Source organism: Mus musculus, chromosome 18 (assembly GCF_000001635.26).
Source record: "Mus musculus strain C57BL/6J chromosome 18, GRCm38.p6 C57BL/6J".
NCBI classification, from domain to species: Eukaryota; Metazoa; Chordata; class Mammalia; order Rodentia; family Muridae; genus Mus; species Mus musculus.
In genome coordinates, this window is record NC_000084.6 from 44,133,583 (window position 1) to 44,205,671 (window position 72,089).

At 37.9% G+C, this 72,089-nt stretch overlaps 3 protein-coding genes across 4 annotated transcripts; all 3 read right to left on the reverse strand.

The window, feature by feature from the left end:
- Positions 1-22,820: 22,820 nt before the first annotated feature.
- On the reverse strand, positions 22,821-26,303 carry Gm10267 (predicted gene 10267). Its single transcript, NM_001281470.1, has 5 exons — positions 26,240-26,303; positions 25,661-25,743; positions 24,722-24,759; positions 23,645-23,757; positions 22,821-22,867 (listed from the first exon to the last, which is right to left on the reverse strand). Exons 2-5 carry the CDS (start codon positions 25,719-25,721, stop codon positions 22,822-22,824), a joined length of 258 nt encoding a protein of 85 aa, NP_001268399.1. The 5' UTR covers positions 25,722-25,743; positions 26,240-26,303; the 3' UTR covers position 22,821.
- A 6,472-nt stretch (positions 26,304-32,775) lies between these two features.
- Positions 32,776-43,125, reverse strand: Spinkl (serine protease inhibitor, Kazal type-like). 2 transcript variants are annotated; one of them, NM_183123.2, is made up of 5 exons: positions 41,448-41,491; positions 40,950-41,020; positions 35,533-35,579; positions 34,464-34,579; positions 32,776-33,090 (listed from the first exon to the last, which is right to left on the reverse strand). In NM_183123.2, exons 2-5 carry the CDS (start codon positions 41,008-41,010, stop codon positions 33,042-33,044), a joined length of 273 nt encoding a protein of 90 aa, NP_898946.1. In that variant the 5' UTR covers positions 41,011-41,020; positions 41,448-41,491; the 3' UTR covers positions 32,776-33,041. The 2 variants fall into 2 exon arrangements, with proteins under 2 accessions (NP_898946.1, XP_006526415.1); XM_006526352.4 differs by lacking the exon at positions 41,448-41,491 and adding an exon at positions 43,083-43,125 and having other exon boundaries at positions 32,781-33,090.
- A 13,341-nt stretch (positions 43,126-56,466) lies between these two features.
- On the reverse strand, positions 56,467-62,595 carry Spink11 (serine peptidase inhibitor, Kazal type 11). Its single transcript, NM_001048217.4, has 5 exons — positions 62,528-62,595; positions 62,059-62,129; positions 59,008-59,051; positions 58,026-58,138; positions 56,467-56,912 (listed from the first exon to the last, which is right to left on the reverse strand). The coding sequence occupies exons 2-5, from the start codon at positions 62,117-62,119 to the stop codon at positions 56,864-56,866; spliced, it is 267 nt and encodes an 88-aa protein (NP_001041682.3). The 5' UTR covers positions 62,120-62,129; positions 62,528-62,595; the 3' UTR covers positions 56,467-56,863.
- Between the last annotated feature and the right edge of the window lie 9,494 nt (positions 62,596-72,089).

The following is a 72,089-nucleotide window of genomic DNA, read 5'->3' on the forward strand; positions in this document are numbered from 1 at the left end:
TGAAAACCTACTCTAGGTCCATCTAAGTGGAATCCAAGTCATAGCAAGGAAACATCAAAAGCTCAAGTGATGTGCTGGTGAGGATGTGGTGAAAGGGAAACACTCCTCTATGGCCAGTGGGATTACAACCTCATCAAACGACTCTGGAAATCAATCTGGTGGTGTCTCAGAAAACTGGAAATAGTTCTACCTGAAGACCCAGCTATACCATTCCTGAGCATATACTCAAAAGATGCTCCAACATTTCACAAAGACACTTGCTTACCTATGATCACAGCAGGCTTTATTTGTAATAGCCAGAAATGGGAAGAAACCAAGATGTCCCTCAAATGAAGAATGAATAGAAAAAAAATGTGGTTCATTTATACAATGAGATACTACTCAGCTATTAATAGCAAGGACATCCTGAAGTTTTCATCCTGAGTGAGGTAACCCATAAACAAAAGGACATGCATGGTTGCACCCACTTATAAGTGGACATTAGCCAAAAACTAGAGAATACCACACAACAATCCATAGATCCAAAGAAACTAAATAACAAGGAGGGCCAAAGGCAGGATGCTTAAATCTCATTCAGAAAGGAAAATAAAATAGTCATCTGTGGTGAAGGGAGGGAGCCAGGTGGATGGGGGAAATAGGAGGAAAATGGGGCATTGTAGGGACAACCAAGAAGAGAGGGGCAGGCAAGTGAAGGGAAATGGTGGGGCAGGGGTATCTCTAGGATATGCCGAAGACTGGGGATTGTGGAAGCGCCAGAGAATCTATGAGGATGACTCTAGCTTAGACTCCTAGCAGTGCAGAATATGGAACTTAAAGTAGCCACTTCTGGTAGCCAGATAGGACTCTCAGTGGATAGATAAGGAGACCAAACCACCCACAAAACCTTTGATTCAATTTTTTTCTGACTACAATATGTACAAGGACAAAGATGGAGCAGATAATGAGGGAATGGACAAACAATGATTGGCCCAACTTGAGACCCATCCCATGGGCATAAACCAATCCTTGACACTATTAATGATATTCTGTTATGCTTGCAGACAGGGGCTTAACATAACTGTCCTCTGAGAGGCTCCATCTATCAGCAGACCAAAACCAGTACAGAGAGCCACAGCCAAACATTAGACAGAGCTTAGAGAGTCTTGTGGAAGAGTTGAAGAAAGGATTGAGGAACCCAGGGAGGATAGGGACTCTATAAACAGATCACAGAGTCAACTAACCTGGACCTTTGGGAGTTCCAAGAGAACCATCAACCAAAGAGTATATATCAATGGACATAGTCACACACACACACACACACACACACACACACACACACACACACACATATCCAGCAGATGTGCAACTTAGTCTTCATGTGGATTCCCAAACGACTGGAGTAGGCACTGTCCCTAAAGCTGTTGCCTGTCTGTGGATCCCATTCTACTAATTGGGCTGCCTTGTTTGGACTCAGTGAGAGAAGCTGTGCCTAGTCCTGTGTGGCTTGATGTGCCAGGGTAGATTGGAGAGAGGGACTGAGATCAGGACATAAAGTGAATGAATAAGTAAATTGATGCAAGAAAAAAATCAAGAAAGTAAAAGTCAATGCGTAAAATACTTGTGCATTTTTGATGACCATGCTTTCTAGTTATATATACAATATATTAGAAGTCGCGAGTGAACTCATGTCTAGACTGTGATATAGAATAAGCCTATGCTATGAGACATCTGTGTACATAAAGGATAAGAGATCACTGACAGATTAATGTGAATGAGTAAAAATGAAAAATGCCCTCCACTAACGTGTCTGTGATTGAATCTAGGTGTGGTTTGTTTCTAATTGTTCTACATACTTAGTAAAATTTGATGTATGTTCTTGCACATCTCTCCACTGAAGCAAACCCATTTGGGTCAAAGTTCTGAACTAGATATTAGGCAGCCTCTCTGCTCTTTATTCTCATCAAAGGGGTTTTTTGACTAAGAATTTTACAGTGTTTACATATTTTAGTTATTTTTTAAATTCCTGTTTCTCATTAGAAGTGTTTTTAATTATGCCTTACACACTTTTGCTAAAAAAAATGAAGCAAAAACAACAAATGTAAAAGCTCTGCATTTGGGGCTGGAGAGATGACTCAGCAGTTAAGAGAACTGACTGCTCCTCCGGAGGTCCTGAGGTCAAATCCCAGCAATCACATGGTGACTCACAACTATCTGCAATGATATCGGATGCCCTCTTCTAGTGTGTCTGAGCTAGTGTCTCTTCTAGTGAAGAGAGCTACAGTGCACTTACATAAAATAAATAAATAAATCTCTTTTTCAAAACATGTAACAGAGGATGGTGTAGTTGGTCATCAATGGGAGGAGAGGTCCTTGGTCCTGTGAAGGCTATATGCCCCAGTATAGGGGAATGCCAGGGCCAGGAAGCAGGAGTGGGTGGGTTGGTTAGCAGGGGGAAGGGGCAGGGATAGGGGGTTTTCAGAGGGGAAACCAGGAAAGGGATAACATTTGAAATGTAAATTTTAAAAATCTAATAATAAAAACAAAGCTCTGCATTTGAAAGAATTTACAAACTTAGAGTTTCTGTTTCTTCCTAAAAAGAAAGAAAAGGAAAGCAAATAAATAAGCAAAAAGGCCTTTAAAGATGAAGATTCCTCTTTGTAGCATCTCTCAGAAAAGAATAGCATACCATAGGAGGCAAGAAGCATGGCTTTAATAGAGCAAGATCATGTGGTTCACTGGCTGCCATGACTGATCTTAACTTGAGATGGAAGTTTAGGATAATGAAGACTCAGTCTGTTCTTACAGAACTTGTTCACTTGATGCCTTAATCAACGACAGTGTTCCTGAGAGTGTAAGGGATTTGCTAGCATCTGTCTTCTTTTAGAAGCTTTGTACAAGAGCTGATTCTCCTCGTGGTAAACTAATCATTTAAGTATTCAAAAAGTACTTACAGCAATGTGAGGATCTCAAAGTAACTGGGGAAGGGAATCCACAAAACACATAACATTTTTGCATTTGATTTTCTCATTTATCAAATTGTTGTTAGCATAGGAAATTATGTGTATTTTGAAAACAAAACATTCATTAAAAACAAGTCAACCAAGAAATAACTATTTTTGTGAATTTAGAAGCAAATCATGTCTTATATTGGGTTTGTTTCTATATCCTCTGGTATTAAAAAAAGTGATGAAAATCTCTCATATTACTTTAACAAAACAGAGAGAAAAAGAGGATTTGTTGCATTTCACAGAATCAACATTTAAAATAATGTTTAAATCTAAGTCGGCCATCTTTGAGTCTAGAAAGGAAAAAGAAAAAGAAACAGCTCATACTAGAAACCAGCCAGGGTTTCTCACTTTCCTCAAAGTGAGAGTTTTGTGTGATGAACTAAGCATGGTGGGATGCATTTCCTAAGGGGCAGGACCTGTCTCAGTCCCATACTTTGCAGCTTGACCTTCTTTTCTGTAGACTGATGACCATGCTAGCTCAATGTGCTTCTATAAAAACAGGCATGACCTGCTGCTGGTGTGTAAAGCCAGAACTGGCCTTCTCCATACTCCAGTGAACTGACATTGCCTACCCATCATCTAGACTTTGATTCATTCTACTGACTTGATCCAGACTTTTATCTATATCTCACTAACAGCCTCAATTTTTATTTGGGACCTGTATGTTCAGTCAAGTCTTCATGAGATATGCTGCAGAGGTTGACTAGCCATCTAGCCAGATACTGTATATTTTCTAGCACTCAGCTCCCTAGAAAGGTATCCCTTTCGACACTCCATCTGTGGAATGAGAGACAGATCTTCAAATATGCTGTCTTGGCCCTATGATTGTCTCCATTATGGGGAACCTTCAGCCAAATGTAATTCCCTTGGTTTCTTCATCTTGTATTGTTTGTCCTTTCTTTCATCATGTTTGCACTCAAATTATATTTTTGGATCATTTCCACAAGAAGAGAAGTTGTTTTGTTCTGTTGTTAAAATTGAACTGGAATAGTTAGTAGGTAGGTCCCCCCACCCCCGGTTTCTTTTTATTTTCAATTAGGGCACAGTTTGTTGCTTATTTGTGATAAAACAAATGAATGGATGTTAAGCTTAAGTTAAAGGTAAAAGAATATTTTATGCTGATTCATTCTATCCTTGTGTATTTATTTTTCCCAAATAATCTGTAGTCATAACAGAACAAACATTTAGAAAAAATGTAAATGTTTGATGTTAATAGAAATAACAAGATATAACCTGGGTGGTTGTGGCACATGCCTTTAATCCTATCACTCAGGAGGCAGAGGCAGATGTATCTCTGATACAGACATCAGCCTGGTCTACAGAGTGAGTTTCAGTCTAGCCAGCAATACCACTGAGAAGCCCTGTCTCAAACAAAACAAAACAAAACAAAACAACAAAACAATAACAACAAAAACAATATGTATATTTATTTCTAATGAAGACATAAATGTAATTTTATATATTTGTAATGAAGTTTTTGGTTTGTTTGTTTGTTTGTTTGTTTGTTTGTTTTGTTTCTGTTGCAGGAAATATTAGAAGAAACCACCATGTTCCATGCCACTACTGTGCATCTGCAGGCCACATGCCTCAAGCCGGATGATCTCAACTCGGTCTCTCTGGCAAGACTGGAGTTCCTTTCACTGCCATGCCAGCCCTATGCAAAGACCATCCACCCTGCGGTCAGCCTCCACAGCACCCATTTACCCAGTAAAATCAAAACTCTTGGAGCTTGTAATTCACAAGTCAGATTTATATATCAATAAATTCTCAATTCACAATATGCCAATACAATAATTTCAGAACCAATTGATAATGATGAAAGCAGTCCACCTAGACACATTATCCCAAATATTCTAACCTTTATGATATCATAACTACCTGTGACTATTAAACCATGCTGGATCTGGCTCTTCTTCCTGCCCTTTTGTCTCCATCTTGGCTCTTTTCCCTTCTCCCCAGACACTCTCTGTGTCTCTGCAACTCTTAGCTCCTTCTCCCTTTTCCCTGTCCAATGACAGGCCTCCTGCTGCACTGATATTTTAATGTAACTGGAGAGAGAAAATCTTGTCACATTTTCTTGCTTCTTTGTTTTTACCTCACATACCTGCAAAAAACCCTATATCATCATAAGTTTTGCAATGTGATCCACAAACAGTTAAATAATCTTCAGGACAACCTATTTTTGGATCTCTGTCAGAACAGTCTATCAAAATCAGAGATATTTTTAAAAATTAAAAACAATAACGACAGAAATAATTTCAACTCCCACATGCCATGAATATCCTGATGCATAAAATTTATCTGAGTTGCTTTTAGATTTAGACACCTGGATAATCTGATTAGGACATTTGAATATGAATATTAGAATAACTCCTGATAAACAAGATAGGCTCTAAAATCACTACACCTATCTCCTTTGATTGAATAAAAATTATTATTAACCAGATCAAGTGCTGACATGTGTTTGTTGCCAGGTATCATTTATAGCGCCTTTTGGATGACAGAGCAAAGAACTCCATATGTGTTAATGCTGCCATTTCCATGGATAACGAAGCATTATCTGCCCTTCCTTTCCCAAAGTTATGGCTAGCAACCACTAGGATGCAGATAAAGAAGGACTATTTGCTTTTTCTGCCCTGATCCTCTTATGTAATAAGAAAAAATGCAAGAACAGAGTCTAGATACGTGAGGGGAGGGATAAGACACATAGGCAGAGTCCTTTCCCATATTGTCCATAAACCCTGAGGACTCTACCTACTTTGGGGAATCTTAGTACCTTCATCAGAAAAGTAAAAATTATTATTTCTAGGCCGAATACTGTATTACATAAATAACCAACTAAACATAAATAAGACATTCCTCAGAAATAATAAAGACAGAGATTAACTGAGGTAGAGAAGGATGACTATTGTCCTCTTTCTCCAGTCGTGGAGATCCCACCAAAGAATTTTTTTTTAAATCACATGTGGGCTTGATTTGCATAACACTGCTGGCTCAAGCAAGAGAGATACAGATGTTCCTCTTGAAGGTCTTAAAGTCACTCAATCAAAAACATCAGATAATTTTCAAAAACCTTCTTTCAAGGGAAGTTGGAGAATATTTGTTCTCATAAATGCAATACTATGAAGAAAACAAGAATATCATAGGCTCATGATGAATCATAAAATGGAGAAAACTTTTCAAACAAGGGTTTAGAAAGGAGAACAATTGAGGATTTTTGCATCGATATTCATAAGGGAAATTGGTCTGAAGTTCTCTATCTTTGTTGGATCTTTCTGTGGTTTAGGTATCAGAGTAATTGTGGCTTCATAGAATGAGTTGGGTAGAGTACCTTCCGTTTCTATTTTGTGGAATAGTTTGTGAAGAACTGGAATTAGGTCTTCTTTGAAGGTCTGATAGAACTCTGCACTAAACCCATCTGGTCCTGGGCTTTTTTTGGCACCCAAGGAGGTATAGGGAACTGCAACCCTATAGGTGGAACAACAATATGAACTAACCAGTACCCGGGAGCTCTTGTCTTTAGCTGCATATGTATCAAAAGATGGCCTAGTCGGCCATCACTGCAAAGAGAGGCCCATTGGACTTGCAAACTTTATATGCCCCAGTACAGGGGAACGCCAGGGCCAAAAAGGGGGAGTGGGTGGGTAGGGGATTGGGGGTGGTGGGTATGGGGGACCTTTGGGATAGCATTGAAAATGTAAATGAGGAAAATACCTAATTAAAAAAAAAAGAAAGGAGAACAAAATCACAGAAGATATTGGGGGGCTGTCATTAGCTGTGGACCTCATGTGAGTAAGAATGGTGCTTAGTAGTTGAAAGGCAGGAAAGTAGGCCCATTCAGTTGAAAGGGCTTGTGTCTTTTATCCATAACTCTAAGGAAACTGTTTTTCCCCATTGTTTGAGGTTCAACCTTTTAATCTGTATCTTGTCAGAGGAAAGTGAAGCACTGAGAATAAATGTTAGGTATCTGAAAAGTAGGGCATCTTGTCATGTATGCCCACCAGGATCCATGGAGAAGGAGAGAATGACAGATTGATAGGTAGACCAGATGCATCCCTGTAGGACTCATTTGACAAATTCATGAGATTGGTTGTCCAAGATACAGAGAGGAAGACATTCTGGCCAGGGATGTTAAAGCAGCACAATAGGAACAAGAGATGGGTTTTCTAAGATCTTCCCTTAGAAGGAAGTTGCAGAACATTTGTCCTCATAAACAGAGAAGTGTGAAGGCAACAAAAATTCCGTAGATTTATGACAGATCATAAAATAACAAAACTATGAGGAAACTTTCCAAAAAAAAAGTACCCAGAAAAAAGAAAGAAATTTAAAACAGGCAAAAGAATTAAGGGAACTACCATCAGACGTGTGGACTCAATATGAATATGTACTTAAGAGTTTTTCTACACCAGGAACCCATATGAGGCACAAACTCCAATACCAGGAAAGGAAAGATGTCACAGGAGACATAAATGTTTAAGAGAATATGAGAATGCTTAAAGAGATAAGACTTACTGGCCCTGGCAAGCACTCAGGCACATACTGGAGCACATAGGCACACAACAGCCACATAAGTACACACAGACCAGAATTTAGCCCATATAGAAGTAAGTACTAGAACTATAGGCAGGCACATTAAAGCAAGCTGGTAAATGTACAATGACAAAGGCCTCTGACTTTAAGGCTCTATTTATGCAAAATTCACACAAGAAATCCTTTTGGCCAAAAATGGTTATATGGCACATTGTATTGCTATTTACCTTGGGGTTCCCTGGATATCTGAAGTTAGCTAACTTGTGCTCACTCCGAGTACCCTTAATACATAGTGCTAGCCATATTGTCTCATGAGAGATATTAATATCTCTGTGATATTGTATAGGCATCAGTTCACTAAAACAATAAGATTCAACAAGAATGACATTTTTCATATTTCAGCATTTCATTATCACGTGGATATAATGTTAAGTGAAGTTGTGCTGTTTTCATCTCTGTGAGAAGTGTCCCATTCTATGCCATAGACAGAGCTGAGTAGAACAAGTCATTTTTGTCTCCCATTTCCTTTCATGGGTCATTTATGGTGATATAGTAATTAATTATCTATGTGTTATGTTTTGTTGATGGTTGTGTATACCTATTGTCCTAGGAAATAGGCAACTATAGAGGTATATGTTACTCACTAGAATAGTGTGATTAGTTTTACTGGAATATAAGTGATCAAACATAGTTGACTTAGAAAATAAATCTTAGTATCTATACTTTTTATTGGAACTGAATAAGTGTGTAGAGTTTTCCTTCTAATAAATCATTTTGTTGTGAACATTTCCGCAAAATACCATTTTACAGTAAAAAAATTCAAAAATCAATCTTTGCACAACTTAGATTTTTTTCTTTCATGCTGAGGTCACAAGTCACCATTTCTGTCCTTAAACAAAAATATAAATAACTGAAAGATAGGCAATTGAAATTCTGATTTGTGGTGACCATTCAGAATACTGTGTCTGTATAATTTAAAACCCATACAAAGCATGGAAAGGCAGGTTTCAGAAAGATTGACCAAACAAGTTTACCACCCCCACAATAGGAACCACTAAAACATAAAACTCACAAGAGTATTAAAATAATTGATTTCAAAACTTGCTATGTAGACAGGATGAATTAGTAAGATAGTGGGAGAAAGAGATGAGGGCCACATCTGTAGTGATCCTAAACATCACTGCCTATCTTAGTTATTGCTGTCCTAAAACAATGACCAAAAGCGACTTTGGGGAGAAAGGATTTATTTCAACTTACAGTGCTCCATCACAGACCATCACTGAGGGAAGTCAAGGCAGAAATCTGGAGATAGAAAATGCAGCAGAAGCCGTGAAGGAGTGCTGCTTACTAGTTTGCTCTATTTGGGTTGCTTAGCCTGCCTTAAACCATCTAGAGCCAACCAAGATTGGCACCACCCAGCTATCTTATCTTCTAAGCTTAATTAAGGAAGTCTCACAGGTCTCTGAATTCTTTTGCAAAGTTCAAAGAAAATGTGTGCTTACTGTTTCCTAAGAATCAAAGAGCTGGTTAACAGACTGCTGATTCATAGGATAATTAAAAGGGAACCTGGAATAAATGACTGAATTCATATGTAAATTAAAGACTGGGCTTTTGCTATGCATGAGATGAGCTAAGCAGAAAGTGATAGCAATTTTCCAATTTTCTCTAGCAAGAGCTGAGCTGTCTAGAGATCTCTGGAGAGTGAAAACAGCTCTTCAAGAGTTTTTTTTTTTTTTTTTTTTTTTCTTAAAAGGATTTCTACTTGGTGGAAGATCTAATAATTTTTTTATAGCAGCTTTTCTGTTGGTTAGACAAACCATGAGCTATCCAGATAGCTTTTACAATTTTTACTAGCCGAGAGAGCTGTTTCAAGCAGAGAGTTTTTTTTTAAATTAGGTATTTTCCTCATTTACATTTTCAATGCTATCCCAAAGGTCCCCCATACCCACCCCCCCATCCCCTACCCACCCACTCCCCCTTTTTGGCCCTGGCGTTCCCCTGTACTGGGGCATATAAAGTTTACAAGTCCAATGCGCCTCTCTTTGCAGTGATGGCCGACTAGGCCATCTTTTGATACATATGCAGCTAGAGACAAGACTCCGGGGTACTGGTTAGTTCATATTGTTGTTCCAGTTTTTGTAATAGCAAGAACAAAACTGTCTAGAGCAGATCAGTACATGTAGACATGAGGGACTCTAAGGAGTTTTCCAGTTCCACACCCTCCTTACGGCTTCCCCTTCCTACCTGGAGTCAAGGCTAGGCCAAGATCCATTCTCCGCTCACAGGAACATTCTTGATTAAAAAAATCTCAGAATGTACTGACTGATAGTCACCTGACCCTCTGGAAAATTCCAGGTAGAGTTCAAATGCGCGTCATGGTTGCTAACCAATAGATTTAAAGGTCAATATGCTTAGCCAATGAGTTTGAACTGTAACCTTGCTGATGTAACCTGTGCCCCTAAAAAGTATAAAAACTCCTTTTAATAGTCATTCAGGAGTATAAAAACTCCTATTTAATAGTCATTAGTAACTTGCCTTGAGGAACTAATTGAAAGGTGACCCTGGCATGCCAGAAAATAAACCTCTTGCTTTTGCATCAATCTGCATCTTGGTGTCTCTCACATGAGGGCATCTTGAAGTACCACTGACCAAGGGTTGGGGGTCTTATACATACACACATACGCACACACACACACACACACACACACACACACACACACACACACACAGAAAGAGAGAGAGAGAGAGGGAGAGAGAGAAAGGGAGAGAACAGCTCTCTAATTAGATTTAATATACACTCAACAAGAGGTAATTCATGCCTGGCACTAAAAACCTGGACTGAAGAACTCATGGATCTCAGAGGAGTATTAACAAGTACTACTTTACTAAAACTGCACAATCTCATTATCTGGTCTTGAGAAGTCCAAAAAACTTGGGAATAACTTATTTTCAATTCCCTTGGAAGCATACTGGGCTCCTTAGAGGAATCTACTGACAATGGGCCTTTAGTCAGTGATGACCCTGACTTAGGAAGGATAAGTCTGGAGCCATATCAGCTCCTGGGACACCTAGCTGTAGGAGATAACAAGGCCAGAACAGAGCTGGTTTCCAAAATTCTTCAAGGTCTCACTAAATATAGAGACCCTAACATAATAGCCAATCAAAATTGTACTAATGTCAATACTTTGTCCCTACAAATCATATTAGAGGTTATCTAATCCTTCTGGAAAATTCCCCCAGCCCTGCCTAAAAATGGCCTATGAGCCCCTCTGTCTGTTACCAGTTTGATGAATAGTTCACCCTTGCTGGTAATTTCTGCAGAATAAACACTCTTTACCTTTGCATACTAGTTGAGTCTTAGTTCTTCCTTCAGCAATTCTTGGACCCTAAAATTCTTATATCCACAGATAAATGAAGTCCTTAACACTCATCAAGGACATTTCTCATAGCAAAAGACAGATAGTTACAGAAAACCATAATGAATCAAAATCCAGAATTGTGGAGCCTAGTCTCAATGGATATATTTATAAAGCAAATCCCATACCTAACGCTTGGGGAGCATTGTAGAGGAGGGGAAAGAAAGATTTTAAGAATTTGTTGTGAGACCATATCCTCTAGCAGTATCAGAAGCTACACTCATAAAGTCCCACCAACATGACAACCTAAACATGAGCTGCATTAGGACAACTATAGACATGCCAAAGTGGACAAATCTACTGAAAGAGCTACAGGAAACTAAGGAATAATCACAGTGGGAAAAATGATTTTTCTCAAGAGAAGCACATACCAATTCCTTACTAAATAACAACTAGTCCTACCTGAAAACATATGTATGTGTATGATAGATAGATAGATAGATAGATAGATAGATAGATAGATAGATAGATAGATAGATAGAAAAAGTGGTCAGACCTGAAACATTATACAGAATGATCAGCTTATATTTTTAAAATATTTGTGCATCTACATGTATTTATATAACAACAATTAATGAAAAATCATTAATTTTAAAATGGGAATGAAGGTATTTGTGAGAGGATTTGTAGGAAAGAAAAGAAAGGGCTAAATCTCAAACACACACACGAAAATTTAAAGCTGAACAGCAAAAGAAACAATCAACAAAATTAAAACTCAAACCATGAAAGGAGAAAATATTTACAAACTATGTACTTGATGAGAAATTAATACTCAAGATATGTAAGAATGGATATGGCACTATAGGTCAAGGACAGAGCACTTGACTAATGTCATAAGGAGAAAGAGAATCTGGAACTCGTATGAACTGTGGGAAAGAATGGAAAGTAATGTAGCTGCAGAGAAAAACTTTATAGAGTTTTCTCATGACTAGAAACCAAAAGCCCATCTGATCAAACAATTCCAATGGCTCCAGGTGTATATGTAGCAGAAGATGGCCCTGTCTTGCATCAATGGGAGAAGAGGCCCTTGGTCTTATGAAGGCTTAATGCCCCAGTGTAGGGGAATGCAAGGACAGGGAGGTGGGAGTGGGTGGGTGGGTGTTTGCACACCCTCATAGAAGCAGGAGTAGGGTGGATAGGATGGAGGGTTTCTGGGGGATAAATTGAGAAATGGGATAACATTTGAAAAGTAAATAAATAAAATATTCAATTTAAAAAAGAGATATCTACTCTCCCATGTTCATTGCAACATTATTTATAATAACCAATACAGAAAGATAACCAGGAGACTACAGTAATAAGTGAATAAAATATGAGTTACATGTACCTAACTGAATATTACTCAACCATAAAAATAAGGAAATCATGTCATGTATGAGAAAAGGTATGACCTTTGATGACATGATGTTAAGTGGGGCAGATGTATAACTATATTATCTCACTCACACAGGGACCCCAAAAAGGTTATAATCACAGAATCAGAAGAAGGAATGATGGTTCCCAGTATCTGGGAGTTGAGGGTGAGGGACAGCTACTAAAAAGAAGATATACAGTTTCTGTAGCAAGAGGAAAATTTTTATTTTTCCTATGTGCTTAGAACAGCATACAGTGACAGGGACTGCCTACAGTAGGCCAGGATGGAGACATTCTCAGAAGTCTGTGGTAGCTCCTTGTAAAATGGATGGAGTCTGGGACCCTGAGAAGCAGGAGACACATCCCTCTAGGGGACCTGCTATCTGAAATAAGGGACTACCTGCAGTAGGTCAGGATGGAGACATCTCAGGAGCCCAAGGCAGCTCTTTATAAAAAACAATTGTTCCCATTTAGCCCTATACAATGGCTGTATAGATTTCATTTGTACATGACTGCTTTTCAGTTGGCCTGGTGTGCGTAATTATTCTATTATATCTGACTTTCTTACCTCTTTCTCCCCTGCTCTGGTGAATTCTGTGAAACTAGATGTTCCTTGATATAACGATTCTTAAACAATTAAAAATTGAGGCATGGGACACAGCATGGTTTAAATGGCACAGGTGCATGCTGTGTGTTCTCATCTTGGAAACAGTGCAATAACTGCATAATGGTAGTTCCAAATTAATGCTTCACTTGCAAAGAAAGTTTGAAGAAATTATTAGAAAATGAATTAGAGCCAACATTGTAACCCCAAGGAAGGAAAAATTATTAAAGTTATGATATAAGTTTTGCATAACATTTGAGATTGGTTCTGGATAAATAAGTATAGAATATGTAAAATCTCATATTAGTAAAACTAAGTCAAAACACTGAGACTGAGGAGAGTCATTGTGTACAATGTGCAGAAGGAGAAAGCTAGGGGAACTATTAAGGGTTAACTTGATTCTTTCTGTCCATTGCCTGGCAGCTTTGCCCATGTCATTTATCATTAGAGCTTCACAAGAAAATGCAAGTATCTGGCCTCGACATTCTGAGCTCTGGAATATAATGTTAAAATTTAAATAATGATAAGTTTACATTTATTATTATTTAGGCTATAGGCCTGGGAATAGAGAAGCTTGAAACTTTGGGGAACAATTATAATTCTTGATTTTTTTGTGGGACGTGGTTATTATTTTTAAATTTGATTTGGCAATGATTATACACTGTCTTTTTATACCCTTTTGGAGTATCAATAAAAGACTGGGGCAAGAAAAAGGCAAGAGGGCATGAGAAGAGTATGTGAAGAGTGAGTGAAGAGAGACTATGAAGAATGAGTGAAGAGAAAATGAGGCTTGTACAGAGAGAGTGTGTGTGAGTGAAAGAAGAGTGCATGTGGTGTGTGTGAGAGAGATATGTGAAGTGTGTGTGTGAAAGTGAAAGGGGAACGCACAGAGGTGTGTGTGAGTGTAAACGTTCAAGAAAAGAAAAGCACACAGGAGAAAATCAGAGAGCACAAGAGAATTCACTGTGCAGCCTCAAGCTGCGAGTTAATGAGCGAGAGAGAAAGAACAGAAAATGAGAGAGGAACTTTAAGCCTTAAAAAATTGCCTGCCAGCTTGTAACCCAAAAAGCAGTCTGTGTATATTTATTATGCACCTTCCCTATATCCCTGCTTCCAGTTGAGAACTCCAATCCTGTGTCGAGGCTGGACCCTGGCACCTATGTAGAACACATTAGGTTATAATAATCTCTACACAATGCCACACAATCACCACATTGTACATCTTGAATATATCTAATTACAGGAGTGACTATAAACCAAAAGTTATAATAAATAATGTCTTGTAAGAGATGTAGAGAAAGCAGTATATTCATACATCACCGAGGAGACCACAAAAATAGTTCAGCCACTTCAAAATCTGGTTGGCATTTCTAACATACCATATATACTTACCTAACATGTTATCAACTCACATTATCCCTAGGAATTTACATAGAAGAAATAAAATCAAACCAATGTAAATGTTTGGTAATGTTCACAGTAGCACTAATAATAATAGTTAAAAGCCAAAAACAGTCTGCAACATCCATCTAGTGATGGATGCATTTTAAAATTTAATTGACCTTGTATCCCTGGTCTCTCAGAGACCAGTCCATGCAGGAGAGCATGCGGGCACAGAAGCAACAGAGCTTCTTGGACAGGGGTCTTTTGGGCCTTCATCCTCATCCAGGAGGCAGAGCTGAGACCCAGACCTCTGCACACCTTCCCTGCCAGAGGAGAGTCAGCCTTCAGAGAGGGCAGTGACCCCAGGACTCAGGAGAGATCACCATCTTATATCCCAAGTCTCTCAGAGACCAGTCCCCGCAGGACAGTATGTGGGCCAAAAAAGCAAGAGAGCTTCTTGGACAGGGTCTCTTCAGGCCTTCATCTTCTGCCAGGAGGCAGAGCTGAGCTCCAGACTTCTTGTGCACCTTCCCTGCCAGAAGAAAGCTTGCCTGCAGAGAGTGCTCTGACCACTGAGACTCAGGAGAGAGTTGGATTCCCAGGAGTGCTGACAGAGGCTAACAGAATCACAGGAGGAAAAGCTCCAGCCAGAGACAACTAGAACATCTAACATCAGAGATTACCAGATGGTGAAAGGCAAACATAAGAATCTTACTAACAGGAACCAAGACCACCTGGCATCATCAGAACCCAGTACTCCCACCACAACAAGTCCTAGATACCCCCAAAACACCCAAAAAGCAAGATTTGGATTTAAACTCATATCTCATGATGCTGGTAGAGGGTTTATGAAAGGCATTAATAACTCACTTAAGAAATAAAGGAGAACACTGCTAAACAGGTAGAAGTACTTAAAGAGGAAGCACAAAAATCCCTTAAAGAACTACAGGAAAACACATCCAAACAGGTGATGAAATTGAACAAAACCATACTAGACCTAAAAAGGGAAGTAGATACAACAAAGAAAACCCAAAGGGAGACAACTCTGGAGATAGAAATCCTAAGAAAGGATTCAGGAAACATAGATGAAAGCATCAGCAACAGAATACACGAGATAGAAAAGAGAATCTCAGGTGCAGAAGATTCCATATAAAACATGGACACAACAATCAAAGAAAATAAAAAATGCAAAAAGATCCTAACTCAAAATATCCAGAAAATCCAGGACACAATGAGAAGACCAAACCTACGGATAATAGGAGTAGATGAGAATGAAGATTTTCAACTTAAAGGGCCAGTAAATATCGTCGACAAAATTATAGAAGAAGATTTCCCAAACCTAAGGAAAGAGCTGCCCATGAACATACAAGAAGCCTACAGACCTCCAAATAAACTGGACCAGAAAAGAAATTCCTAGGGACACATAATAATCAGAACAACAAATGCAGTAAATAAAGATAGAATATTAAAAGCAGTAAGGGGAAAAGGTCAAGTAACATATAAAGGCAGGCCTACTTGAATTACACCAGACATCTCACCAGAGACTATGAAAGCCAGAAGATCCTGGACAGAGGTTATACAGACCCTCAGAGGACACAAATGCCAACCCAGGCTACTATACTCAGCAAAACTCTCAATTACCATAGATGGAGAAACCAAAGTATTACATGAAAAAACCAAATTCACACAATATCTTTCCACAAATCCATCCTTTTAAAGGATATTAAAGGGAAAACTCCAACACAAGGTGGGAAATTACACCCTAGAAAAAGTAAGAAAGTAATCCTTTAACAAACCTAAAAGAAGAGAGCCAAAAGAACAGAATCCCAACTCTAACAACAAAAATAGCAGGAAGCAACAATTACTTTCCCTTGATACAAAGAACTCAAGAAGCTGGACTCCTGAAAATCAAGTAACCCTATTAAAAATGGGGTACAGGGCTAGACAAAGACTTCTAAACTGAGGAATGCTGAGTGGCTGAGCATCACCTGAAAAAAATGTCCAACATCCTTAATCATCAGGGAAATGCAAATCAAAACAACCCTGAGATTCCACCTCACAACAGTCAGAATGGCTAAGATCAAAAGCTAAGGTGACAGCAGATGCTTGCAAGTCTGTGGAGAAAGAGGAACACTCCTCCATTGTTGGTGGGATTGCAAGCTGGTACAACCACTCTGGAAATAAGTCTGGAAGTTCCTCAAAAAGTTGGGACATAGTACTAGCTGAATATCCAGCAATACTTCTCCTGGACATATACTCAGAAGATGTTCCATCTTGTAATAAGAACCCATGCTTCACTATGTTCATAGCAGCCTTATTTATAATAGCCAGAAGCTGGAAAGAACCCAGATGCCCCTCAACAGAGGAATGGACACAGAAAATGTGGTACATTTACACAATGGAGTACTTCTCAGCTATTAAAAACAATGAATTTATGAAATTCTTAGGCAAATGGATCGATCTGGAGGATATCAAAGAGTGAGGTAACCCAATCCCAAAAGAACACACATGATATGCACTCACTGATATGCAGATATTAGCACAGAAACTTAGAATACCCAAGACACAATTTGAAAAACACATGAAACTCTAGATGAAGAAAGACCAAAATGTGAATACTTCGTTCCTTTTTAGAATGGGGAACAAAATACCCATGGAAGGAATTACAGAGACAAAGTTTGGAGCTGAGATGGAAGGAAGGACCATCCAGAGACTTCCCCACCCGGGGATCTATCCCATAAACAACCACCAAACCCAGACACTATTGCATATGCCAGAAAGATTTTGCTGACAGAACCCTGATATAGCTGTCTCTTGTGAGGCTATGCCAGTGCCTGGAAAATACAGAAGTGGATGCTCACAGTCATCTATTGGATGGAACACAGGGCCCCCAATGAATGGGATAGAGAAAGTACCCAAGGAGCTAAAGAGGTCTGCAACCCTATAGAAGGAACATCAATATAAACTAACCAGTATCCCCCCCTCCCCAGAGCTTGTGTCTCTAGTTGCATATTTAGCAGAAGATGGCCTGGTCGGCCAAGAATGGAATGAGACGTCCTTGGTCTTATGAAGATTATATGCCCCAATACAGGGGAATGCCAGGGCCAGGAAGTGGGAGTGGGTGGGTTGGGGAACATCTCTGGGGGAGGATATAGAGGGCTTTAGGGAAAGCATTTGAAATGTAAAAGAAGAAAATATCTAATAGAAAAGAAAAAAATTAATTACCAGTTCAAGAGAGGATATCATGCATTACTTTGAAATACTAATTCACAGTTTGACTGAATCACAAAGATTAACTCTGAGTGAACAAGGTAGATAGAAAAGACATTCTGCTTAATTCTATTTGTACAAAACATCAAAAAGGGCAATTAAGTGGAAAAAGAACATAGAGCCTACAGCCAGGGCTGGAAAGGCGTGACCAGAAACAAATATAAGAGGTGGATCTTCCTGGGAAGGAGAAATAAAACACATTTCGTGGGTGGACAGTGGGCAGGTGGAATGGAAAGCAGAGGGATCAAGTTGAGGGGGGGAGAGAGAAAAAGAAAGAGAGAAATAGAGAGATTTGAAATAGGTGGGCATTTAGTTAGTAATATGCAAATCTAACTATGATTCCTAATAGTGGAAGATATGGAGCCTGAACCATCCATCTTCTATAACCATATTAGGCTCCCATTGGTGGAACTGGGACACCAACCAAACCACAAAATCTGTGAGCCACATGCCCTGCCTGCAAAATACACTGGGGAAATGTTGGCTTAGTAGCCAAAGAAAGACACATCTAACCTGAGGCCCATACCAAGAAATGGATCCCATCTGTGACACTGTGTAGATGGCGAGGATCCAGAAGCTGAATGTCTCAGAGACCTAGGATAGAACCAAGTAAGCTGCCCAAAAGAGAAAAATAAAAGTCAATGAAATGATTCTCTTTTTTAAATTTAATTTTACTTTTAATTTATTTTTTACATAGAATAGAATATGGAGATATTCTATTCCGCCCCCCCATCAACCCTCCCACAGCTCCACATCCTCCCCACCCCACCCTGTCTCCACATAGATTCCCCAATCCCCCACCCCACCTGACCTCTAAACTCTCTGGGGCCTCCAGTCTCCTGGGGTTAGGTACATGAATGAACACAGACCAGGAAGTCCTCTACTGTATGCCTGTTGGGGCCCTCATATCAGTAGGTGTGATATCCCACTATACTCATAGATTGGAGCCTACCCCAAATCATCATCAGGGAGGCTTACTCTAGCTGCTGATGGGAGTAGATACAGAGACCCATAGCCAAACATTATGTGAAGCTTTGAGAACTCAGCAGAAAATAGAGAGGAAGGATTGTAGAAGTCAGAGGTTCAAGAATACCAGAAGAACAGGGTCCACACAGTCCACTAAACAGGGCTCATAGGGGCTCAGAGAAACTGAAGCTACAATCATGGGTCTGCATGGGTCTGCACCAGGCCATCTGTATCTGTGGTTGTTTACCTTGGTGTTTTTGTTGGACTCCTGGCAATGGAGGTGAAGGTATCTCTGACTCTTTTGCCTGAACGTAGGATCTTCTTCCTCCTACTAGATTGCCTCATTCAGACTTGGTATCAGAATATGCCTAGTCTTATTGTATCTTCTTACGCTGAGTTTGATTGATATGTTTGGGAGGCCTGCTATTTTTTGAAGGGAAACAGAGAAACAGTAGGTCTAGGGGAGAGAAAGGGCTGTGAGGATGGGAGAGGGATACGGTTGAGATGAATGTATGATATATATGATGAACGATATGATATATAAAATGTTGAGATAAATGTATGATATATAAAATAAAATTTAAAAAGAGATATGCTTGAATGTCATAAACGGCCTACAAGCAGTTGTGCTAATAATTATACTATATATTTAAGTTTATTTATTAAGAACAAATCATTGAATCATATCCTTTGGCCATCTCTATGGTATATACATATTACAGTGACATTTGCAGTTTTTTTAAATAAAATAGCATTCTTTTAAAAATTAATTTATTTACATGAAACACTGCCCCTTCTGGTGACCTCCACGCAAAGATTCTCCCCACATTCCTTCTTTCTTTCTACTCTGACAGGGTTAGGCCTTTCTGAGTATCCTCAGGCCCCGGTGCATCAAGTTTGTTAGGCATATCATCTCTTACTCAGGCTAGTCAAGGAAGCCCTACTGGGCAATGGATACCACAGTCAGGCTACAGCTTTAGAGATCACCTCTGCTCCAGCTGTAGGGAGCCCACATGGAAACTGATCTACACATCTGCTATATGTGTGTTGAGAGCCTTGTTCAAGCCCATGTGTATACTTTGGTTTGTGTTTTAATATCAGAGCTCCCAGAGGTCCTGGTTAGTTCACTTTGTTGGTCCTCCTGTGGAGTTCCCATACCATCCAGGGCCCTCAATCCTTCCCCCAAATCTTCCATAAGAATGTCCAACTTCCGTCCAATGTTTGACTGTATCTGTTTCTGTGTCAGTCAGCTGCTGTGTAGAACCTCTCAGAGGACAGTTAATCTAGGCTCCTGTCTTCAAGCATAACAGAGTATCATTAATAATATCAGGAATTAGTGTTAGCCCATAAGAAGGGATTCAAACTGGACAGGTTATTGGTTGGCCACTTCTTTGGTCTCTGCTCCATCTTTGTCCCTGCATTTCTTTTAGATAGTACAAATTCGGGGTTCAACATTTTGTGGGTGGATTGATGTCCTTAACCCTCCACTGGCTGGCTAGAAGAGGTGACCTTTTCAGATTTCATGTCCTCATTTTTATGCATCTTGGCTACGGTCACCCACATTGACTCCTGGGAGTTTCCACCAGCTCAGGTCTCTGGATTTTCCCAAAGATTTCCCACATACACAAACACTTGCACCCCTAGCAGCTGCCATTCTCCTGGCCTTCTGGGTTTTTCTCCTGTCTCTCTGCACACCTGATCCTGCCTTTCCATTTCCCTTGCCCTCCACTCTCCTACCCACTTCTCTTCCTCCTTCTGCCTCCTATGACTATCTTGTTCCCCCTTCTAAGTGTGATTCAAGCATTCCTACCTGGGCCTTCCTTCCTGCTTAACTTCTGTGGGTCTGTGAGGTGTATCATGGGTATTCTGTACTTTATGGCTAATATCAACTTATCAGGGAGTACACTTGTAGACCATGCTATACTCGTCTTGGACTCAAAAGATGCTGCACCATCCACAAAGACACATGCTCCACTATGTTCATAGCAACTTTATTCATAAAAGCCAGAAACTGGAAACAATATAGATGTCCCTCAACTGAAGAATGAATATAGAAAATGTGGTTCATTTACACAATGGAATTGTATATTCAGCTACTAAAAGCAAGAACATCATGAATTTTGCAGGCAAATGGATGAAACCAGAAAATATCATCCTGAGTGAGGTTGTAACCCAGACCCAAAAGGGCTGAAAATAGCATTCTTTATTAGAATTGTGTTTTCCTTGGTATATGGTAGATGGTTAATGGCAGACTTTTAAACATTTTATATATTCCCTGTGATTCACTTTCATAATATCTAAACTATAGTTTAAATTTAAAATAAAAATGTAGTCTCTCAGTAATAGCTTACTGATTTGCACATCCAAATTTCTTCTTGCCAGAGAATTTTTCTAGGCTGAACTCAGGAGAAAGGGTCCTGTTCTCTCACTGAGCACCAAACTTGGTTGTGCTACATTTTAAAATGGGCTCATCCTCTTTGTGTAATTTCTAACAAGAGCAAAACAAATTTGATTTTTCTACTTCTATATCTGACATCTGTCCTCAGCAAAGGCCAATGGTCCCTATTTATTGAAAAGTACATAAATCATTGTTTAAGGAAGAAATGGGGACTCTTTTGCCTTTCATTTTTGCTTGCTCAATTTTTGATTTTGCTTTTTCACAGTGCCTAATGTACTGAATAAGCAAGCACTCACAAGGCCTTTTGAAATCACTGGCAGCAATTTTCTGTATATTCTACCTCTTTCTGGTGATTTCAGCTGAGGAAAACATGTGTCCCTTTATTTCAATCTCTATTACTAGTATTAATTCTTATTCTGGGTCTGGGGCATGGAATGGTAACAATGTGGAGAGAAGTAATATGGCTTAAGTTTAAATAGTCTTGATGAATACAGTTAACTTGGTTGCAAGGTCAAACCAAAAAAAAAGTTCAGCTTCAGAAGATAAAAGTTATTTCCAGAAAAAGTCATTCTTAAATGAAAATCAGCACGTTGCTTCAATGAGTATCACATGTATTTGTCAAAAGTATGTTTTTGTGTTATCTCTTAGAAACAAAGGACATTGTTCTTAAATGATTTTTTTATTTTATTTTATGTGTGTGTGTGTGTGTGTGTGGTGCGCGGGAGTGTGAATGCACACACACATGCACACACACACATGCCAGCACTCGCATAACATACAGGTGTACACAGAGGCCAGAGATGATACAACCAAATGAGCTCTCTCCAAGATCAACAAGCTTCACTAGCCACTTGATCATCTTTCCATTCCCTCAAAAGATTATCTTGATAAGAGTATGGATCTGGAGGATATCATTCTGAGTGAGGAAACCCAATCACAAAAGAACACACATGATTTGCTCTCACTGATATGCAGATATTAGCACAGAAACTTAGAATATCCAAGATACAATTTGCAAAACACATGAAACCCAAGAAGAAGGAAGACCAAAGTGTGGATATTTTGTTCCTTCTTAGAATGGGGAACAAAATACCCATGGAAGGAGTTACAGAGACAAAGTTTGGAGCTGAGATGGAAGGAAGGACCATCCAGAGACTGCCCCACCTGGGGATCCATCCAATAAACAACCACCAACGCAGACACTATTGCATATGCCAGCAAGATTTTGCTGACAGGACCCTGATATAGCTGTCTCTTGTGAGGCTCTTCCAGTGCCTGGCAAATACAGAAGTGGATGCTCACAGTCATCTATTGGAAGGAACACAGGGCCCCCAGTGAAGGTACTAGAGAAAGCACTCAAGGAGATAAAGGGGTCTGCAACCCTATAGGAGGAACAACAATATGAAGTAACCAGTAGCCCCCCAGAACTGTGTCTCTAGTTGTGTATGTAGCAAAGGATGGCCTAGTTGGCCATCAATGGGAGGAGAAGCCCTTGGTCTTGTGAAGATCATATGCCCCAGTACAGGCGAATGCCAGGCCAGGAAGCGGGAGTGGGTGGGTTGGGGAGCAGGGCAGGGGGAGGTTATAGGGGGCTTTGGGGGTAGCATTTGAAATGTAAATGAAGAAAATATCTAAAAAATTTAAAAAGGAGTATTTACCAAATGTAAACTCAATGCTGGATTTTTAGGTGTTGTTAAGTAATTGACCATAGAAGTTATAACCTAGAAATTCCAGGATCTTAGAAATGAAAAGAACAGCAACAATCCAGCCTTCTATTGTGCATCCTACACAGAGGTTCACTCAGTCTTCTTAGGCTATGAAGACCTGACGATAAAATTACCAATTCACTGCAGACTTCAGTGCAAAACCATCATCATGGTGAGACCCATAGGAATATGTAGCTCCATCCAAATCTTAGCATTTGCCGAGATGTGACATAATAAATGAACCATCATTTTCTCTGTAGATAAAAAAAAATAAAGGAGATTTTAAAAAGTAAATAAATTATTGTAAAAATACATCAAACTCTTTGGGAAGTGTGCTATGTGATTTGCACTGGGAAAAGACTAGATAGAAGACATTAATTTATTCTTCTATGAGCAGTTAATTCCTCACTTCTCCTGGCATCTGCACACTCCCAACTGAGCCTGTAGGAACCCATTCTACTGCCTTGGCTTTGCCCTCCTTTGTCTTGGAGCTTTTCCAGACTCCAAGAGAAAAGAATCAGGAATTGTTAATAGGTCTTGAAAAACACAGCTATCCAATTACAGAGTCCTTAAGACCAGAAAGGGCAGGGTATAGAATGACATAGACATCCTATGGTCTAGAATCTTTCATGGAGTTCAGAAGGTAAGACAACCCTACCATGGGGCCTCTTTCTAGCATGATAGATTGCAGCCTGTGTCAGAGATCTACTGAGCATCAAGGCTTTGGGATTATTTAATGTTGTGCATACCTACAATTCATAGTTTCTAGTAAGTAAAGTTAAGGTAATTGATCTGTATGTTTGTAAATGTTCAGCACAATTATAGTCTTAGGTTCCAAATGCAAAAGCCACGTTCAGAAATCACAATATTAAAGGAGAGTACACATGTTTCTTTGCCTTTTACATTACATTGATTTGGTAGGGACACATTTTCTGTCTATTTTGAGCATGGAATATCAACACAAAATCTACGATTTTGTTACTAAGTCTTCATTACTTAGAAAGAACTTGCATTTAGTATTGTATTTTTACCTATAGGCTAAACAGAAAATGCATTTGTTGAAATAAGTACGGCCATTGGTTGCACAGACTGGAAAATACTCTCTGGTACAAATTCTTTTACTGCTAAACCCTCTACACATTACCTGAAAAAAAAAAAAACAAAGATAACATAAATGTATGAGACAATGGGTTAGTGAATGAAATGTTCTTCACTCTTAATATGCAATGCCATCCAGTGGTTAAATATTCTCTACAAACAAATGTAAAGTACATGGAACACAGAAAACCATGTGAAAACAGTTATCATGTTTTTAGTTTGTAAGGTTTCTACTGGTAAAAACACTATGCAGCTGGCATAGCAGGATCTTGAAAAGCAGCTAGCACACATTATAGCACCAGTAAACTTCCCCACCAGACAACATTCCCTTCATCCCCTTTAACTAAATTGAATTTTCTATTTATTTTTCTAAAATTCCTCTTTAATTACTATGCAATTCAATGCACATATTTACTGTGTGTGCATTTCAATACATCTCATTTATGTGCATGTTCATAAACATAGTTTCAATTTTAGGTACTTTTGTAATTTACACAAAAAAATTAATACCATGCATTATTATACACATGCGGCTCGCTTTTTACATATCCTTGCAACATATGTGTGTGTGTGTGTGTGTGTGTATGTAACATATGTATATATGTGTGTGCATATATACATATATTACAGATATATAGATATATTAATATTTAAAGGGAAATTTCACTTAGTTCCAAATTTATGTAGCACCTACCATGTAAGTATATGAAAGCCATCATTTTTAATGGTAAATTGACAATTGTGCCGTCCCTACTGCTCTGTATAGATATTGACTTACACATATGATTGCCAATGGCTAGTGTTTGAGGTTAAAATATTAATTTTCTCATCTTGTTGCAATAATAAGTTGTTTTGCATTTAGGATTGACACGTTGGCCTTATTGTTATAAAATATAATATTTTAACTTTTTAAGGAGTTTACTTTTTGGTAAACTTTACATTAAGTTGCTCAGTTTACAAAAAAGAAAACTTAACTTTTTAAATTTCTGTATAAAATAATAGTAACTTACTATGTGCTTGTAAATTGCTCTTCTTATAAAGTGACTTTCTGAAAACAAAACAAAGATGAACAGATAAAATATATAAAAACAACCTTGACCACGTTGTCTTTGGTGAGAAGTACCTACATCGAGATGTAGCAGATATGGATATAAATTGCTCGCTGCTGTAGGTAATAAATGATAATTTTGTGGCAATAGTAAAAAAATAAATAAAAATACATACAAATCTAGACAATTCTAACTTTTAAAGATATATAACTCTGTAAAAAGTCATACTACATATTATTCTCCTATATAAGTATTATCATACTGCATTTGTTCTTGGATATATTGACTTTATACATGAATTTTCAGTGAAATATTCTGGCCTCAGGTTTCAAAATATCTTTCATGTATTCTCTTAATTTGGAAAAAGCTCAGCAGCTGCAATTTCAAGATTCCAGGTAACGTTTCATAACCACCTCATTCTGAAATGCAGAGCCAATCTTGAACATGACAGAAGGTTTCCTAAGGTAGCCCTTGACTTACAGGGCATGTTTCAAGATTATTCCTACCTCAGCCTTGCCTTTAACAAGAATAGGATTTAATTAGCAATCTGGAGTTAGAGATAAACAAAGAATGAAAATCTACACAGCCCATTCTAATCCACCACTCTCTTTAAACTTCTCCAGTTAGTATTGAAAAAGCAAATAGGGAGAATAAACCTATTACCCAGGTGCTCAAAAAAAAAAAAAAAAAAAAAAAAAAAAAAAAAAAAAGCCAAAGCCAAAGCCAAAGCCAAAGCCATCCACTGTTGTAATTTTAAAAGAGGCATTTGTAACATTACCAGTCTAAGAACCACAGCCCCAATAGGACAAACTCATTCACTCATTTTTTCAGAGTTTTCCCCTCCCTGAATATTTTAGAATATGTTTAAAGTTCTCATTTGGACTAAAAAAAATTACTCACCAGAACAAAGAAGAAAGGATAAGGTAATATATATAACTTGAACTCTCGAGAAGATGAACATTTTATGAAAGATAAGCAAGAACCTTTTATGAAAGATAAGCACGGTACCTGAGACAGCAAATAAAAACAACCAGAGCTCAGTCGGACAGTCTTTTGATTCTAAGAAACATTTCTATCCACCCAGGACCCTCAGTAGGAATGATAGTCCCTTTTATTTATTTCTAAAATATGATTCAACAAGGTCATAAAATGTAACCATGGGAGACCATCCAGAGTTAGATAGATAGATACATAGACAGACAGACAGACAGACAGACAGACAGACAGACAGATAGATGTAACACATAAATTAAATCAATCAATCAATCAATCAAATTGGAAAACACTAGGACAGAGAGACTGTTGGTGTATGTGAGATAAATACAGAGAGAGAGGAGAGAGAGAGAGAGAGAGAGAGAGAGAGAGAGAGAGAGAGAGAGAGAGAGAGAGAGCACTACACTGTTATTATTTTAGGAAGGACACTAACGTGGAACAATCCTCACACAAGTATACTCCTCACTGGGTGCTCCCTTGACCTACCTCACACAAAGAGATATTTGTTTTAAAGACAGCAGTTCAGAGACTGCGGCTACTTTGTTCAATTTTCTTTCCTCAATCACAGCCTTGCAGCTAATTCTCCAGTTTATCTGTGAGTGATGAGCTTTGTGGACTAAAAAGATTGCACAGGGAAGATAAGACCCGGTGACATCATGAGTTCTTTCCAAAGGTTGTAAATTAAGTCATGAAGGAAGTGAAGCCTACCAAATATTTCCCGGTAGAACATTACTTCGACATGGGAACAATTTGGTGACATGGGAACAATTTGGTCTCATGAACTCATAAGTACTAGAAGAATGAAAGTCCTCATTTCTTCTAACAAAGGGAAGATATATAAAATGTTTTCCACATGAATGACTTGTGAGGACAAGAGAACCAATGAGAAAAAAACAATGAGTTTGACAATGATATTTGAACATGGGCATAGGTTATTGGAATTTTTAAAATGAATGTATATAAGAATCATGGAAATTTTCTAACAATGGTAAATATGTTGTTCTGCTGTTAAATAAGTGAATTTATAGTTAAGAGAAAAAGCCTGAATGTTACATGGCCAAAAGCTCCTAAGTGAGCTTCATCAGCAGCTTGATTTAAGGAAGCTCTGGTGAAACAGGACTCAAAAGTGCAGAGCTGAAGTGAGTACAGGCTGAGTGGAAAGTTACCCAATTTTTCTGCTTCTATAGACAGTAAGGATGGATTCTCACTGAACATCTCCTACTGCTGTGCTTTGGGCCAACTTTCTTCTTTTTTTTCTTTAGGATATCAGAATATATGGCAAAATAATAAATAAACATTTACTGATAGTTTATACTTCATTAAATCTAGAACATTAAAAATGTATCCAGTGCTGTACATGAATTTAAAAGTATAAGCCATTTTTAAAACTGAAAGTAAAATTTTAATACAACATATTCTGATTATGATTTTTGCTCTTTCCAGACCCTTCCCAACTTCTTCACCCACCTGAATCCACATACTACCCCCTCTCATTAAATTACAAACAGGCACATAAAATGTTAATAAAATAAAATCAGATAAAGTAAAACCAAAAAAATGTAACCATGTAAGACAAAAGAAAAGATAAGAAAGGAAGAAAAAAAGAAACAGAAGAAAACGAAACAAAGAAAAACTCAAGAAATATACATAGACACAGACACACAGAGAGAGAATCCGATAAAAATACAAAACCAGAGACCATAATATATACATAAAGGACATATAAGATTGAAAAGCAAAACAACAACAATAACAACCAAGTCCTAAAGCCCTGACAAAGCATTATGAAATAAGCTTGATTTTCAAGAAGGTTTATTTAAAATATAGAAGGTGAGCATGTGTTCATAATCACTTTCTCAGTGTATTTGGCGATAATGTGTGGAAAACTACTGATTGTTTTAAGTTGATTCCGTATCCTGATAAGTTGCTGAAATGTTCTTGAAATTTTCTGATGGAATTCTTGGGATTTCTTGCATATGATATATCACCTGCAAACAGGGATAACTTGACTTCTATTCTACTGACTACACTCCAGGACAGGACCCACACTGAAGAAGTTTATCCAACTCACTTTATGAGTTAAGGAAGTAAAGGAGGAAAGAAGGAAGGAAGGAAGGAAGGAAGGAAGGAAGGAAGGAAGGAAGGAAGGAAGGAAGGAAGGAAGAAGTGAGTTAGGGTAGGTAGAAAGGTAGGAGAGTCTGGAAGGCGTAGGGGTGATATATATTCTCAAAACATTGCATGAAATTCTTGAAAATTTAAAAACGTTTTACGTTCTAAAAAGAATATTTCATCACTCCTGCAGCTGCTTCTTCAGTGTCCAAATTACCTTGATCAATGAGCCAATAAACCTCTTCTGCCATGAGAGCCATAGACTTCCTCTATCCTCCCATTAGACTTCCTGATACAAGAACTACCAAAGCAACCAGTGCCATAGCTGTCGACTGTAGGCAACTACTAGCAGAAAATCTTTAATAGCTGTTCCAGAAGAAATTTTACAGAAGGGCTTCCTAGAGACTTCATCCCGGACAGTATCAACACCCCAAAGAAGAAAAGCAGCACTGCCTGATCTAAGCACAAACTGTGGTACAGGCACCACACAAACCCATTCTTGACAACCTTGTAGGAATGTAGAAATTGCAGCAGGAGAGTTTCTTTGGCTATCCATAGCTCACAGAGCAGAGACAAGAAAACTCCACATACAAGGGAAGCTGGGCATCTTTAAGAGAAAAATGGGGCAAGTAAAACAGAGTAGAGCCCAACACAGGACTACAGAGACGAAGCAATAGACCAAGAGGCAAAATAACTTTCAAATGATCACACTTTCTTATATTTCTGCACTTCTCTTTATCCCATACAGCTATTAACTATCTGGAAGTGATTTCATTATTTTATGCCTTCACCCTGCTTTCTTCCTCATGAAAACAGGTATGTACTGTCTATGTACTATAGGAGGACAATGTAGCAGGTCAAGACTAATCCCTATTTCTCTTACCTTAACTGTTTTTGCTCTCACTTGTTCTTCCCTGCTGTTTTCCTTTCTGTCTCTTTTTCTAGACCAGCTCCTCTTACTGTGAACACTCCCAAAGACCAGACGCTAACCTGGCTTATGATATCTGGGTATCTTTACCTTCTCCTTTTAGTATACCACTAACCAAACTCCCACAAATCCCATCCCTTGTTTTTTTTTTTTTTTTTTTTGCCTCAGTAATTCTCACATCTCCTCTACTTCCCAGCCAGCAACTAGTACTAATTAATAGTCTCAATGAGATTGCTCCTTTTTCCTTTCTTTTTCTGTCCACTCATGCACACAATAACTAATATATCACTGTACACAGAACTATGAGGGTCATTTTACTTTGCTCCCTAAGATTGTTGTTTCAGGAAGTGTTCATGAACCCCAAAAGACCACCAAGTAGCTGTTTCCAATATAATCGTATTAGGAACTCTTTATTGTAAGTTCAGAGCCTGGATAGAGCTGCTCTCCCAGGAGTGCTGTCACTTCTAAGTTCACAGGTGAGACCACGACTTTTGCTCAAGTAACTGACCAAAGAGGTTCCCACAAGAAACCCACAAGATACAGAAACTGTGGACCAGCCAGTGACAGGATCCTTCCTGTTTCAATCAATGCCCTGGAACTAACCCTGTGACACAGCTCTCCATGCCCAAATACCACATGGAGAGAACTGGTCTCCCAGGAGTGCTAAAACATCTAAGATCACAGACTCACAGGCTCAGAGGAGGGAAAAGCTCCAGTCGGACACAGCAAGACCAATTAACACCAGAGATAACCAGATGGCAAAAGGTAAGCACAAGAACATAAGGAACAGGAACAAAGGCTATTTCTCATGGTCCTCTGCCCTACATCCCTATTCTAAGCAGAACTCAGAGAATGCCTATTGTTTTAAAAAAGTATTGACTTTTTAAAAAATTTTTCAATTAATTAATTTATTTTTATTTTTTTAATACCATTTGGGCATTAAAGGTAATCAAAGATAGAATAAAGTCTAATATCTCCACTTCCGTGCCTAGTCTGTCTTCTCTTCCTTTTGGGTCATTTTCTTACCTTTGTATATAAGGTCAAGTACTGAAAGGACACAGGCAACCCGCTTCGAAGCTTTCTTGCAGAAGTTCTCCCTCTGCCCCTTACTCCTTCCTTCCTAGAGACTTCCTTCCCCTCCCTGGCTGTTCAGAGAGGACCCAGTCTGGCTCTGGAATATCTTTAGCAACACACCCCCCACCCCCGCCCCCCAAAGAGCCACAAATGCCTGCTTGAGAATAGTCAAATGGCAAACTCCCTAGCCTCCCTGTTGCTAAGGCTGCCACTCTCACGGATAAAAGGCTAAGCACTTCCCAGGTGCTGCTGGCGCCTGTCCTTGGAAAAGAAGCAAAAAACCAACCATCCTTTGGAAGATTAGGGTCCCAAGTTTGGATCATGAAAGGAAAACAATCAGGGATCACAGGCAACTGTGGCTAGTCGTAACACACACTAGTTCCTGATAGCACCATAAAGTTACTCCTCAGTTCAGAAGAGTTTCCCTCAACCCCTGCTGCCTGAACAAACAATATCATGTTTGAAAAATGGCATGCTGGTCACCTCCCCCATCACCGTACCGTCCAAAGAATCCCTCACTACGCCAAGATAAAGAGCCAAGCCTTCCAGGCTCAAGGTCGCACTCCTGTCCTACGCAGTGGGAAGGTTTGTGATCCGAGTCTGACTCTTATTACTTAAAGAGACTCTTGTATCTTTACATCAGGCTGAGAAGTTCTTAGAGTTCTTAGGGGATCCCTCGGAATCATGGATACAATAGTACCTAAGTACTTCCTATAGTTGTTTCCCTCAGGGTTGCTTTGGCTGTTACACATTTGAACCACCCATGTAAAATTTATGTTTATGTTGTCCTGTTAGGGCAGTCTGTATTCTTGATACTGTATCTTTCCCTAAGGAAGCTACTTTTTGGACATGAAGACACTGCTCACAATACACTTAGCCTTCCCATATCAATCATTATTTGAGAAAATGTCCATAGCCTTGCCTTTGGCTCTTTCTGCTAGAGTCATTTCCTCAGTTCAGCTCCCATCTTGCTAAATGGTTCAACCTGGCATCCCTCTTCCCTGGGGCCTCAGATCTCTTGAGGATTAAGTGCAGCTTCGCTCACTGAGGCTAGACCAGGTAGTCCTCCACTCTGTATGTGCCAGGGACCTTGGACCAGCCTGTGTATGCTGCCTGGTTGGTGCCTTGGTCTCTGGAAGCTCCCAGGGCTTCGAGTTAGTTGAGACTAATGGTCCTATGGGGTTTCCATCCCCTTCAGCTCCTTCAATCCTTCTTCTAATTCAACCATAGGAGTGCCTGACTTCAGTTTAATGGTTGGAAGTAAGTATCTGCATCTTTCTCAGTCAGCTGCTGGTAGAGCCTCTCAGAGGACAGCCATGCTAGTCTCGTGTCTGTTACCACAATGTAACATCAGTAAAAGTGTCAGACCTTGGTGTCCCCCCATTAGATGGATCCCAAGTTTGACCTGTCAGTGCAATACCTTTTCTTCTGTCTCTTCTCCACTTTTGTCTCTGAAGTTCTTTTAGACAGGACCAAATCTGGGTGAGAAATTTTTCCTGTGGATTGGTAAACCCCTTCCCTCTACTTGAGACCCTGTCTATCTATTAGAAGTGGAATCTTTGAATTTCCTCTCCCCACTGTTGGGAATTATGGATAAGGTAACTACCCTTTGAGTCCTAAGAGTCTCACCTCCAAGGTCTCTGAGACTTTTTAGAGGGTCAGCCCACCCCCAAATGCCACATATTTCTATTCATTCTCCTGGCCCTCTGATGTTCTCTCCTGTTTCACTTCATACATGTTCCCTTTCTTCCCTTTCCTTCCTCCCACCCAGATCCCTCCCTCCCTCTACCTGCCATGATTATATTATCCCCCTTCTAAGTGGGATTGAAGCATTAAGTAATACTAATGCTGAATATAGTATTTTAAGTGTTTGAAGCCGAATGAATAATTTTTATTGTGGCTCTACTACAGTGAAATATTTTTTCCTTGATACCAAGGTTCATGTAACCCAGTCTGGCCACAACCTCAAGGATGACTTCAAATTCCTGATCCTCCTGCAACTACCTCTCAAGTATAGAGGATTATAGGCATGCACCATCACTTCTGGGTTAACATAGCACATTCTAGTGGGTGGCTCCAACGTGAATTAATACTAGGCTTGTATGTGATTAAGGAGAAACCACACTGATCACTATTTCAAATGATGAAATATTTTACTAATAAAGAAAAAACTTTACATGCCCCAGTACAGGGGAAGGCCAGGGTCAAGAAGTGGGAGTGGGTGGATAGGAAATCAGGGCCAGGGGAGGGTATAGGGGACTTTGGGGATAGCATTTGAAATGTAAATGAAGAAAATATCTAATAAAAAGTTGAGAAAAAAAAAGAAAAAGAAAAGAAAACAAGCCTAACATGTATATGCAACTGGTTGTAAGTTATCATTTACTGTGAATATATGTGTCTTCCAGTAGGTTCAATTTCTTCACTAAACATGTGGCAACCTGAGAAAATCCTTTCTTGTTCAATTGAGAAGCATCAACTTATGTAGAAAGAGCTATACCATCTCAGATAAAGCAGAGTTACCTGAATCTACAACTACTACCACTCTCTCTCTTGACTGACTCATAACAAGTCAATAAAATGTAATTTTATTTCTGTAAGCTTTGAAGATGTTCTAGTGTTTTTGGAAAAGGCAAAACATTCACTGAGAGATATTTGCTCCATGTTTGTTCCCTGTGATTCCTTACACAAAATCCCCCAAATTAACTTGGAGGTATTTTCTAGAATTCAAGTTTCCAAATATCTTGCTATAGGTTCAGATTCTTAATGGTGGGGAATATTCCTACCATCATTGTAGTAAACATTCTAGAATTATATTTTATATTCATCATTGAAAATGCCTTAACTCTGAATATCAAAGTATTCATTTGACCATAATCAACAGCTCCCCCAAGAAAGGATCCTTAATAATATTGAGATTATTTAACATTTTATTGATTAGAATATCTATGATTAAAACTCACAGTTTATGTAACATAAGACAAAAATAAAGAAAACAAGTATTCACATCACCCTCAAATCATTGAAAATAAAATCATTCAGTTCCTTGTTCTCATTGGAAATATTCTTCAATCTTCTGTATTCCACATAATGTATAATAGAAGACTTCATTTGTTGGTTAGGAATTTAAGGCCCTGGTTGAGAACATTCCACTTGATTGTATGAAGCACCATGAAACCATTATTTATAAATACAAATACCATGATACCTATATTTAAGTTTTTCCACTCTGTAAACAAAAAAGAAGAAAAAAGTAAATTTTTGAACAACCATTTTAATTTAATTGAGGAATAAGTCATTACTTTTTAATGAAAAGTCATTAACATGATTTGGTGTGGGTTGTCTTTGGTACCCTCTTTAAATGCAACTGGGCCTCTCCTACTCCCGGCACTTAAAAGGAGTCCTTTGTCCAAATTGGGAAAAGTCAATAAATTCTAATATACTCAATCCTGACATAGACTTGGGACCTCCCTATTGCAAAGGAGAAAAGAATTAGAAATTGTCTTATGTTTTCCTAGTAGAAAAAATACAATTTGAAACTAATTGAACACAAATTTTTATAGATGGAAGCGTTTGAGAGAGACAAAATGTGCAGTGAGTAAAAGTAGAGAGAATATGTGTGTGATTTTGATAGCATTAAGGACATAATATTTAAGCATATCCTAATTAATAAAAAGAGGATACAGTCGTCAGTGATGGAACACAGAAAGCGGGGTTGGAAGGAAGTGCCCTAGACTGCTCTGAACTTGATGGCTTGGGTCTCTCAACAAGTTGAACAGAAAAGAGAGATTGCTACAGAAGTCCCTCTGTAGTTTTAGAGCCAATTGTAATACATTTCAAAATTATGTACTTAAGTTTCTTGCTCAAGACTGGGAATTGCCATTAAGCACTTATCTTAGCTAGCTTCATGTGTCAACTAGACACAATAAAAAAACAGCTGATAGAGAAGTCTCAATTGTTAAAATGCACAAATCATATGGATCTATGAACACTTTAGGGAGGGGTGGTCTTGATTGTTATATGATGTATAAGGCCACAGCCCATTGTAGTTGGCTCAATTCCCTGGGAAACTGGTCCTAGGGTCTGTATGAAAGTTATCCTAACATGAATCCATGAGTGACCCAGCAAGCTATGTTCCTCCCTGGTTTCTGCTTCAAGGTCCTGCTTCATTTCCTGACTTGATTTTTCTCAATGATAGACTGCAACCTGTTAACTGAAGAATGTATCCTTTCTTTCGGTTATTTTCTTAGGATGATAATTGCTTTAGCAACAGATGAAACTGCAATAGTACCAATGCTTGAATTTACACCATTACATTGGGTAAGTCTACTGGATTCATCTCATAAAGATCAAATAAAATTAATTGATCGATGCTATGGAAGAATATTTAGTAGAGTCCTGCTAGTAAGTCAATACAAAAACTACTAAAGTCCAGAAGAACATCAAGAAAATTTACAAGTGGATGCTTGAGTTTTCTTTAGTGAAAGTGGATATGTTTTGGGTATGTCATGTTTGTGTTATCAGAATCAGGATTTTTTTCATCAGTTCTTGACAGTTTCCTCACTAATTTGAAAGAGTTAATATTAAATCATGTGTTCTTACACTTTTTCTATGCAGAAGTAACACTCATTGTAATATGTATTTCTATCATCTGCACAAACTGGGTTCTCAGCGATATTGGAGCACTCAGATTTACTCTTATACATGGTGCAATTTGGCTGTAAAACATAAAAAAAGACAACATAAAATATATCAGATAATGATCTTTGCTAGAAAATTTTACTTGATAAAACGATTCAATATTCAGTATTAAATAAAAATATTGACTTACTACAATTCTACTTAAACATGATATATTACTGCTATATTTTCATAAGTGTTATATTCTGAGACAATGTAAATAAGTGACTGTAGTGCCGTAATTAGGCAATTACTCTTCAACTTCACAATATACTCCAAAAAAGAACTATACTGCTCTGAACTGAAAAATATCATAAAATTTAATGATTTACTTGTAGTTCTATTATCCTTCTTAATATCTTTACTGTATATATTATAACACATATGAGTGCCTTTGCATATAATATATATGTATGTAGATATTATATATACATATATGTATATATGTATGTATATATTAATATAAATATACACAGAGATAAAATTTATTTTTGGCAATTTTTGTAAACATAGACAGTATTGTGGAATTCAGATAAATCTTGCTTTCAAATTTGTACATTACTTTTGTATTTTTTGAGAATGAAGATTCTTAACTTTTATATAATACTTCAGTGACCCACTTAATTAAAATTGATGTTTAATTAGAAATGGATTTTTTATTGCTTTTAGTCTTCTTTTCTAGGATAAAGCATTCTACTTTAAACATATTTTAAAACACAAAATGTAACTACGTACAATAAGGACTTTGTTCATTAATAGAACTTATGAATAATCAAATGTTCCACCTTGGCTATAACATTAAGTAGTCTTATATTGTTGACAAGACTACTGTTTAACCTTTGTGTACTAATAAAACAAATATTTTGGGTTATTTTAGTTGTTGCAACGTTGCCCTGTACATTTTGTTTGGTGACATTTCAAAGCAAAAAGGTTTTAAAAAATAAAATAAAATAAATAAATAAAATTTTCATATTAATCAGTATTCCTTTACCTCTTTAATAACATTCTCTGGACCTGCAAAGATATTCACTGAAAACACTGGAATGAGAAAAGAAAAAAAAATCAGGAAAAAAAGTGAGGTGTGATGATTTGGCTAGAAAGCCTGAAGTCCTGAGTTCAATATTCCAATTCTCTCATAGTGGAAAGAGAGAACCAACTCCCAAAAGTAGCTCTGTGACTTCAACATATGTACTGTGGCATATGTGAACACATACACACCTACAAATTATATAAATAAACAATATAAAATTGTTTAAAGAGAGAATCAATAGACTATGGGAGGAAGTATGCACAACACTTAGAAGTGACCTGTGGGACCGTGAAATGCAGCCTGTTTTCTGGTAGAGCTAGGATTAAACTCCGGAAACCCAACAGAATAATCTGCAAGGGACAGAAGGCTTTTTTTTTTTTTTTTTTTTTTTGCCATGCTCCCAGACACTAGGCTCCTGACATGAGGCCACAGCTCAATAATTCTGTGGCTATCAGTCTAGGTGGCTGTGTAGACTCCACCCCCACAGTTACCTGGCAACAGCCAGGTATGCTCCTCCCCACAGTTACCTGGCAACCACAAGATAGCCCAGGCCACTATAAAAGGGGCTGCTTGCTCCCTCCTAGCTCTCTTGCCTCTCTTACCATCTTGCTCTTACTCTTACTCTCACCCTTCCTTCTCCTCTCTGTATGTATGTATGTATGTATGTATGTATGTATGTATGTATGTATGTATGTATGTATGAATGGCCATGGCTGCCCTCTACTTCTCTACACTTCTCCATCTCTCTGCCTTTCTACAATAAATGCCTTAAAACCATGGACCATCTCTGCTCACTGGAACCTACAGTGCTAGAGCTATGGAGCAGGTTTTCCTCTAAAGAGCAGCAACTGCTGCAGACAAACCAACCTTCCCACTAAGCAAGCCCCCTGAGCTATCCAGACTGTCTCCTCCCTGCTGTAACCTGCCAGAGCTATCACAAAAGTCTCCCATACCCTCCCCCCCCCACTCCCCTACCCACCCACTCCTACTTTTTGGCCCTGGCTTTCCCCTGTACTGGGGCATATAAAGTTTGCATGACCAATGGGCCTCTCTTTCTAGTGATAGCCAAATAGGCCATCTTTTGATACACATGCAGCTAGAGACAAGAGCTCCGGGGTACTGGTTAGTTCATACTGTTGTTCCACCTATGGGGTTGCAGACCCTTTAGCTCCTTGGGTACTTTCTCTAGCTCCTCCATTGGAGGCCTTGTGATCCATCTAATAGCTGACTGTGAGCATCCACTTCTGTGTTTGCTAGGCCCCGGCATAGTCTCACAAGAGACAGCTATATCAAGGTCCTTTCAGCAAACTCTTGCTAGTGTATGCAATGATGTCAGTGTTTGGCGGCTGATTATGGGATGGATCCCTAGATATGGCAGTCTCTATATGGTCCATCCTTTCATCTCAGCTCCAAACTTTGTATCTGTAACTCTTTTCATGGGTGTTTTGTTCCCAATTCTAAGAAGGGGCAAAGTGTCCACACTATGGTCTTAGTTCTTCTTGAGTTTCATGTGTTTCGCAAATTGTATCTTATAACTTGGGTATTCTAAGTTTCTGGGCTAATATCCACTTAGCAGTGAGTACATATCATTTGAGTTCTTTTGTGATTGGGTTACCTCACTCAGGATGATGCCCTCCAGGTCCAACCACTTGCTTAGGAATTTCATAAATTTATCCTTTTTAACAGCTGAGTAGTACTCCATTGTGCAAATGTACCACATTTTCTATATCCATTCCTCTGTTGAGGGGCATCTGGGTTCTTTCCAGGTTCTGGCTATTATAAATAAGGCTGCTATGAACATAGTGGAGCATGTGTCCTTCTTACCAGTTGGGACATCTTCTGGATATATGCCCAGGAGAGGTGTTGCTGGATCCTCTGGTAGTACTATGTCCAATTTTCTGAGGAACCACCAGACTGATTTCCAGAGTGGTTGTACAAGCGTGCAATCCCACCAACAATGGAGGAGTGTTCCTCTTTCTCCACATCCTCGCCAGCGTCTGCTGTCACGTGAATTTTTTATCTTAGCCATTCTGACTGGTGTGAGATGGAATGTCAGGGTTGTTTTCATTTGCATTTCCCTGATGATTCAGGATGCTGAACATTTTTTCAGGTGCTTCTCAGCCATTCGGTATTCCTCAGGTGAGAATTCTTTGTTTAGCTCTGAGCCCCATTTTTAATGGGGTTATTTGATTTTCTGGAGTCCACCTTCTTGAGTTCTTTATATATATATTGGATATTAGTCCCCTATCTGATTTAGGATAGGTAAAGATCCTTTCCAACTCTGTTGGTGGCCTTTTTGTCTTATTGACAGGGTCTTTTGCCTTACAGAAGCTTTGCAGTTTTATGAGGTCCCATTTGTCAATTCTCGATCTTACAGCACAAGCCATTGCTGTTCTATTCATAAAATTTTTCCCCCTGTGACCATATCTTCAAGGCTTTTCCCCACTTTCTCCTCTATAAGTTTCAGTGTCTCTGGTTTTATGTAGAGTTCCTTGATCCACTTAGATTTGACCTTAGTACAAGGAGATAGGAATGGATCAATTCGCATTCTTCTACATGATAACCACCAGCTGTGCCAGGACCATTTGTTGAAAATGCTGTCTTTTTTCCACTGGATGGTTTTAGCTCCCTTGTCAAAGATCAAGTGACCATAAGTGTGTGGGTTCATTTCTGGGTCTTCAATTCTATTCCATTGGTCTACTTGTCTGTCACTATACCAGTACCATGCAGTTTTTTATCACAATTGCTCTGTAGTACAGCTTTAGGTCAGGCATGGTGATTCCACCAGAGGTTCTTTTATCCTTGAGAAGAGTTTTTGCTATCCTAGGTTTTTTTGTTATTCCTGATGAATTTGCAGATTGCTCTTTCTAATTCATTGAAGAATTGAGTTGGAATTTTGATGGGATTGCATTGAATCTGTAGATTGCTTTTGGCAAGATAGCCATTTTTACAATGTTGATCCTGCCAATCCATGAGCATGGGAGATCTTTCCATCTTCTGAGATCTTCTTTAATTTCTTTCTAGAGACTTGAAGTTCTTATCATACAGATCTTTCATTTCCTTAGAGTCACGCCAAGGTGTTTTATATTATTTGTGACTATTGAGAAGGGTGTTGTTTCCCTAATTTCTTTCTCAGCCCGTTTATTCTTTGTGTAGAGAAAGGCCATTGACTTGTTTGAGTTAATCTTATATCCAGCTACTTCACCAAAGCTGTTTATCAGGTTTAGGAGTTCTCTGGTGCAATTTTTAGGGTCACGTATATATACTATCATATCATCTGCAAAAAGTGATATTTTGACTTCTTCCTTTCCAGTTTGTATCCCCTTGATCTCCTTTTGTTTTCTAATTGTTTTGGCTAGGACTTCAAGTACAATATTGAATAGGTAGGGAGAAAGTGGGCAGCCTTGTCTAGTCCCTGATTTTAGTGGGATTGCTTCCAGCTTCTCATCATTTACTTTGATGTTGGCTACTGGTTTGCTGTAGATTGCTTTTATCATGTTTAGGTATGGGCCTTGTATTCCTGATCTTTCCAAGACTTTTATCATGAATTCATGTTGATTTTTGTCAAATGCTTTCTCTGCATCTAACGAGATCATCATGTGGTTTTTGTCTTTGAGTTTGTTTATGTAATGGATTATGTTGATGGATTTCTGTATATTAAACCATTCCTGCATCCCTGGAATAAAACCTACTTGGTCAGGATGGATGATTGTTCTAATGTGTTCCAGTTCTACAAAACTATTCCACAAAATAGAAGTAGAAGGTACTCTACCCAACTCATTCTATGAAGCCACAATTACTCTGATACCTAAACCACAGAAAGATCCAACAAAGATAGTGAACTTCAGACCAATTTCCCTTATGAATATCACTAACCGAATCCAAGAACACATTAAAACAATCATCCATCCTGACCAAGCAGTAATACTTTCAATGTTCCATCCACCAACTGTCTTTTAAAGCTTGGTTATGGTAGTTAGTACTATTTCATTTGGATATGATAGCATTAGTAAAGGAAAGAACACAGTTCTGTTTTGTTTTCAAATTTCTATGCAACTATGTGTATATGCATTTGTGTGCTTCTGGATAATAGATAAAATTTTGGGTGTTATTTCTCAAATGCCATACAACTTTTCTGTGTGTTGGGGTGTGTTTGTAAAACTCAAGCCTGAAATTCCACCAAATAGGGTAGTATAGCAGGCCAGTGAGAGACAGGAATCATTGCATTTCTACTTGGCCTGAACTAGGATGACAGACTAACAACATTATCATAATTTAGGAATGGAAATTGGAGCCTTGTGTTTGCAAAGCCAGCACCTTATTGATTGAAAATTTTCCAAACCAACCACTGAAAGGATTTCTAAAAGTTTATGCATACATGGACACTTTGTTGAATAAATCCCAAGTATTTTTTACAGCATTCTCATGGTTTTCAAATACTGACTATATGCGAAAATAACAAAAAGACTGTGTCCTAGTTGTCAGTAGTTACAGTTATGATTTTTTTTCATGGTATAAGGACCAGGAACTTCTATAACAATGGTCAACAAGTAACAGAAGGCATCTTTAAAAAAAAAAAAAAAACGCTCTAGTTCTCACACTAAATAAAGTAGATATGTGTCCAATAATTTGTTTAAATTAATGTCAAAACTTAATTGGAAGTGATTATTTATGAAAATGATCCATTATAAATCAATTGATTCACCTCATAGAAAGTAATGCATGAAAATTAAAACATTAATATAGTGAAGAGAATATCTTCAGAGTATCTAATACCTCGCAATTACTTTTTTTCACATTCAGAATATATATGTGGAAGAAAATCAGTGAGCTCTCTCTTTACAGAGAACTTAACCTTAGAAGATTTAGTTTAAAAACTATAAAGGAGATTGGGTCATGGAACACCGGGGTTGGGAAGTACTGCTACTTCCTGCTCATTACATTTATCCACTACCTGAGCTGCAACATGGAGAATCAATCTGTATAATAATGGCAACAACAATATCAAAAGTCCACTACATGTTTCTTTTTCATTTACCATTTTAAGAGCCTTCCTCTGACTACATTATCTCAGCTGACTTTAACTTCTCACGCTCAAACAATCCTCATGGCTCAGTCTTATAAGTAGCTGGCATTATGGTGACAGAACCCTGTGATATTTATAACACCCATTCTAATTCAATTCCCATCCTCAAGCTCTCTAAGAATGAATAGAGGAAATTAACAATATAATTTTCAAGGACTTTTGTAACAAGCTTTATTTCACTTAACTTCACAAATTTACTATTCCCAACATCCATCCATTCTTAAATTGCAGTGGATGCTCGAATAATTCCTTTTTCAAATCTCATAGTAGCATAACAGAAAATTTTACTCACCAGAATAAGGAAGAAGCACCAAAGTCAGAATAAAAAGAAATTTGATCCATGTTGAGGACATTTTATCAAATCTGTGGAATAAATATTTAAAACCATTTATAACACATTTCCAGCAAAAGCCCCTTGTCGATAAATGAAATACTCTATGCCTTTTCCCAATGTTGCTAACTCTGCTAAACTGTTCCCTTGTTCTTCCTTGAATCCTCAAAATCAGCAAGACACAGAATTCTGAGCACAGAATGACTTAGAGAATTGCAATACTCATTGCACATCTAATAACTTACTTATTTTCCCAACCCTTGCCTTATCCAGGGGGCATCCAGCTTTTTTGAAGGAAATATCCATAATGGAATCTTAGATTTTTCTTTTAAAAATCAGAAATAGTTCCTTTACAAATAAAGGACATGGGAAAATCCTTATGGCAATTCTATACTGTAGAGTAACCTCAGAGTGACTCTACCCACCTACCTGAAAACAAAAATAAAGAAATATCACTACCTCTGTGCTTACTGCTCGTTCTGATTCTTTTGCCTCCTCAAACATGATCATCAATTTCTAGAGCCTTTTTTATATCCTCTTCCTTATAAATGTGACTGGAGGTAATGCAAATAGCCAAGGACAGATAAAGCATGGTTATTTTGTGTTCTTACTCGGGGCTGCAATGTACCGATGCATGAGACATATCAACACAAGTCCTGAAAACTTCTGTTGATATAGGACAATTTGAAACTTATCTGAATTTATCTGGAACTATGAGAAAGGATAAGGCAATGAATAGTAAGAAACCTTGCGATGCAGAACATATCCAGGCACTTGGATGACAACTACCTAGAAAATGGATTCAGAAGGCTGCCATACTTGGTAATCTGCAATGCCAGACACACTAGGTTTAATAGGCCATTTGGTGTTCATCATATGTTTTGTTTCGGGTGCCTATAGAGTCACACAGAGTTACATACACTTAGAGTGCTACAGTAACCACCCTAAACAGTTTTCCAACTAGAACATTTGTACATCTATAGCACAAATTTAGGATCAGAAGTAGACATCAAGCAGGAATAGTCTCCATCTGAGAAATTCTTCCTAGAGTCATGTTCCACCACCAAGGTTCTATGTTTATTCTCATGCAAGCATGGGTTTTGGTATGTTTGAAAAGCTCTCAAAACGAATTCTGGGGGGGAAAGTATGGAATTGTGGTTAAAAGTCAGCAGCAGGGTGCAAATCATGTAATGATTGAAGGATGATTGGGAGATAAGTCTAGTCCACCATGGAGAAAGTCCTAAGATATATTCTAATAGTTTAATCCACCTCTTAAGGTGGAGTAGTAGACTCTTTGGGATTTGAAGTACAAATTCATTGAAGAGTTTTAGTTAAAACTCTTCAGAGTCTGAAATTTTGAAAGAGCACCGCACTTCAAATATTATCTGTGACCAATCGACTTTTTAACATCAAAAGGGGGAGGAATAATTGATATTTCAATTTTCTTGTTTATTTTTAGAATTTTAAGATACTCCATACATGTATGGAGTATCTTAAAATTCTAAAAATAAACAAGAAATTATATTTTATATATTATATTTTTATATTATATATATTATATTTTCCCTTTATTTTAACATGGCTTTTAAAAAATATCATTAAGAGGCCAGGCATGGTGTGGTGGCGCACGACTTTAATCCCACCACTCAGGAGGCAGAGGCAGGCAGATTTCTGAGTTCAAGGCCAGCCTGGTCTACAAAGTGAGTTCCAGGACAGCCAGTGCTACACAGAGAAACCCTGTCTCGATATATATATATATATATATATATATATATATATATATATATATACATATATTATTATTATTATTATTATTATTAAAATTTCTCTATTAGTGATTTTAACTACTTACATTTCAAATGTTGTCCCTTTTCCAAGTCTCCTCTCTGCAACCTCTCCCCAAAGCATTCCCCATTCCCTTTACCTCTAAGTAGATGTTCCCTCACCCAACCATCCAATCCTGCTTCACCGCTCTATCATCCCCCTATGCAGGGGCATCAAGCCTCCATAGAATCAAGGTTCCCCCCTCCCATTGATGCAAGGTAAGGCAACCTTCTGCTACATATATAGGTGGAGCCATGAATACATCCATACCTTGGATTGGTGTTTTAGTCCCTGAGTGCTCTGGGGGTTCAGTTAGTTGATATTGTTGTTCTTCCTCTTGGGTTGCAATCCCCTTCAGCTTCATGAAATTTGCAAGCAAAAGGATGGAAATAGAAAATATAATACTGAGTGAAGTAACACAGAAACAAAAGTATATGCATGGTATGTATTTACTGATAAGTAGATATTAGCCCAAAAGCTTAAAATACCCATGATGCAACTCATAGACCATATGAGGCTTAACAAGAAGGAAGACCAAAGTGTGGATGCTTCAAACCCACTTAGAAGGGTGAAACAAAAAAAGCATGGGGAGTAGAGAGAGGGAGGAACCTGTGAGGGAGAGAGGATGGTGGTAAAAGTGAGCAGGATAGGATATGGGAAGAGACTAAAGAGAAGTCTAGAGGGTCAGCAAAGTAAGTAGAAATATGTAGCAGCAAGAGGTGGGGAACTGGGGGTAGACGCTATACACTCCTAGATGCCAGGGAAGTAAGAGGTTCTCAGGACCCAACAAAGTTGACATTAACTGAAATACTCAACAAAGGGGAGATAGAGCTTGTAAAGACTATCTCCAAGATATAGGCATGGCCCCAGTTAAGAGTTGGAGCCACCCACCCATCTCAAAATGTTAAACCCAGAATTGTTCCTGCCCAAAGGAAACACAGGGACAAAAAAAATGGAGCAGAGACTAAAGGAAAGGCCATATAGAGACCATGCTACCCAGGGATCTATCCCATCTACAGACACTAAACCCTGACACTATTGCTGATGCCAAGAAGTGCTTGCTGACAGGAGCCTGATATAGCTGTCTCCTGAGAGGTTCTGGAAGAGCCTGACAAATACAGATGCAGATCACAGCCAACTGTCAGACTGAGCCCAGGGACCCCAATGGAAGAGTTAGGGAAAGGACTGAAGGAGCTAACCTGGCTTGTTAAGTTATAGTAAATCTTTAATTTAGAAAAGGGAAAGATTTGAATTTAGCAATATTCTATGCAAGTGCAGTAGATGTGACATTTGGAGTGAAATGACACAAATGCACAAATCTGTAATTGCTAGGAAGCCCTTTTGCCTTACACATTAACATTTATAATATTGATACATGATCATACTACACTGTGTAGTATAAACTGACTAGACCCACAATCTCTTTTCTGAAGTCTCTTGAATTTACTGGTATCCTTTTGAAGGTTACTGGAACCATAATGAGTAGGTTGCTGTTTTACAAAAGTATTGGAGAGGCTCGGGTTCCTTCAGGTTGGCACCATCTCCTGGTCACCTTGGGTGCAAACTCAGCATACCATACTCCCAGAGGATTCTCCACTCCCCAGGTGCTCTAGCACATCCAGGATCTTAGAATCACTGGTGAGTAAGACAAAACATCTGTTTCAACACCATGAGGAGTTACTAGGACCAGAGGGCACCAGGGACACAGGAACCCTGCTTAACCAGTGGCTTGGGTTCCTTCCAGTGAGCACTGGCCTATATTGGTTGTGATTTCAATGGACGGCCCCACTTCCCCCAGAGGAGATACCACTTCCAGGTACTCTAACACACCCAGAATCATAGGATCCCAGGATCCCAGGAGCTTGGTCACACCAGGATCTAAGGGTTTCAGAGGAAATTTGACTCCCAGGAACTCTGACATACCCAGAATCTCAGGTTCACAGTATACTGGAATCACAGGAACACAGAGAAAGCTGGACTCTGAGAAGTTCTGACTCAACTGGGTTTACAGAAAGGATAGGTTCCAATCAGATATATGGAGGTCAGGGAGCCCTTGAGATAATCAGATGACAGGAGGAAAACATAAGAACAGAAGCAAGAGAAACCAAGTTTACTTGGCATCATCAGAACCCAAATCTTAACCATAGCAAGTCCTGGATACACTATCACACCAGAAAAGCAAAATATGGATCTAAAGGCACTCCTCATGATAATGATAGAGGACTTTAAGAAGGACATAAATAACTCCCTTAAATGAATACAGGACAACACAGGTAAACAGATAGAAGCCCTTAAAGAGGTAACACAACATGCCTTTAAAAATTACAGGAAAACAAATTCAAACAAGTGAAGGAATTGAACAAAACCATCCAGGATATAAAAATAGAAGTAGAAACAATAAGGAAATCACAAAGGAAGACAACACTGGACATAGAAAACTTAGGAAAGAAGACAGGAGACATAGAAGCAAGCATCACCAACAGAATACAAGAGACAGAAGAATCTCAGGTGGAGAAGATACCATAGAAAACATTGACACAACAATCAAAGAAAATGTGAAATGCAAAAAGCTCCTAACCCAAAATATCCAGGAAATCTAGGACACAATGATAAAACCCAACCTAAGGATAATAGGTATAAACAAGAAGGAAGATTTACAACTTAAATGGCCAGTAAATATTTTCAACAAAATTATAGAAGAAAACTTCTCCAACCTAAAGAAAGAGATGCCCATGAACATACAAGAAGCCTAGAGAACTCCAAATAGACTGGACCAGAAAAGAAATTCCTCCCAAAACATAATAATCAGAACAACAAATGCACTGAATAAAGATAGAATATTAAAAGCAGTAAGGGAGAAAGGTCAAGTAACATATAATGGCAGGCCTATCAGAATTATACCAGACTTTTCACCAGAGACTATGAAAGCCATAAGAGCCTGGACAGATGTTATACAGACACTAAGAGAACACAAATGCCAGCCCAGGCTACTATACCTGGCCAAACTCTCAATTACCATAGATGGAGAAACCAAAGTATTCCACAACAAAACCAAATTCACACATTATCTTTCCACGAATCCAGCCCTTCAAAGGATAATAACAGAAAAAAAAAAAAAAAAACAAAAAAACAAAAACAAATACAAGGACAGAAATCACGCCCTAGAAAAAGCAAGAAAGTAATCCCTCAACAAACCAAAAAGAATACAGCCACAAGAACAGAATGCCAACTCTAACAACAAAAATAAAAGGAAGCAACAATTACTTTTCCTTAATATCAATGGACTCAATTCCCCAATAAAAAGACATAGACTAACAGACTGGCTACACAAACAGGATCCAACATTCTGCTGCTTACAGGAAACCCATCTCAGGGAAAAAGACAGACACTACCTCAGAGTGAAAGGCTGGAAAACCATTTTCCAAGCAAATGGTCTGAAGAACATGCTGGAGTAGCCATTCTAATATCGAATAAAATCAACTTCCAACCCAAAGTTATCAAAAAAGACAAGGAGGGACACTTCATACTCATCAAAGGTAAAATCCTCCAAGAGGAACTCTCAATTCTGAATATCTACGCTCCAAATGCAAGGGCAGCCACATTCATTAAAGACACTTTAGTAAAGCTCAAAGCACACATTGCACCTCACACAATAATAGTGGGAGACTTCAACACACCACTTTCATCAATGGGCAGATCGTGGAAACAGAAACTAAACAGGGACACAGTGAAACTAACAGAAGTTATGAAACAAATGGACTTAACAGATATCTACAGAACATTTTATCCTAAAACAAAAGGATATACCTTCTTCTCAGCACCTCACGGGACCTTCTCCAAAATTGACCATATAATTGGTCACAAAACAGGCCTCAACAGATACAAAAATATTGAAATTGTCCCATGTATCCTATCAGACCACCATGGCCTAAGACTGATCTTCAATAACAACATAAATAATGGAAAGCCAACATTCACGTGGAAACGGAACAACACTCTTCTCAATGATACCTTGGTCAAGGAAGGAATAAAGAAAGAAATTAAAGACTTTTTAGAGTTTAATGAAAATAAAGCCACAACGTACCCAAACCTTTGGGACAGAATGAAAGCATTTCTAAGCGGGAAACTCATAGCTCTGAGTGCCTCCAAGAAGAAACGGGAGAGAGCACATACTAGCAGCTTGACAACACATCTAAAAGCTCTAGAAAAAAGGAAGAAAATTCACCCAAGAGGAGTAGACAGCAGGAAATAATCAAACTCAAGGGCTAAATCAACCAAGTGGAAACAAGAACTATTCAAAGAATTAACCAAACGAGGAGTTGGTTCTTTGAGAAAATCAACAAGATAGATAAACCCTTAGCTAGACTCACTACAGGGCACAGGGACAACATCCTAATTAACAAAATCAGAAATGAAAAGGGAGACATAACAACAGATCCTGAAGAAATCCAAAACATCATCAGATCCTTCTACAAAAGGTTATACTCAACAAAACTGGAAAACATGGACGAAATGGACAAATTTCTGGACAGATACCAGGTACCAAAGTTGAGTCAGGATCAAGTTGACCATCTAAACAGTCCCATATCACCTAAAGAAATAGAAGAAGTTATTAATAGTTTCCCAGCCAAAAAAAGCCCAGGACCAGACGGGTTTAGTGCAGAGTTCTATCAGACCTTCAAAGAAGATCTAATTCCAGTTCTGCACAAACTATTTCAGAAAATAGAAGTAGAAGGTACTCCACCCAAATCATTTTATGAAGCCACTATTACTCTGATACCTAAACCACAGAAAGACCCAACAAAGATAGAGAACTTCAGACCAATTTCTCTTATGAATATCAATGCAAAAATCCTCAATAAAATTCTCGCTAACCGAATCCAAGAACACATTAAAGCAATCATCCATCCTGACCAAGTAGGTTTTATTCCAGGGATGCAGGGATGGTTTAATATACGAAAATCCATCATTGTAATCCATTATATAAACAAACTCAAAGACAAAAACCACATGATCATCTCGTTAGATGCAGAAAAAGCATTTGACAAGATCCAACACCCATTCATGATAAAAGTTCTGGAAAGATCAGGAATTCAAGGCCCATACCTAAACATGATAAAAGCAATCTACAGCAAACCAGTAGCCAACATCAAAGTAAATGATGAGAAGCTGGAAGCAATCCCACTAAAATCAGGGACTAGACAAGGCTGCCCACTTTCTCCCTACCTTTTCAACATAATACTTGAAGCATTAGCCAGAGCAATTCAACAACAAAAGGAGATCAAGGGGATACAAATTGGAAAAGAGGAAGTCAAGATATCACTTTTTGCAGATGATATGATAGTATATATAAGTGACCCCAAAAATTCCACCAGAGAACTCCTAAGCCTGATAAACAGCTTCGGTGAAGTAGCTGGATATAAAATAAACTCAAACTAGTCAATGGCCTTTCTCTATACAAAGAATAAACAGGCTGAGAAAGAAATTAGGGAAACAACACCCTTCTCAATAGTCACAAATAATATAAAATATCTCGGCGTGACTCTAACTAAGGAAGTGAAAGATCTGTATGATAAAAACTTCAAGTCTCTGAAGAAAGAAATTAAAGAAGATCTCAGAAGATGGAAAGATCTCCCATGCTCATGGATTGGCAGGATCAACATTGTAAAAATGACTATCTTGCCAAAAGCAATCTACAGATTCAATGCAATCCCCATCAAAATTCCAACTCAATTCTTCAACGAATTAGAAGGAGCAATTTGCAAATTCATCTGGAATAACAAAAAACCTAGGATAGCAAAAACTCTTCTCAAGGATAAAAGAACCTCTGGTGGAATCACCATGCCTGACCTAAAGCTTTACTACAGAGCAATTGTGATAAAAACTGCATGGTACTGGTATAGAGACAGACAAGTAGACCAATGGAATAGAATTGAAGACCCAGAAATGAACCCACACACCTATGGTCACTTGAAGAAAGACAGCATTTTCAACAATTGGTGCTGGCACAACTGGTTGTTATCATGTAGAAGAATGCGAATCGATCCATACTTATCTCCTTGTACTAAGGTCAAATCTAAGTGGATCAAGGAACTTCACTTAAAACCAGAGACACTGAAACTTATAGAAGAGAAAGTGGGAAAAAGCCTTGAAGATATGGGCACAGGGGAAAAATTCCTGAACAGAACAGCAATGGCTTGTGCTGTAAGATCGAGAATTGACAAATGGGACCTAATGAAACTCCAACGTTTCTGCAAGGCAAAAGACACCGTCAATAAGACAAAAAGACCACCAACAGATTGGGAAAGGATCTTTACCTATCCTAAATCAGATAGGGGACTAATATCCAACATATATAAAGAACTCAAGAAGGTGGACTTCAGAAAATCAAATAACCCCATTAAAAAATGGGGCTCAGAACTGAACAAAGAATTCTCACCTGAGGAATACCAAATGGCAGAGAAGCACCTGAAAAAATGTTCAACGTCCTTAATCATCAGGGAAATGCAAATCAAAACAACCCTGAGATTCCACCTCACACCAGTCAGAATGGCTAAGATCAAAAATTCAGGTGACAGCAGATGCTGGCGTGGATGTGGAGAAAGAGGAACACTCCTCCATTGTTGGTGGGATTGCAGGCTTGTACAACCACTCTGGAAATCAGTCTGGTGGTTCCTCAGAAAATTGGACATAGTACTACCAGAGGATCCAGCAATACCTCTCCTGGGCATATATCCAGAAGATGCCCCAACTGGTAAGAAGGACACATGCTCCACTATGTTCATAGCAGCCTTACTTATAATAGCCAGAAGCTGGAAAGAACCCAGATGCCCCTCAACAGAGGAATGGATACAGAAAATGTGGTACATCTACACAATGGAGTACTACTCAGCTATTAAAAAGAATGAATTTATGAAATTCCTAGCCAAATGGATGGACCTGGAGGGCATCATCCTGAGTGAGGTAACACACTCACAAAGGAACTCACACAATATGTACTCACTGATAAGTTGATATTAGCCCAAAACCTAGGATACCCAATATAAGATACAATTTCCTAAACACATGAAACTCAAGAAAAATGAAGACTGAAGTGTGGACACTATGCCCCTCCTTAGAAGTGGGAACAAAACACCCTTGGAAGGAGTTACAGAGACAAAGTTTGGAGCTGAGATGATAGGATGGACCATGTAGAGACTGCCATATCCAGGGATCCACCCCATAATCAGCATCCAAACGCTGACACCATTGCATACACTAGCAAGATTTTATCGAAAGGACCCAGATGTAGCTGTCTCTTGTGAGACTTTGCCGGGGCCTAGCAAACACAGAAGTGGATGCTCACAGTCAGCTAATGGATGGATCACAGGGCTCCCAATGGAGGAGCTAGAGAAAGTACCCAAGGAGCTAAAGGGATCTGCAACCCTATAGGTGGAACAACATTATGAACTAACCAGTACCCCGGAGCTCTTGACTCTAGCTGCATATGTATCAAAAGATGGCCTAGTCGACCATCACTGGAAAGAGAGGCCCATTGGACACGCAAACTTTATATGCCCCAGTACAGGGGAACGCCAGGGCCAAAAAGGGGGAGTGGGTGGGTAGGGGAGTGGGGGTGGGTGGGTATGGGGGACTTTTGGTATAGCATTGGAAATGTAAATGAGCTAAATACCTAATAAAAAATTAAAAAAAAAAGACAAGGATGGGCACTTCATACTCATCAAAGGTAAAATCCTCCAAGAGGAACTCTCAATTCTGAATATCTATGCTCCAAATGCAAGGGCAGCCACATTCATTAAATACACTTTAATAAAGCTCAAAGCACACATTGCACCTCACACAATAATAGTGGGAGACTTCAACAAACCACTTTCATCAATGGGCAGATCGTGGAAACAGAAACTAAACAGGGACACAGTGAAACTAACAGAAGTTATGAAACAAATGGACTTAACAGATATCTACAGAACATTTTATCCTGAAACAAAAGAATATACCTTCTTCTCAGCACCTCACGGGACCTTCTCCAAAATTGACCATATAATTGGTCACAAAACAGGCCTCAACAAATACAAAAATATTGAAATTGTCCCATGCATCCTATCAGACCACCATGGACTAAGGCTGATCTTCAATAACAACATAAATAATGGAAAGCCAACATTCACGTGGAAACTGAACAACACTCTTCTCAATGATACCTTGGTCAAGGAAGGAATAAAGAAAGAAATTAAAGACTTTTTAGAGTTTAATGAAAATGAAGCCACAACATACCCAAACCTATGGAACACAATGAAAGCATTTCTTAGAGGGAAACTCATAGCTATGAGTGCCTCCAAAAAGAAACTGGAGAGAGCACACACTAGCAGCTGGACAACACATCTAAAAGCTCTAAAACGAAAAAAAAAAAAAAAAAAGAAAAAAAAAAAGGAAGAAAATTCACCCAAGAGGAGTAGACAGCAGGAAATAATCAAACTCAGAGGTGAAATCAACCAAGTGGAAACAAGAAGAACTATTCAAAGAATTAACCAAACGAGGAGTTGGTTCTTTGAGAAAATCAACAAGATAGATAAACCCTTAGCTAGACTCACTACAGGGCACAGGGACAACATCCTAATTAACAAAATCAGAAATGAAAAGGGAGACATAACAACAGATCCTGAAGAAATCCAAAACACCATCAGATCCTTCTACAAAAGGCTATATTCAACAAAACTGGGAAACCTGGATGAAATGGACATATTTCTAGACAGATACCAGGTACCAAAGTTAAATCAGGATCAAGTTAACGATCTAAACAGTCCCATATCCCCTAAAGAAATAGAAGCAGTCATTAATAGTCTCCCAGCCAAAAAAAAGCCCAGGACCTGATGGGTTTAGTGCAGAATTCTACCACACCGTCAAAGAAGATCTAATTCCAGTTCTGCACAAACTATTCCACAAGATAGAAGTAGAAGGTACTCTACCTAACTCATTCTATGAAGCCACAATTACTCTGATACCTAAACCACAGAAAGATCCAACAAAGATAGAGAACTTCAGACCAATTTCCCTTATGAATATAGATGCAAAAATCCTCAATAAAATTCTTGCTAACCGAATCCAAGAACACATTAAGTCCAGGAGAATGAATGGAAATCTGTAACTGCCAGAGGATTGGCAGGGAAGCACATGGTGATCTTTAGGAATTTCCAGAGACCTGAGATGGGGAAGTCCACCAGGAGTCAATGGCTAACCTAAGCTCAGATGCCTAATAGTGGGGTTATCGAACATGAAGCATCCACTTCCTATATTCAGGAAGGACCCCTCATTAAGGAATAAGGATACCATCCTACTCACATTTTTCAAATTTCTTAGGTCAGATTTCAAGGATGACAAATCCCAGTTGATACATCTACAACATAAACTCTATACCTCATGCTTAGAGAACATTGCAGAAGAGGGAGCCAAACAGTGTAAGGTGCAGAGGAACATAAGGTTTTTTGTGAGACAATGTATTCTCTACATGACAAGAAGCTGCACAAACAAACACCCAACAATACAGTCACCTAAAGAAGAAATGCACAGTGACAATGACAGTTGACTGACTGAATTGGAGAGGGGAAGTCTCAGAAGGTTCCACCACCAAATGAAGAACTATAAGAAATAACTGGCTTTGTGGTTAGTCATAAACAGACACATATGAGTAACATGAAATGGACTTATCAGGATGGATTAAATTCTCCTCCTTATAAACCTATACTTGATATGCTTTGCTGTCATGGCATACAAAAATTCTTGCATGTTTTTCTTATCCACTAAAAGAAAGCATTATGGATCTTGAGGAGATGATCCAATTCCTCGTTTTTTTCTCTATTTCTATTTCTTTCATGTATTTGACCCAGGCTATTGCAGCTTTTTATTGAAGTTTTTACTTGACATCACGAGTTTTTTTATTTGTATCACCATATTTAGTTGTTTTCAGTAAGGGTGTTGATGTGGATTTCTGTTTGTTTGTTTGTTTTCTTCCTGCTCCCTCAAAGTAGGTGCCTATACTCAGTTGAAGTGAGGTGAAATCTTAATTGGTCATATAAAGCTAGAGCCTGTGATTGGACAGTGGTAGTAGAGGATGGAGATAAAAGCTTTAGAGAGGGAAAAGAGGAGGAAGGAGAGACAGAGAGAGAGAGACAGAGGAGAGAAGGATGGAGGATGGAAGAAAATGGAAGAAGAAGATGGAACTGACCCACTTTGTCTGAAGAAGCCACAAATTACTAGGGATTATGTTGATGTGCCACAGAGGGGAATGTAGGGTACAATTGGCTAATGTAGGTATGTAGCTTATATTTATATCAATTCAGTTTTGTGCTCTTTGTGTGGGCATTTAGGGGTTGAAGATTTACTGTTATAAATCTGGCTGGTGTATTACAAGTCTCTAATGTTATCATTTTACAGGGCTAAGGGGATCTGAGTTAGTGGTATCTGGCTTTCTGTAGGCTAGCCAGAGAGGATGGATGGCCTGAGAAGATCAGAGCAGCTTGGCAACAGCTGGCTCTGGGAACCATGGGGGTGTTTGAGAACTGCCAGTGATTAGCCAGTTTAGCAGGGATGGTTTGTTTTATTAAAACTACAGGCTACAGGCTACTTTTGTTCCCTTTTCTTTTTTTCTTTTCTTTTTTTTTTTGGATTATATATGTATTTTAAAAATATTCATCTCTCATAAAATACATGCCTAACACAGTTTCCTCTCCCTCTACTCCCCTCAGCCTTCCACCCATCTTATCTCCACAGATAACTCCTGCTCCAATTCTCTTCAGAGAAATGGGTTTTCCAGGGAAACTTAATATGATATAAGAAGATACAATAAAACTAGACACACACCATCACATCTGTGATGAGGCAACACAGTAAGAAGAAGAGTGACCCAAGAAGGAGCAAAGGTGTCAGAGGCACACCATCTCCCACTGGAAGGACTCACAAAAAACACCAAGCTAAAAAGCCATAGCATATTCACAGGGGACTTCGCTAAGGTATATGCACTCTGTGATTGCGGATTCATCTCTGTGAGCCCATATGTATGCCAGTTAGTTGATTCTCTGGGTCATGTTCTCAGTGTTTTCTTGACTCCTATAGCTCCTACAATGCTTCTTCTCCCTCTTCTACAGGGTTCCCTGAAGCTCCAAGGGGAGGAACATGATAGAGGCCTCCAATTTGGTCTCTTTCGCACTACTGTTTGTCGGTAGGTCTTTGCATCTGCTCCTATCTACTGCTGAAGGATTCCTGTATGATGGTGATTGGGCTGGGCACCTATTTATGAGTATAGTAGAATGCCATAAGGAATCATATTATTAAATTTTGCTTTTTTAAAATTAATATCCTAGGTCTCTATCCTAATCTTTGGGCATAGGCACCCTCTCAGATATAGGCCTCAAATTAGACCAGTCATTGGTTGGTGACTCCTAAAAGTTCTACAGCTCCATTGCGGCAATATATCTTGCAACAAGATAGGTCATCGGTCAAAGGCCTTGCATCTGGGTTGGTGAACCACTACTGGAAGGTTTCTAGTTACAGAAGATGGCTGGTTTCAGCTTCATATTTTCCATTACTAGGAAGTCATCTTCATAGAATCCTGAGAGATTCTACTGCAAATAGTTCCCACATTGGTCCCTGAATGACCTCCAATTCCAGTTGTATCTTTATACTCTCTTCTTTGATACCCCCATCTGTTCCCTCCTGTCTTCATTCCCATCAGCCTCCAGTACACTCATAAAAATATATTCCATTTCCTTTACCCAGCAAGGTCCATGCATCTCCTTATTTCTTCTTGTAATTTAGCCTTTTTAGGTCTGTGGACTGTAGCATGATTGTCATTGATTTAACAGCCAATATCTATATATAAGTGAGTATAAGCCAATGTTTGTCGTTCTGGGTCTGGGTTACCTAGTCAGGTTGATTTTTTTTTTATATCAGTAATAGTGTCTGGGTTTGGTGGATACACATAGGATGGAACCCCAGGTGAGGCAGTTTCTGGATGGCCTTTCCTTCAGTCTCTGCTCCACTCTTTGTTCCTGTATTTCCTTTAGATAGGAGCAATTCAGGGTTAATATTTTGAGATGGGTGGGTGGCTCCATCCCTCAACTGGGGACCATGCATAATCTCTGGATATGGTCTCTACAGGTTCACTCTCTCTCCTTTGTTGGCTATTTCAGCTAATGGCGTCCCCATTTGAGTATATTAATCCTGCCAATCCATGAGCATGGGAAATCTTTCCATCTTCTGAGATCTTCATTGATTTCTTTCTTCAGAGACTTGAAGTTCTTATCACACAGATCTTCCACTTCCTTAGTTAGAGTCACACCAAGGTATTTTATATTATTTGTGACTATTATGAAGGGTGTTGTTTCTCTAATTTTTTTCTCTGCCTGTTTAGCCTTTGTGTAGAGAAGGATCACTGATTTGGTTTTTTTATTATTTAAATGTTTTTTATTACGTATTTTTTTATTACATTTCTGGGCTAATATCCACTTATCAGTGAGTACATATCATTTGAGTTCTTTGTGATTGGGTTACCGCACTCAGGATAATGCCCTCCAGGTCCAACCATTTGCCTAGGAATTTCATATCATAAATTCATTCTTTTTAATAGCTGAGTAGTACTCCATTGTGTAAATGTACCACATTTTAGAACCTAGATATAATATCTTAACTAAACATTTGGCGACATGAGAAAACCCTTTCTTGTTCAACTGAGAAACATCAACTTAGGTGAAAGAGCTGTACTATCTCAAAGCAAAATTACCTGAATCTATAATTACTATGACTGCTGCTTCCTCCTCATCTTCTTCTTCTTCTCCTTCTCCTCCTTCTCCTTCTCTCTCCCCCTCTCCCCCTCCCCACCTCTCCACCTCTCCCTCTGTCTCCCCCTTCCTCCCCCTCCCCCTCTCCCTCCTCTCCCCTCCCTCTCCCCCACCCCCCTCACCCCTGCACCCCCTCACCCCCTCTCTCTCCCTCTTTCTCTCTCCCTGATTCATAACACAGAAATAAAATGTAATTTTCTCTCTCTAAGTTTTGGAGATGGAGATGTTCTAGTGTGTTTGGAAAAGGCAACACATTCGATGAGAGACACTTGTTCCATATTTATTCCATATGATTCCTTCCACTAAATTTCCAAAGTTAACCCAAAGATATTTTCTAAAATTCAATTTTCCAAATATCTTGTTATAGGTTCAGATTCTTAAGGGTAAAGAAGATACCTACCATCATTTTGATGAATAATCAAGCTTTATATTTTATATATATCATTCATTATGCCTAAATTATAACTATCAAAGTATTCATTTGATCTTAATAAACAGCTCCCACAAGAAAGGACCCTTAAGCCAGGCAGTGGTGGTGCATGTCTTTAATCCCATCACTTGGGAAGCAGAGGCAGATGGATTTCTGAGTTTGAGGCCAGCCTGGTCTGAAGAGTGAGTTCCAGGTCAGCCAGGGCTATGCAGAGAAGCCCTGTCTCAAAACAAAACAAAACAAAACAAAACAAAACAAAACAAAACAAAACAAAACATGAAAGAAAGAAAGAAAGAAAGAAAGAAAGAAAGAAAGAAAGAAAGAAAGAAAGAAAGAAAGGAAGGAAGGAAGGAAGGAAGAAAAGAGGAAAGAAGGGACATACTTAATAGTATTGAAATTATTAAACATTTTATTGATTAGAACATCTATGATTAAAACTCACAGTTTATGTAGTATAATACAAAAATTAATAGGTATTTATATCACCATCAAATCATTGAAAATAAAACAGGCCTAACATGTATATATAACAGAGGAAAATTATCTTTTAGTGTGAATATATGTTTCTTCCTGTAGGTTCAATTTCTTAACTAAACATTTGGCAACCTGAGAAAATGTTTCTTGTTCAACTCTCATTCAATATTATTTAATCTCAGGTTCACATTGGAAAGATTCTTTAATCTTCTCTACGCCACATTATGAATCATAGACGAATTCATTTGTTGATTAGGAATTTAAGCCACCAGTTGAGAACATTCCACTTGATTGCATGAACCACCATGAAACCATTATTCTTTAGTACAAATACCATGGTATTTATATTTAATTGGTGATACTCTGCAAGCAAAAGAGTTAGAAGAAAAAATAAATATTTGAACTACCATTTTAAACAAATTGAGGATAATATAATTACTTTTTAATGAAAAATCATGAATATAATTTGGTGTGGGGTGCCTCAGTCACCCAATCTATAAGCAGCTGGACCACTCCTTCTCCCTACCCTTAAAGGGAATCCGTTCTCCAAAATGGGAAAAGTCAATTCATGGAACTAAAGGAATACAAGGTGAAGCGAGTCTAATTAAAGAGAATATGTGTGTGATTTTGCTAGCATTAACAACATAACTGCTCTGGACATGAAGGCTCAGTTCTGGTAACAAGGTGGAGAGAAAAAAGTAGATCACTACAGATGTCCCTCCATAGCTTTGGATCCAGTTGTGGTAAGTCTCAAAATTCTGTACTTAAGTTTCTTGCTCAAGTGTGGGAATTACCATTGAGCACCTAACTTAACTTTATGTGTCAACTAGACACAGCCAAAAATCACCTCATAGGGATGTCTTAAATGCACAAATCAGATGGATCTATGAACAGGACTAGGGAAAATTAAATAGTGTAGGAAACCACTGGGCATTGTATATGGCACAATTTTCTGGAAAACTGGTCCTAGGATCTGTATGAAATCAAGTTGAACATGAGTCTGTAAGTGAGCCAGCAAGCTATGTTCCTTCCTGGTTTCTGTTTCAATGTCCTGCTAGATTTCCTGACTTGACTTCTATCAATGATAGACTGTAACCTGTTAACTAAACTAAATCCTTTCTTTCCTGTGGTTGTTTTTCATGATGATATTTGCCATACCAACAAATGAAATTTGAACTTACAACATTACATTGGGTTAGTCTACTGGTTTCCTTTCATAAAGATCATGTATAATTAATCAATCAATACTGTGGAAGAGTATTCAGTAGAATCCTGCCAATAAGTCAATACAAAAACTACTAAAATCCAGAATAACGTCAAGGAAATTTACAAGTGGATACTTGAGTTTTCTTTAGTGAAAGTGGTTATGTTTTGGGTATGTCATATTTGTGTTATCAGAAACAGGATTTTTTCATCAGTTCTTCATAGTTTCCTCACTAATTTGAAAAAAGTTAATATTAAATCATGTGTTCTTACAATTGTTCTAGGCAGAAGTAACATGCATTGTAATATGTCATTTGATTATCTGCACAAACTGGGATCAGCGTTCTGGAGCAGTCAGATTCACTCTTATACAAGGTACAATTTGGCTGTGAAACATAAAAAGACAACAAAAAATAAATCAGATAATGATGTTTGCTAGAAAAATTTTACTTGATAAAATGATCCAATATTAAGTAACAAATATTAATATTGACTTACTACAATTCTACTTAAACATAATATGTTATTGATATATTTTTATGTCTGATGTTCCGAGACAATGTAAATAAGTGACTGTAATTACATAATTAGGCTATCATTCCCAAATTTCACATCATACTCAGATAAAATCTCCTACATTGTTTTTTATTGAGAGAAATAATACAACTTGATTATTTATTTGTAGTGCTATTACACTTCTTAATACCTTTACTGTATAGGTTATCACATATGTGAGTGTCTTTGCAAATTTATAATATATATGTAAACAGAGATAAAATTTATTATTGACAATTTTTGTAGACACAGACAACATTATGAAATTCAAATTTGTGTGTTATTTTTGTACTTTTTCAGAGTAAAGGTTCTTAACTTTTATAGAATATTCCAATGTCCTACTGTATCAAAACTGATGTTTAACCTAACTTAAAAGAGATATTTTTTATCACTTCCAGCCTTCCTTTCTAGGATAAATCATTCTACTTTAAACATATTTTTAAATGTAAAATGTAACTGTACAAAGTAAGGATTTTGTACATTAATAGAATCTATAAATAATGGAATATTTTAACTTATCTATAACATTAAGTAGTTTTATATTGTTGACAAGACTACTCTTCAACCTTTGTTTAATAATAAAACAAATATTTTTGGTTGCTTTGGTTGTTGCAATGTTGTCTTGTACATCTTGTTTGGTGACACTTCAAAAGCCAAAAGTTTACTCTTTAAATTTCCATATTAATCAGTATTCATTTACCACTTTTCTAAGACTCTCTGGACTTGCAACAGCAGACTCTGCAACTAATGGATAAAGAAAAGAAAAAATTCAGAAGATAGAAGTGTGATGGTTTGGCCAAAAGCCAGAGGATCTAAGGTTGATGTCCCATTTCCCTCAGAATTGCAAAAGAGAACCAAGTCACAAAAGTAGTTCTCTGATTTTATCATAGGCACTGTGGCATATGTGAACACATGCACACCTACAAATTATATGAGTAAGCAATATAAAAATGTTTAAAGAGAAAAATCTATAAACTGTGCTAAGAAGTATCCATAATACTGAAAGTGACCTATGTCAATTCATTACTCTTGTGATATTGGAGGCAAGGACATCTGTGTCACAGTACAAAAATAATATATTTACAGAGTGACTTCAAATATGGAAATGGCAGTTATTGATTATTTATTATATCTGAACCCTTGGTCCCACCCACAAGGGGCCTTTCCCCCTTGATCACTAATTGAGAAAATGCCTTACAGCTGGATCTCATGGAGGCATTTCCTCAACTGAAGCTCCTTTCTCTGTGGTAACTCCAGCTGTGTCAAGTTGACACAAAACTAGCCAGTACAATTGACCCCTTGTCAACTTCACACACAAACACATCACTAGTAAGCCTCAACCCTTACACTCTTATTTATCCCCAAGGTCTAAATAACTTTAAACATCCCACAGTCTTTACATATTCTTAAAATTTTAATCTCTTTAAAATATCCACCTCTTTTAAAATCCAAAGTCTTTTTACAATTAAAAGTCTCTTAACTGTGGGCTCCGCTAAAATAGTTTCTTCCTTCAAGAGGGAAAATAAAGACACCATGAACTTCTTTTCCTTACTATACCCTCTTGCTGGCACCTGTATGCTCTTGCACTGGATTGACACATGGGAATATATAGTTAAAGATTATAAAAATAATCTGAATGAATTATAAGAAAACAAAATAAGTATGTAGAATCAATTCAAGGTACAAATAGAAAAGTCTATTAATAGATTGCTGACAAAATAGAATCCAAACTAATAGTTTTCAACATTGATTTTAGAAAATGTCACTTCTAACTGATTAAGGAAACCACCCTTCAAGAAGATAATATAATGTAAGGCATATATTCACAAGGCAGATATATGCCTGTTCACAGAAATGAAAGTACTGCTAAATAAAAAGTCACAGATTTACCCCAACATAGTAATCACAGGTGACTTCAATACCCAGCTAACACCAAGAGACAAGTCATCCAGATCAAAGATAAACAAGGAAACACTGGAGCTTAAAAAAAAATGCAGAGAAAAAGTATCTAACACACATGGACAGAATATTTCACTCTGTAACTACAGAATAAACATTTTTGTCAAGCATGCTGAAACTCCTTAAAATAGATCATCACATGATAAGACAAAAAAATCTCAAAAATACAGCAAACTATAATTATTTTGCATATTCTATCTGACTACAACTGAATAACTCTACAGATCAACACTAAAGAGAGGAGGGCTCTTTCTGGGGAAAGGGCTTGTCAGTTAGGGGGTCTGTTCTCTAAGGAAGGGAGGCTTAAACTTGAACAAGTATGAGATATATAAGTCAATTGAAGGTTAGAAAGGGAAGAATCTATTTCTGTTTTGCTTTCAAATTTCTAACATTGATATTATCAACATGTAGAAAAGAAGGCATAGATTTCTCTGTGAATAATGTGTGTATGTTTGTGTGTGTGTGTCTGTGTGTATCTCTGTGTGTATGTACTTATGCACTTATGTGCACATGGCTCTTTTTATACAGCTGCATATGCATTTCTGCACTACTGGAGAACAGACCAAAAAATGGGTGTTATTTTTCAAATGTTATAAAACTTTTGTGTGTGGTGGGAGCATTGTAAAACACACACCTCAAATTCCCCCAAATGGAGCAGCATAGCTGGCCAGTGAGCCCCAGGAATGCTTCTATTTCTACTTTCCTTGAACTAGAATTGCAGGCTAATGGATTTCTAAGTGTTTATCCATACATGGGCTTTTTGTTGAAATTTTATAAATTCTGAGTATTTTTAAAGTATTCCCATGCTTTTCGAATACTGTGACTATATATGAAAATAACCGTGTCCTGCTTCTCGGTGATTACAGTTATAATTTTTTCATGGTATAGGTACCAGAACTTCTACAATAATGGTCAACAAGTAACAGAAGACATCTTTTAGGAAAATTGTCTACATCTAGCACTCAAAAAAGTATATATATATATTCAAAGATTAGTTTAAATTAGTATCAAAAATTAATTGAGAGTGTTAACTTATGAAAATGAACCCTTGTAAATCAATTGATTTGTCTCATAGAAAGCAATGTGTAAAAAGTAAAACATTAATATTCTGAAGAGATATTAAGATATTAATAACTTAGGTCTATCTAATACCTCACAATTAATGTGAAAACATTCAAAATATGTATATAGAAGAAAACCAGTGAGTTATCTCTCTTCACCAAATTTGACATTAGAAGATTCAATTTGAAAATATAGGACACTATAGGAGATAGTGTCATGGAACTTGAGGGCTGGAGGGACTCCTACTTCCCCCCATTCACTACATTTAACCACTACCTGAGCTGCAACATAGTATGAGGGTAAATACCTTCAATCAGTGTATAATAACGACAACAACAATATCAAAAATCCACTACATGTTTCATTTTCATTTACTGTTTTAAGAGACTTCCTTGCACTGCATTATCTCAGCTGACAGTAACTTTTTATGCTCAAACAGTCCTCATGATTCAGTCTTGTAAGTAGCTGGCATTATGGTCACAGAACCTTGTGATGTTTATACCACGCATTCTCATTCAATTCCCATCCTCAAGCTCTCTAGGAAGAATAAATAAAAAGCCATTCCGCATGTAATTTTCAAGGACTTTTATAACATGCTTCATTTCATTTCATTTCACTTGAGAAATTAAATATTCCCAAGGTCCATCCATTCTTGAACTGATGTGAATGCCTCCAGCATTACCTGACTTCTGGGGGGCGGGGGGTGAGCATTATAGGAAATTTTACTCACCAAAATAAGGAAGAAGTACCAAAGTCAGAATAAAAAGAAATTTGATCCATGTTGAGGACATTTTATCAAATCTGTGGAATAAATATTTAAAACCCTTTATAACACATTTCCAGCAAAAACCCCTTATAGATAAATGAACTACTCTATGCCTTTTCCCAGTGTTGCTAACTCTGCTAGACTGTTCCCTTGTTCTTCCTTGAAACCTCAAAATCAGCAAGACACAATCTGAGCACGGAATGACTTAGAGAATTGCAATGCTCATTGCACATCTAATAACTTATTACTTATCCTCCCAACCCTTGCCTTATCCAGGGGGCATCCAGCTTTTTTTGAAGGAAATATCCATAATAGAATCTCAGATTTTTCTTTTAAAAATCAGAAATAGTTCCCTTACAAATAAAGGACCTGGAAAAGTCCTTATGGCAATTCTACACTGTAGTGTAACTTCAGAGTGTCTCTACCCACCTACCTGAAAACAGAAATGAAGATGTACCAGCACTCTGTGCTTACTGTTTGTTCTTCTACCTCGTTACACATGATCGTTCAGCCCTTAAGCCCTTTTTATATCATTTTACTGAGGAATATGGGTGGAGATAATACAAATAGCCATGCACAGATAAAAGATAGGTATTCTCTGTTCTCACTGGGTCAGCTATGAACCTACTAATGAGACATAGCAATAGTTGTCCAGAAAAACTTCTGTTGATATAGGATGATTTGAAAGTTATCTGGATTTGTCTTATACTATGAAAAAGAAGAATGCAATGAGTAGTAAAAAATTCTGAGATGCAGAAGCTATACAGATAATTAGATTGAAAAGTACAAGAGTGGATACTTTACCCTTTCTTAGAAATGGGAACAAAACACCCATGGAAGGAGTTACAGAGACAAAATTTGGAGCTGTGACGAAAGGATGGACCATCTAGTGATTGCCATATGCAGGGATCCATCCCATAATCAGTTTCCAAATGCTGACACCATTGCATACACTAGCAAGATTTTGCTGAAAGGACCCAGATATAGCTCTCTCTTGTGAGACTATGCCGGGGCCTAGCAAAGACAGAAGTGGATGATCACAGTCAGCTATTGGATGGGCCACACGGCCCCCAATGGAGGAGTTAGAGAAATTACCCAAGGAGCTAAAGGAAACTGCAACCCTATAGGTGAAACAACAATATGAACTAACCAGTACTCCGGAGCTCTTGTCTCTAGCTGCATATGTATCAAAAGATGGCCTAGTCGGCCATCACTGCAAAGAGAGGCCCATTGGACTTGCAAACTTTATATGCCCCAGTACAGGGGAACGCCAGGGCCAAAAAGGGGGAGTGGGTGGGTAGGGGATTGGGGAGTGGGTATGGGGGACCTTTGGGATAGCATTGAAAATGTAAACGAGGAAAATACCTAATTTAAAAAAAAAAAAGAAAAGTACAAGAGAATGGAATCAAAAGACTTACATACTAGACAATCTCGAAATCCAGACAGGTAGATTTAATAAGCTATTTGGTATTCATCATATGTTTTGTGTGAGGTGCTTATAGTCATACAGAGTTATAGGCACTTACAGAGAGTGCTGCTATGATAACTTAAATCAGTTTCCAAATGGAACATTTGTACATCTATAGCACAAATTTAGACCAGGAGTAGACTTCAAGCATGAATGATGTCCAGATGAGGAGTCTTTCCCAGAGTCATATTTCACCACCAAGATGCTGTGTCTATTCACACACCACCCTAAAATTTGGTATGTTTGAGAAGCTCCCAAAAGTCTCTGATGGGGGGAGGGGAAGGGTGGAATCCTACAGGCAGCCTTGAGAAGGCTGGGGGACTCCTGAATGTATGAGAGATCAGGGAGGTGAGAGACTCTCAGGACTCAAGAGAGGGGCCTTAGTTGAAATGTCTACAGTGGTGAGAGGGACCTTGTAAAGCCCACCTCCAGCAGAAAGACAGGGCATCAAGTGAGGGATGGGGTTGCCATCCGACAGTCAAAACTCTGACCCATAATTGTTCCTGTCTGTAAGAATTACAGGAACAAAAATGTAGAAGAGCCTGAGAAAAAGGAGGGCCAGCAACAGGCCCAAAGTGGCATCCAGCCCAAGGGAAGGCCCCATGGCCTGTCACTATTACTGAGGTTATGAAGTGCTCACAGTAAGAGACCTACGTTGACTGCCCTCTGAAAGACTCAACAAGCAGCTGAAAGAGTCAGATGCAGAAATTTATACCCAACCACAGACCCCTGTTGTTGAGTTACGGGAAAGCTTGAAGAAGATGAGGAGGACAGTGAACCTATAGAAGGATCATCAGTCTCAACCTGGACCACCAACCAGGCAGCATACAGCACACACCAGCTGATATGAGTCCCCCAACACATATACAGCAGAGGACGGCCAGGTCTGGGTTCAAACAGAGAACATATACCTAACCCTCAAGAGACTGGAAGCCCCAGGTCTGGTAGAGTGGGAGGTGGGGGAGTGGGAACATCCTTGTGGAAACAGGGTAGTATGGAGGAGGTATAGGAAGGGGAACAGTCAGAGGGTGGACATGGAGAGGGATAAAATCTGCAGTATAAAAAAATTAATTAAATTAAATTTAAAAAGAAACAAGAAAAAAAAAATAGGAGCAGGATGCAAACCTCCGAAACAGAGGAAGAAGCTCAGGAGATAAGTTGAGGCCACAGTGTAAAATGTCCTAAGATACATACTCAGAGCTTGATCCACCTCTTATATCGGAGTAGAAGTCTCTTTGGATTTGAAGTAGAAATTCACTGGAGAGTTTTACTTAAAACCCTAACATTTTGAAAGAGCTTTCGAGTTGAGCAACCCAGATCAAATATTATCTATGACCAAATGACTTTGATGAAACATTAAGGCTTCATCACCTACATCTTTTTTAACAAAGGTGAAAATAATTTCTACTTCAATTTTCTCATTATTTTAAGGTTTTTAAGATACTCTGTACATGTACAACACAATGATATTTTTCCATTTATTCTTTTTTTTTTTGTGGCTGACATTATTTATTTTAAAAGTTTGAGGTAACATGTCTGGTTGTACCAAAGAAAAAATAAACACGGTTTCATAATCTTTGTGTGTTCTAAAATAAGTAGTCATGTTAAATGTGGTTACATGTTAATTGAACTGGTTTAGAGTCATTACATTTTTGACTTAATGCTACTTCTTTTTTTTTAAATTTATTACGTATTTTCCTCAATTACATTTCCAATGCTATCCCAAATGTCCCCCATACCCTCCCCCCCACTTCCTTACCCACCCATTCCCATTTTTTTGGCCCTAGCATTCCCCTGTACTGGGGCATATAAAGTTTGTGTGTCCAATGGGCCTCTCTTTCCAGTGATGGCTGACTAGGCCATCTTTTGATACATATGTAGCTAGAGTCAAGAGCTCCAGGGTACTGGTTAGTTCATAATGTTGTTCCACCTATAGGGTTGCAGGTCCCTTTAGCTCCTTGGGTACTTTCTCTAGCTCCTCCATTGGGAGCCCTGTGATCCATCCAATAGCTGACTGTGAGCATCCACTTATGTGTTTGCTAGGCCCCAGCCTAGTCTCACAAGAGACAGCTATATCAGGGTCCTTTCAGCAAACGCTTGCTAGTGTATGCAATGGTGTCAGCATTTGGAAGCTGATTATGGGGTGAATCCCTAGATATAGCAGTCTCTAGAAGGTCCATCCTTTTGTCACAGCTCCAAACTTTGTCTCTGTAAATCCTTCCATGGGTGTTTTGCAATTATGATAAAAACTGCATGGTACTGGTATAGTGACAGACAAGTAGACCAATGGAATAGAATTGAAGACCCAGAAATGAACCCACACACCTATGGTCACTTGATCTTTAACAAGGGAGCTAAAACCATCCAGTGGAAAAAAAGACAGCATTTTCAACAAATGGTGCTGGCACAACTGGTAGTTATCATGTAGATGAATACGAATCAATCCAGTCCTATCTCCTTGTACTAAGGTCAAATCTAAGTGGATCAAGGAACTTCACATAAAACCAGAGACACTGAAACTTATAGAGGAGAAAGTGGGGAAGAACCTAGAAGATATGGGCACAGGGGGAAAATTCCTGAATAGAACAGCAATGGCTTGTGCCGTAAGACCGAGAATCCACAAATGGGACCTCATAAAATTGCAAAGTTTCTGTAAGGCAAAAGACACTGTCAATAAGACAAAAAGGCCACCAACAGATTGGGAAAGGATCTTTACCAATCCTAAATCAGATAGGGGACTAATATCCAATATATATAAAGAAATCAAGAAGTTGGAGTCCAGAAAATCAAATAAGCCCATTAAAAATGGGGTACAGAGCTAAACAAAGAATTCTCACCTGAGGAATACTGAATGGCTGAGGAGTATCTTAATTTTAAAGTCAATGAGAATTTCTTATTCTCATTGGATTTTTCTCAGTGGACTTTCTCCATTGCAGCCTCAGCTTCACTCATGACCTTTGTCCTCTCTTGTTGCTCTTGGCAACCTGCTCTTCCTTCTAGTCAAGATTTCCCTAATTTTTGTTGTCAGCAATTCTTTTAGGAGCTTTAGAAACATACTGAAGCCCAATATTGGACTTGTAAGCACAATAGACATAGCATCTTGATGGTAAATCAGGACTTCAGGGGAAAAAAACAGCTCAACTGGAGTCTATTCCTACTTAATGTCTACTCCTGCTCCTAAATTTGTGCTATAGATGTATAGATGTTCTAGTTGGAAAACTATTTAAGGTGGTCACAGAAGTATTCTGTGTAGGTGCCTATAACTCTGTGTGACTCTATAGACACCTCAAAAAATTTGATGAGTACAAAATAGCCTGTTAAGTCTAATATTTCTGCCTTTGCAGATTACCAAATATGTAAGCCTTTTGATTCTATTTCTTGTAGTTTTCAATCCAATTGTCTGAAAAGAGTCTGCATCTCAGAATTTTTTAGTATTCATTGCATTCTCCTTTCTCATTGTTCCAGATAAATGAAGATGAGTTGCAAAATGTCCTAGATCAGGACATGTTTTTCTGGACAAGGGTTGATGTGTCTTATAGCACATTGCTGCCCCCAATGAGAACCTCTAATACCTGTGTTTTATCTGTGCTTGACTATTTGTATTACCTCCAACCAAGTTCCTCACGAAAATGATGATAAAAAGACTCCAAACCTGAAAGACCATGTCTGCGCAATTAAAAGGCTCAAAACAGACAGTACTGTGAGAGCTGCTGATATTTCTCCATTTCTGGTTTCAGGTAGGAGGGAAGAGACACTCTGAGGTTATACTACTGTCTATTATTCTATAAAGACTTTTCCAGGTCCTTTATTTATAGAGTAATCTTTTCTGGTTTTTAATAGGAAAATCTGAGGTTTCATTATGAATATTTCCTTCAACGGACTGGGGAGCCTCCTGGATTGGGAGAATAAGTTCTTATATTATCAATGAGCACATTTCCAGGCTCCAAGAGTCTTTTCTAAGCCAATAGTGTGTCTTGTTGATTCTGAGGATTCAAATAAGAATAAGGGAAGATTCCAGCACAGTTAGCAACCCAGGCAGAAGTCATTGAATATTTCCTTGCTCTACAAGAGGCTTTTACTTGAAATGTGTTAGTAAATGGTTTTAAATGTTTATTCCACAGATTTGATAAAATCTCTCCAATATGGGTCAGATCCCTTTTTATCTTGAATGTGGTATTTCCTCCTTATTTTGGTGAGTAATGTTTTTTATTATGCCCTCAAGCCATAAGTCAGGTAATTCTGGAGTCATCCCCTGCAATTCAAGAATGGATGGACTTTGGGAATATTAAACTTGTCAAGTGAAATGAAGCAAAGCATGTTACAAACGGCCTTGAAAATTACACTGAGAATGGCCTCTACTCAGTCTTCTTCTTAGCGACCTTGAGGGTGTGAGGTGAATTAGAATGGGTGGTATAAACATCACAAGATTCTGTAGCTATAATGTCAGCTACTTTACAATACTGAGCCATGAGGATCGTTTGAGTTTATGAAGTTAAAGTCAGCTTAGATAATGTAGTGAGAAAAAGTCTCTTAAAACAGTAAATGCAAAAGAAACAAGTAGTGGACTTTAATGTGTTTTTTTGCCATTATTATACACTGAGTGATGATTTTTATTTTCATCCCATGTTGGAGCTCATGCAGTGGTTAAATGTAAAGAAGGGGATGTAGTAAGTAGTATCTTTCATCCCTAGTGTTCCATGACACTATGTCATTTGTAGTTTTCAGACTGAGTCTTCTATATCAAGTTTTGTTATAAAGAGATACCTCACTGATTTTTCCACATAAAAATCCTGAATGTGAAAATATTGTCTTCGTAATATGTATGCATTAAATTTTACATGTTACTTTATATGATGCAAATCAAGTGATTCAATATTGGTCATTTCCATATGTAAACATTCACATGTATTTCTGATATTAAAGTACTTATTGGATATATATATATTATATTATATTATAGTGTCAGAGCTAGATGATTTTTCTAAAAGCTGTCTTCCATCACTTGGCGAACTCTGTTGTAGACCTTCTGGCAACCATATCACAAATAAAACTCTTACCTATAACTACTGAGAATCAGGACAAAGTAGTTTTGTTATTTTCATATGTAATCACAATATTCAAGAACCATCAGGATCTTGCAAAACTACTCAGAATTTATAAAAGTTCAACAAAGGGACCATGTGTGGATAAACGTGAAGAAATCCATTCAGTGGGGTTTCTGGAGGAGGTACAGTCAGTAAACTGCATTAGCATGATGGCATGAGCCTACACTGCTAGTTCAGGAAAGACAGAGATGGAAGGCTTCCTGGGACACACTGGCCTGTGCTTCCTGCCTATTTTGGGAATTTCATGCCTGTGCTTTACAATCACACTCCCAACACACACAAAAGTTGTTTGACATTTGAGAAATAACACCTAAAGTTTTGTCTGTTCTCTACACATACACCAATGTATATTCAACTGCATGAAAAGGACCATGTGCACATAGGTGCACACACACACACACACACACACACACACACACACACACTACTCCCAAGAAAATTCATACATTTTTTTCTACATGTTGATAATATTAATGTTACAATGTTTAAGAAAAACCATACTATTTCTATCATAACATAAAGCAGGAAATAGTATTAACTATCTTTTATCTTGATGACTTGTCTCGGTGTGAGTGGGGTATTAAAGTCACCTGTTATTACTATGAGAAGGTGAATCTGTGACTTTTTATTTAGCAGTATTTTTTATTCTCAAGTTGGGTACCCTTGTACACTGTGATTACATGATAAGAATTATAGTATCCTTTTGATGGTTAGTTCCTGTAATCAGTAAGAATTGACATTTAAATACAATACATTTGACCAATATTAGTTTGATGTCTATTTTGTCAGTAATCTCCTTATAGAATTCTCTTTTTGTGCCTAGAAGAGGATGCATAAGGAAAAGGAAATGATGGTGTCTTTAAAAGAAGATTTGTGATACAATAAGCAACCAATAAGTGCCATTTTTATATTTGAAATCAGTCACTCTATGAATACAATATTTTAATAATCTATTCAAACATCTTTGTTTCTAATATCACAAGAGAAAGGAATTGCATAGGTCACTTATAGATATTATGAATATTTCCCACCATAGACTCTTTACACTTTTTTACATTGTTTATTCATATAATTTGTAGAGATGGCTGTGTTCATATATTCCACAGTGTATATGTTCAAGTCAGAGGACTAATTTTGGGAGTTCATTTTCTCTTTCCACTATGAGGAAACTAGAACATTGAACTCAGCTTCTCAGGCCAATGTCCAAACTACCACATTTCTTTCTCTTATTCTTATATATTTTCTTTCTTGTACCTCTTTATTGGTTGCAGAGACTGCTGTTGCACATCTAAGGTATACCATACGAAAGGTAAATGAATACTAATTAATATGCAAATTTTAAAGTAGACTTTTTGCTTTTTAAATGTCATCAAACAAAATGTACAACATGACAACCTAAACAACAGCTAAAACAAAATATAAAACATTTGTTCTATTATTATACAGAAGTTAAGCAGTAGTCTTGCCAATGATATAAAAATACTTAACATTACAGACCAGGTGGAACACTCTATTATTCATAAATTCCATTAGGGAAAAAAACGTTATTGTAAAAATGTATGTTTTACATTGTTTAAAGTAGAATGAATTATCCTAGAAAAGAAGAAGACTAAAAGGAATACAAAATATAAGTTGTCAAAGGTAGGTCAGCCATCAATGAATATAGACACTAGAACATTATATAAAAGTTAACAAGAGCTACCATTCTCAATAAATACAAAGATAAACTTACACAAATCTGAAAAGCAGATTCATCTGAATTCCATAATATTGTGTCTACAAAAATTGCCAGTAATAAATTTTAACTGTGTATATATAAGATCATATATATATGTGTGTGTGTATATATATACATATACATATACATATACATATACATATACATATACATATACATATACATATACATATACATATACATATACATATACATATACATATATATTCACACACAAAAGGACACTCATATGTGTCATAGCATGTATAGTGAAAATATTGAGAAGGGTAAGAAAACCACAAATCTTTCGGTTTATGATTTCTCTCAGTACAAAACAATAAAGGAGATTTTAGATGAGTATAAGATGAAGTTGGAGAATTATAACCTAACTATGAAATCACAGTCATTTATTTACATTACCTTTAATTTATGAGACTTAAAGAAGTATATCCTTAAAATATCACTTTAAGCAGAATTAAATTAAGCAGAATTGTAGAATGTCAATATTTATATTTAATACTTAATTTTGAATCATTTTATTAAGTGGGATATCTATATCCAAGATCATTATCTGATAGATTTTATGTTGTCTTTTTACATTTAACAGCCAAATTGTGAGCCTTATAGATCTGTAACAATCTGTTTAGACACACTGAATCCAGTTTGTGGAGATGATGGGAAATCTTATGACAATCACTGTTACTTCTGCACTGAGACTTTGTAAGAACATGATTTAATATTAACTCTTCTGAATTAGTAGAGAAAATGTTATGGAATGGTGGAAAATACTGTTTTTTGTATTAGCAATATGTCATATCCAGAAAATAATCTATTTCACTAAAAAATATCCACAAGAGTCCATTTGCAAATTTCCTTAAAGTTCTCCTTGATTATAAAAGTTTTTGTATTGATTTATTAGCAGGAATCTACTGAGTGTTGATCAATTAATTAAATTGATTTTTATGAAATAACACCAGCAGATTAACCAAATATAATACTGTAAGTTCAAGCATGGGTACTGTTGTAGATTTATTTTGTTGCTATTGCAAATATCATCATAAAAAGTAACCAAGAGGAGGAAATGATTTGTTTTAGTTTACAGATTATATTCTATCATTGAGAGAAGTTAGATCAGAAGATGAAGCAAAAATCAGGTAGAACATTGCTTGATGAACCCCCTTGACCAGGGAATTGTGGCACCCACAGCAGGCTGTGCCTCCCTACACCAATTAAGGAAGATGACAATTTCCCCCAAGACTTGCTCATAGGTCAATCTGATCTGGGCATTTCACAATTCCTAATCAGGTGTTCTTAGGCTGTGTCAGATTTGACATATAAAGCTAACGAAGACAGGTGCTCAAAAGATAGTCTCCACACTTGAGCAAGAAACAAGTACAGAATTATAATTTATCACAGTTGACTCTGAAGCTAAGGAGGTGCTTCTCTAGAAATCTACTTTTACTCTTCAGCCTTTGACAGACCTAAGCCTTCAAGTCCAGAGTAGTCTAGGGCACTTCTTTCCAAATTTCCTTTCTGCTCAGTCACTGATGATTGTATCCCGCGCTTTATTACTCAGGACACGGTTAAACATTATGCTGTTGATGTTAGTAAATTCACATATATATTTCTCTTTAATTTGACTCACTTCACTTTTGTTCTGTCTTGAGTGATTCCCTCCATGAACTTTTGTAGTCATTTAGTTGTG

Coding starts and splice junctions, on each gene's coding strand:
- Spink11 (NM_001048217.4), bottom strand. CDS start 62,119: ATGTCCTCAACATGGATCAAATTTCTTTTTATTCTGACTTTGGTACTT. Junction 59,052..62,058: donor GGTACTTCTTCCTTATTTTG/GTGAGTAAAATT, acceptor TTTATCCATTAG/TTGCAGAGTCTGCTGTTGCA. Junction 56,913..58,025: donor TACTTCTGCCTAGAACAATT/GTAAGAACACAT, acceptor TTTTGCTTGCAG/AGTATCACCAATTAAATATA.
- Gm10267 (NM_001281470.1), bottom strand. CDS start 25,721: ATGTTCATCTTCTCGAGAGTTCAAGTTATATATATTACCTTATCCTTT. Junction 24,760..25,660: donor ATCCTTTCTTCTTTGTTCTG/GTGAGTAATTTT, acceptor TTTTGTTTTCAG/AAAGTCACTTTATAAGAAGA. Junction 23,758..24,721: donor GAGCAATTTACAAGCACATA/GTAAGTTACTAT, acceptor TTTTTTTTTCAG/GTAATGTGTAGAGGGTTTAG.
- Spinkl (NM_183123.2), bottom strand. CDS start 41,010: ATGTCCTCAACATGGATCAAATTTCTTTTTATTCTGACTTTGGTGCTT. Junction 35,580..40,949: donor GGTGCTTCTTCCTTATTCTG/GTGAGTAAAATT, acceptor TTCTCATTCCAG/TGTTTTCAGTGAATATCTTT. Junction 34,580..35,532: donor CAGAGAATGTTATTAAAGAG/GTAAAGGAATAC, acceptor TATGTTTTACAG/CCAAATTGCACCATGTATAA.